This window comes from Mercurialis annua, linkage group LG6, assembly GCF_937616625.2.
Source record: "Mercurialis annua linkage group LG6, ddMerAnnu1.2, whole genome shotgun sequence".
NCBI classification, from domain to species: Eukaryota; Viridiplantae; Streptophyta; class Magnoliopsida; order Malpighiales; family Euphorbiaceae; genus Mercurialis; species Mercurialis annua.
Window position 1 is genome coordinate 37156529 of NC_065575.1, and position 61401 is coordinate 37217929.

At 31.0% G+C, this 61401-nt stretch overlaps 7 protein-coding genes across 7 annotated transcripts; 2 read left to right on the plus strand and 5 right to left on the minus strand.

The window, feature by feature from the left end:
- Window positions 1-5157: 5157 nt before the first annotated feature.
- On the plus strand, window positions 5158-6364 carry LOC126653424 (uncharacterized). The gene has a single exon (XM_050347318.2). The coding sequence runs from the start codon at window positions 5285-5287 to the stop codon at window positions 6227-6229; it is 945 nt and encodes a 314-aa protein (XP_050203275.1). The 5' UTR covers window positions 5158-5284; the 3' UTR covers window positions 6230-6364.
- A 96-nt stretch (window positions 6365-6460) lies between these two features.
- Window positions 6461-9731, minus strand: LOC126653423 (uncharacterized). The gene is made up of 11 exons (XM_050347317.2): window positions 9391-9731; window positions 9219-9299; window positions 8712-8807; window positions 8470-8553; window positions 8296-8365; window positions 8107-8189; window positions 7593-7672; window positions 7350-7448; window positions 7183-7267; window positions 6777-6866; window positions 6461-6685 (listed from the first exon to the last, which is right to left on the minus strand). The coding sequence occupies exons 1-11, from the start codon at window positions 9655-9657 to the stop codon at window positions 6647-6649; spliced, it is 1074 nt and encodes a 357-aa protein (XP_050203274.1). The 5' UTR covers window positions 9658-9731; the 3' UTR covers window positions 6461-6646.
- Window positions 9732-21461: 11730 nt separating this feature from the next.
- Window positions 21462-23962, minus strand: LOC126687830 (WAT1-related protein At3g30340-like). The gene is made up of 6 exons (XM_050382387.1): window positions 23781-23962; window positions 23640-23702; window positions 23163-23279; window positions 22659-23076; window positions 22432-22583; window positions 21462-21633 (listed from the first exon to the last, which is right to left on the minus strand). The coding sequence occupies exons 1-6, from the start codon at window positions 23960-23962 to the stop codon at window positions 21462-21464; spliced, it is 1104 nt and encodes a 367-aa protein (XP_050238344.1).
- Window positions 23963-31351: 7389 nt separating this feature from the next.
- LOC126688166 (WAT1-related protein At3g30340-like) lies at window positions 31352-34667 on the minus strand. Its single transcript, XM_050382771.2, has 6 exons — window positions 34488-34667; window positions 33959-34021; window positions 33593-33709; window positions 32831-33233; window positions 31872-32023; window positions 31352-31748 (listed from the first exon to the last, which is right to left on the minus strand). Exons 1-6 carry the CDS (start codon window positions 34631-34633, stop codon window positions 31547-31549), a joined length of 1083 nt encoding a protein of 360 aa, XP_050238728.1. The 5' UTR covers window positions 34634-34667; the 3' UTR covers window positions 31352-31546.
- A 14038-nt stretch (window positions 34668-48705) lies between these two features.
- Window positions 48706-52337, plus strand: LOC126688234 (pentatricopeptide repeat-containing protein At4g01570). Its single transcript, XM_050382863.2, has one exon. It carries the CDS (start codon window positions 48801-48803, stop codon window positions 51282-51284), a length of 2484 nt encoding a protein of 827 aa, XP_050238820.1. The 5' UTR covers window positions 48706-48800; the 3' UTR covers window positions 51285-52337.
- Window positions 51353-52558, minus strand: LOC126687831 (uncharacterized). The gene is made up of 3 exons (XM_056106359.1): window positions 52511-52558; window positions 51792-51928; window positions 51353-51725 (listed from the first exon to the last, which is right to left on the minus strand). The coding sequence occupies exons 1-3, from the start codon at window positions 52556-52558 to the stop codon at window positions 51353-51355; spliced, it is 558 nt and encodes a 185-aa protein (XP_055962334.1).
- Window positions 52559-52755: 197 nt separating this feature from the next.
- LOC126688235 (uncharacterized) lies at window positions 52756-53511 on the minus strand. The gene has a single exon (XM_050382864.2). It carries the CDS (start codon window positions 53313-53315, stop codon window positions 52932-52934), a length of 384 nt encoding a protein of 127 aa, XP_050238821.1. The 5' UTR covers window positions 53316-53511; the 3' UTR covers window positions 52756-52931.
- Between the last annotated feature and the right edge of the window lie 7890 nt (window positions 53512-61401).

A 61401-nucleotide genomic window follows, 5' to 3' on the forward strand; every position in this document is an offset into this window, starting at 1 on the left:
TTAGGCACAAGTTACCACAGCTACTGCACATTTCAAAATTACTTCAAGTTCAAGTCATAAATTCCTTTTTTGCTTTACTGTTGCAGCTTCTTTTTTCATTGGACAGTGGACAATCTTTGTGTTCTGCCGGCATTGGCAGTTGCTTGCTTATCTGGCAATTTTTGTGATCTGAACAAGCACAAAGTGACCTAGCATCAGGTTGATCAATATGAGAAGAGTGTGTTTGTTTTTCCTGCTCAAATTTAGGGGCCATTTGGTTTAAAATTGCGACTTAAGAATGAAACGAGAATAAAAAAGAATGGAAAAAATTATTTTTATATATTGTTTAATTCAATAAATTAGTATAATTGATGGATATCGAATCCTATTTTAACTACAATGGACTCGAGTCGCAGCAGATCCTCTTTCAAACGACACCGAACTCCCGCCCAAAGGGCTAAACCAGACGAAACCGGCCGCCGAATCCATAGAATCCGCCTCGACTGGAATGTCATATCATCCGACATTAGAAGGACCGAATTCCTGATAACTCGGACAAAGCGCGTCGACCTCGGAATTCGGACAGATTGCCAAATCTGCCTATAATCTCGAGTATCTTTCCTATTTGGACACAAATTCCAACTTAGGAAGATAACTCCAACTTAAAAAGACAAGACTATTTAGGAAGACATTCATAAATATGACTCATATCTGAATAAGGAATATCACTCCTAATCAGACCTTCCTATTACAACTCTACAATGTATGTCTAAACACACGACTGCTATATATACTAAAAACTCTGCTCAAAGCTCAATACTGACTTTAGCATCGGAGAGTTAATCGAACAACCACAGTCCGGTTAGCTTCCACCCTGTTTTGCAGGTCACATAACCGGATCAGAAGGCAATATGGAAGAACTCGGCAGTAATGCAGACTGCATTCCATTCCTGCCGAGTTCCTTGGGTGAGTGACGGATTCCAAACCAGTGACTTTTGGGAATCCGTCCGGATTTCACTACGAACCTAAAACATGAAAATCTTTTTCCGACACGGTTTTGGACCCGAATTCAACTAGAACTCTTGCAAAACATCAAGGACACCTCCACTATATAAAGACATCTCAAGATTATATATTGTATCTAATTTTTCATTATTTTTCTATTCACAAACAATTTGTCTTGGATTAATTTTCTTTTAGTCTTTAGATTTCTTTATATTAATAGATGGGTTCTAGGATATTGGAGACTCTGATCATATAGTGTGTAATGCTAGTTTTTTCAAGTCCTCAAAAATTGTTACCATTGTTAATATTAGATTGCTTGTTGGGCAATTAGTTCATGTTGAACAAATAAGGACTATTCATTTATCACCAAAAATCATACTTCACATTGTATTATATGTACCATAGTTCTCTTTTAATCTGATATCTGCATGAAAATTAACAGATGATATATAATCAATTATGCTTGATTCTTTATCATGATTCATGTATTATTCGGGAAATGGCTATATGGAACATGCCTAGCTTAGCTTAAAAGCAGGAAGGCTTATATGTTCTGGTATAGAAAGATTCTAATGTCTCCAACTGCAACAATGTAGTACATCCTGCTGAAAAAATAGCTTTTGTAATGTTTGGCACAACAGACTTGGTCATCTGTCTCTTAGCATATTAAAGTTACTAGAATCTTTAAATTTTTATATTCAAGTTTCAAAACTTCATGTTTGTGATACTTGTCATTATGCCAAATAGAAAAGATTACCATTTCCTATTAGTGCTACCAGAAGCAATAATTTTTTTTGATCTAATTCACATTGATATATGGGGGCCTGTTTATGTTAGTTCTATACATGGCTATGTGGTAGATGATTTTTCAAGATATGCATGGATTTTTCTAGTGAAACATAAATCAGAGGCGAGATCTCATATACAATACTTTGTAATCTCGAGAATCATTTTGATACTTCAGTAAAGACTATAAGATCAAATAACGGGATGGAATTCTCTTTTACTGAATTATATCAAAAACATGGCACCATTCATTAGACAAGTTATACATATACCTAGAGCAGGCCATGGGCCGGACCATCCCGTGGACCAGCCCGGAACTGACCCGGTCAAACCTGGCCCGGAACTGGCCCGGTCAAACCCGGCCCGGAACCGGATTAAGACCGGCCCGGAACCATAGAAAAGGCGGTTTCGGGCCGGTTTTAATTTGTTGAACCGTAAGCCGGCGGTTCAAGGGTCGAACCCGTTGATAAAAAATATATATTATATCTTTAAGATATATATATTATATCTTTATCATATAATATATATATTTTTGCAATAAAATATATGTTATATTTGTTTTAGTTAAATTTTTGGTTAATATTTTATTTTCAAAAAACAAAATCTTTATTTCTTGTAATACTATCTTCGTGTGTTATTTTATTGTTAAATTACATTTTTTAGTAATTAAATTGTAATTTTGTTTTCAATATTTTTTCTAATCCGTCCTAAACCGGAATCGGAACCGTCCGGTTCCGAACCGTCATGGAACCCTCTCTTAGGCGGTTTCGGACCGGTTCCACTTTTTCTTGACTGCGACCCGACGGTTCCAAACCGGAACCGCCGGATTATGAACTGTGGCCAGCTCTACATACACCCACAACATAATAATCTTTTAGAAGACAAGCATTATCACATTTTTAATGTCTCAAGAGCTCTGAAGTTCCAATCTAATATGCCTATGAAATTTTCAGAATATTGTGTTCTTCATGTAGTTTATCTGATGAACAGAATTTCGTCTCATGTTATATCAATAAAAAAAACTCCTTTCTAGATACTTTACAGTAAAATGCCTAGTTATGGTCACTCGAAAATCTTCGGCTGCGTTGCTTTTGCTACTAATGTTGCTGCTCACAAATAAAAATTTGATCGTAAAGCTTCTAAATATGTATTGTTAGGGTATCCACTAAATATGAAGGGATCAATTTTATATGATCTTGCTGCTAAACATGTTATAATCTTCAAAGATATATCTTATTATGAACATATATTTCCTTTCTCTAAACCCATCAATTTAACTTCTGCTGCATTTCAACCGTCTCCTGACCTAAGCCTTGATTTGCTACCTTCTCAACCAAATTCTTGTTTTAATAACCCACCTGTTAATACCGCTCCTCCACCTATGATTTTTACCGATGTTCCACTCCTTAATGAAGAAGATTTTCTTGCTCTTAGACGCTCAACTAGAATCTCTACCTTGCCTACTTAGCTTAAAGACTATTCCGTCAACACCAAACATCACTACAAGAAATACTAGAATTAGCAGCAAACATTTTTGCTGCTAATAGTGCTAAAATTGTTACTATCAACATATAGCAACAAAAAAAAATTATGGCATGTTGCTGCTAATAAAATGTTGCCTTAAACAATTGGTAACAAAATTTGCTGTAAAATGCTGCTATAACTTAACTAATAGCAGCAACTTTTAAAATTAATACTGCAAAATATTTTTTAGCAGCAAAAAAAAATTAGCTGTAAAAAATTTATTGTCATATACAGAATTTCTTGTAGTGCAATACCATTATCCCTTATTCTATAGCTTATGCCATTTCTTATGACAAATTATATTATAATTAGAAACTTTTCTCTCTTTCTATATCTTTGGTCCAAGAACCAAAAACTTACAATGCAGCAGTTAAGACAAACCATTGGCAGAATGCTATGCAAGTTAAGATACAAGCTTTAGAACCAAACAAAACATAGTCTATCACTTATCTACCAGCAAATAATTAGGCAAGTGGTTGCAAATGAGTGTACAAAATCTAACATAGATTAGATGGTAATATAAAAAAGTATAAAGCTAGATTAGTGGCTAAATGAGACAATCAATGTCAAGAGTAAAAATTTTGTTGTCTTTAGCTGAGATGATCCTAATTCTTCATACAATTATCAAACTGAAGGTCAAATATCACAAAAACGTATTAATTAAAAATTTAGTATCCATTTGAAGAGAAAATTTATAATACATACTAAAATTCTAATTTATTTGTCAAACTAAAATATTACAAAATAAGAAACAAAAGTCAATTAATTAAAAAATATAATAAAATATATTATATAGAAAAGTCTAATTCCAGAGGCGAAAAGATAAAATTCAGTCGAAATGCATTGGACATCACGAGTTAAATATAATTTTCGTTTCCTATTTCATTTATTATTTTAAAATATAATAAAATACTCCAATAGCAGACCACTCGCCCGTGGTATAACACATCAGTAAGCTGCTGCTGTTCTTATCTATTAGGATAACTTTCTGCGGTGAGTAGTCAGCAATAACATGCTAAAATTAAAAAGTGATTAAATTGTAATATAAAGTTTGCTTGCTTCACAAAAATTAAGATGAAAAAAGTTAGAGGAGGTCGGTTATGAGAAAATGATAGCTGAAGATTAAGCATCTTCAACAACAGTTATGGCATTAAGTCAAAAATCAGTCACCAAATTCTCACCATTGCTTTGGGTTTAAGATTATTTTACCTCACCCAAAACTTGCCTACCCCTTATCTATTGCTTAAATGATTATTTTATCTGTATACGGACTTTCGAGTTTGGCAATTTAAAATGCGATTAATGTTTTTATAATTCCGAATACTGAACAATTTTCTGATAAAATACTATCATGTTGTTGTGCATATTAAAAATTATTCAGTATTCTAAATTGCAAAAAATTAATAGTTCGTATTCTAAATTATAAAGTTGAAAGTTGGTGTTAAATTTACAAAAATTGATTGGTATTCTGTATTAGAAAAATTTTATAGTCCATATTTTGATCTATCAAAGTTGAAAGTTTTGGTTAACATTACAAAACACGCTTATATTCATGATTCATTTTACAATTATCCAGAGAACCTGAAATTTGTTGTCTAATTTTAATACACAAACACCAAAACACAAATTGCTTTTGAATTAAAAATTGGTTACTACAAGTTAGCCTCTAGATCAAGTTCATACTTCATACTATAAAAGGGCATTGGAATTTTCGTTAGTAAAACCAATTAAATCAAAGATTATTGAACAAGTTATATACTAATTCAAATGATGTCTTCAGAATAAGAAATGTTTAAGAATTCGAACAATGAAAAAAAATAGAAATTAGATGGTGTTTCATTATCCAATTCACCAATACCCTACAACGTTTCAACAGCAAGTAGTGTCATTGCTTCAAAATCCAGAAGGTTTTGCCTTATTCATCGAACCTTAACATGAAAAAAAAAATGATAGAAAAACACTAATTCAACGATAAGGCAATGCGTGAACGATGAATATCCTGCAGCCAGATAATCCGGCATTTCAGCCGGAATGGGCTTTCGAAGATGTTCGTACAACATTCTTCAAATGTGTTAGATGGCAAGTAGAAGAAACATTGGATCCAATCAACTGTCCTTACCATTACTACTGCGACAGCACTTATCCTGGAAATTATACCGATTATGTCGATTTTATAGTTTTCTTGTTTACAACTGCCTCATACTTGACAACTTTAGTCATAATGGTAATCGACATTTCGAGCAGAGGAAAAGCTCATTTCAGTTATTCTAAAAGATTCTGGCTTCCATCGGGTCCAGTCGCTCTCCCAATTATCCTTCTGGCACTAGCCAAGGGTTACCGGATCAATTCGCTATTTCCTATGTGCTGTGTTGGTCCTGCAATTCTTCAACTGCTTCAGGTCTCTGCTCTTGCTTTCGATCACGGTGTTGATCAAGATATCAGGTATGCAATTTATGAAGCATCGACGATTTCTGGAATTCTACACGCAAGTCTGTACCTAGACTCCATTATACTGCCTTACTATACCGGTTTTGATGCTTTAGTGTCATCCACATTTTCCGGCGAGTGCCAATCCTGTGTGTGTCGAAGCGAGAAATTGGTAGTCGGCGGGAGGCTGGTCAAATACAGGGGATGGTCAGTTTCTACATTTTTGGTTGTGAGTGCTTTATGTTGGAGAATCATATGCAGAACGATGGGGTATAACAGGAGAATGATGACAGTCAAGTTGTTGCTGGAAACCTCAGGTTGGATTTTAATTGCATCGGACTGTATATATCTTACCAAAAACGCTCCATCGGAACAATCTATACTGCAAATTGCAAGTTTTGGATGTGTTCTTGTACTGATTTTCCTTCATTTGATTAAGAAGCTTGCCGTTCAGCTTGCACAACGGAATTTAGCAAATGAAAAGATTACAGCAAGAGAGAGCTGCTAAGGAAATCACCCAAGGGCGAATTCAGCCTCTAGTTATTAAGAATGCTGAGTTAGTATCTTCATGTGTATAGGAAATCAAATGTATATATAACCAATCTTCTATCCAAGATACTTTCATAAGTAGAATGGTCTGCAACACTAATTACTTTTCTTGAATAAGATATGCATCAGTTATGATACTGCAGCAACAAATGGAACCGGCCACGTTTTCCTCAATAAAAACATGAATAAATTAAAACTGTAAAAAGAGAAATGACATGCTACACATTGATATTGGAATATTAGCATCCAATTGTATAAACTAGCAAACTGATACAAAAGTTGAAGAACTGCACCTACTAAGACAGTTTGTGATACTATATTGGCCAAAATTGAGTAGGGGAACATCATGCAAAAGAATCTTGAATGATGAAACAGCTCACAGAAAAAACCTTCTTCGGCTGGTATCCATTTCAGGCTGGACATTAAAATGCAGAGAAAATTTAGCCACCAAAATTGAACAAGGCAATTTATAGGGAAAAAAAGGTCTATTTGACGAGAGAACTCACCTTGTGTACCCATTCGTATTCGCCACTTTTGGTATCAAATGTTCCATGCTGCAGGCTTATCAATTTCAGTGTGAATCGGGGACCACATTCCTATGATTTAAGAAGTAAATGATTAGCTCTATGATAGTTGAAAATCTTGAATTTCAGTGGGCATCCAAATTCCAATCAGAAAACAGTGGACCTTATACAATAGATTAGACTTTCAAATGAGGTTTGCTTAAACTAATTCTCTAAGCTATATTCTTCTATTACAGTTCTGCTATTGGGGAAATTTTGCAAAAGAAATGCAACACATGATATTCAACCAAATGAAAGAATAAGAAATTCCCAGTTTTCCAAAAGAAAAATATCACAATCAAGAATGAAGTAAGAGGTGATGGTAATTAACTCAGTAGAAAAGCCTAACCTGGAGGCGTGCAATCACTTTCTGTTGCTTCACTTTTTGGCCTTTTGAATCATTGTCCTTACTTTCTTTGGTTTCAAAAATGTACCTGAGAACAAACAGAATCCGTCAGAAACCCATAATATACATTGATCTTGAAAATATTTTATTGCATTGCAACTGGTGCAGACCGGTGATGCCGAAAGAATATATAATCCCGTTGATTGTGAAAGGTAACAACTCGCCGACCACGAAAATTTGGATCTTGTGGGAAAAGAGACTGTATAACTCTGGCGGAAACAAAGAAACAAAAGAAAGTAAATAATGCATTGTTGACAATACAACACTAAAAGTGTTGTTCAAGTTGAAGATCTATATGACGATACAGTCGAAAAACCAAGATAGAAATATAGAATGAGAAAATAATCTTGCACCTCCCAATACGATGACCCAAGCGAGTGGTAAAGTTAGTCAATACTAGCTCAGGATGGTGACCGGTGGGATTTCCATGATTCTGCAGAGGAATGCATTGTTCGCTTAATAGTTGAAAGAATTTAATTACAAATTGACATAGAGAATGTAACACTTTTTAGAAATTCCAGTTTAATTCACTCTAGTAATGGGTAACGTAACATCAGTATTATAAAATGATGGATCGATAAAATCCCAAGTTGGTTTTGGTTCATATTAACTCTTAATATAATTATCTTTCCATTTTAGCTCCAGCACAATTGTATTTGTATTATTCTACTTTTATAGAATTTAAGTAATGTCAAACAAATACTTTAACAGACCAGTTTGGCCATGCAAGCAGTATTAAAGCACAAACTACTTCTCTACATCATGTACTGAAAACAAGTAAGAGATAATATGAATTTTAAAATAGAGGTTATACTGTTCGATGGTTATCAAATATATAAAGTAATACTCATTACATCAGTTGCAAACCTTAATATCCTTGCGTAAAACAAGATTTGATAGCTTGAAATGTGCAGTAGGTCCATAGGGCAAACAAATGATCAGCAGAGCATCTAATAAAAGCAGACAAGTCAATGCTACAATAAAAGAATAATGATAGCTACATTTTACTGATAATTTGAAGAAAAAAAAGTCCAATATAACAGATGAACGACTAACCCGGTTCTCGGCGACTGGTATGAACATCTATAACAGTAGTAAAGTCCTTGTTGGTCGCATACTCAATAATCTGAATATTTGATTGTACACCTTTCATCAGATATGATAGGCATAAGAAACATAATGGAGTCTTAGAAAGCTGAGAAACAAGAGAGAATAACAATTAAAACAAACCTTTTTCAAATCATAGGTTCCTCTCTTCCTGTATTCTGCACTGGGTATAACTGAAAGCAATTCTTTTATAAAAAGAGGTCCCCTCTACAGTTGAACCAACAAAACAAAAACCAAAGATTATCAGATAACATGTAGCATGAAGAAAAATAAACTCATTTAATGCAGCTTAAATTGTTTCCATGAACACACAGCGCCGCAATGACAGAAACAGAACACTAAAGGGAATGAGCACAAGCACATACTGTAGAATTGAACCGGCAAGTGGTAATCAATATCTTCGGAGCACGTTCACGCTTTAGAACTAAACTAAATTCATCAACATCATTCCCTGCAAATAGCTGCAAATTAACACAATCAACACATAACTATCAAAAGTGAACCAAAAACTGAAGCAACAATTAATCATTTTGCCCCTTGAACTTGGCATAAAAGATCAAATAAGGCCAAATACGTGGCTTTGTAAAATAATAGCTCAAAGTTGGCATTTTGGCTCGTTTTACCCCTCAGCTCTAAATTGTACATCAATTTCCAGCAGTTTTTGCTGCCACCTCCCACTTCATAAATTTGTAAAACGAGTTTTTTTTTACAAAGGCATGAGTTTGACATTAGCAAATTGAGCTTTTATTCAAAATTGAAGATAATTCCCTAATCACTTTCAATGAAACAATTGAGCTATAGAAATCACTAAAAAAACCAAAATATAAAATAAAAACAAGACATAAAATTTAAAAAATGGTTAAAAGAATCACCTCATCATCATCAGGCTTACACACAGTCTCATCAAGCTCCCTAGTATTCTCAATTGTCCGAGGAACCGGTCTAGGTGGAGGCTGCACAATAATAATAACAAAACCAAATCAATTCAACTCAATCAAACTCTCCACAATTCAAATTAATCAATCAATTAAAAACAAAATAAACCTCGACGCCGAGCTCGAGAGCCTGCTTTTCCGAAGCTTCTCGAGCTTTGAGTTTTTTTCGCTTCTCAAGCTTCTTCTCATGCTTGAGTTTAGCAAGAGCTGCTGATCTCTTCTCTTTGTTCTTTATCGTCGACGGAAGAATCTCCTTCTTTCCCTCTCCGTCTCCGTCTCCATCTTCGTTCTTACTCTTCTTTTTCTTAGAGAAATTTGAATCTACGTCGTCGTTTTCCCAGTCGGCGGTTTCGTTCTTCTTTCTCTTGGCTCCCATTGTTTTTGCTTGCGTTTTGTTTTCAATTGCAGAAAGAGAGAAGACGATGATGTTTTGTTAGGGTTTATTGGTAGGGGAGTAGGGGAATGGGGACTTGGTTTGGGCCGAAGTTGATGAAGAAAAGAGAAAGCCCGTAATACTATAGGCCCATTAAAAAGCAGCGCAGTAACATAGTAGAGAAAATTAGCCCATATACTGTTTTGGGCCAAAATATTGTGATTTTTACGGTGACTAAATTCATTTTAATTTTTTACGGTTACAAACTTTTTTTTTTATTTAACAATATATGTTTTACACAAATAAGTTTATAAATTTGACAAATACTTAACTGTTAATTCAGCAAACCCACAATCAATTCGTTACTTTCCTATTTCTTAAGATTTTCTCTAGATTTTTGGGACCTTATATGCACTTTCCTTTTCCTCATATATTTTTCCTAGATTCTTGCCTTCAATCTGTAACTCCTATCATTAACAAAATATTCCCCATTTTTTTTAGAAATTAGGTTGAATATCTTCTGAAAATGACGAAAACAAGGGCTGCCAAAAAACCCACCTCCAACCGAGAAATCTCTTCATCTCTCTCAGCCCGCCTCCGACGCAAGCCCTCCGCCATCGCGACCGCCATCGAGTTCGTTTTTGCTGCAGCCCTCAGCTAACTATTTGTCTCAAGCCCGCCGCTGCCAAGCTGCCGCCGTACGTCCAAAAATCGCAGATATGAAGCCATGGAGGAGACGACAGAAACGTCAAGAAATCCGTTGATGTCAAGGTAATTGTTCTAAGAAATCCTTATATGTTATTGCTTTTAGAGTTCAGAATTCGGCATCGTCTTTAATTAAAATTCATTTGATCTTATAATAAACAACAACCTTCAATGTTGTCATTCCTGCATTTTTAAAAAATAATTACTGTCAGTATCCATGTTAGTTAACCATTAGATAACTATTAGTACACTATTAGTTAACTCATAACAGAAACTTTAATTCTGCAAGCATTTCTAAAGTTTTTGAATCGTCTTTGTTATTTTTTATATTGCAGTTTTTTTCTGCAAACTGATGAAAAAAACGATGAACGAAGGCGGTTTGAGTTGAACGAAGAAAGCAGTCGTTGGAGTGGGACGAAGATAGGCGAATGATGAACGAAAGCGAACGATAAACGAAGGCGCGGTGTCTGGCAGCTGTTGTCTTTTTTTATTATAATTGGGATACTGGCAATGATGTACAAATAATTAAGGTTAACTATATGTTTTTTAATGGTTAATTAATAGTTAACTGACTTTTTATGAATTTTTATATAAAATATGAATATATATTGATAATTACTTTTTTTAATTACAATTAACTAATATGTGACTAATAGTTAACTAATTGTGCCTATTTAATGAGTAATAGCATACTATTAGTTAACTGCATGTTAATTTCATATTAACTTTATTTTTTCAACCTAATGTTAAGTTATTAAGAACAAATTGATATTTTTAATTGATTCATAGTATACTATTAGTTAACTGAAAAGTAAAACCAATGTCTACATAAAAATCTTCCTTCCATACTCCGTCATATCAGAACTTTCAATGTTGTCATTCTTGCATTTATAAAATAAAAAATTTGTTAATTTTCATATTAGTTAACCATTAGGTAACTATAAGTAAAATTTTATTATTTAAAAAAAATCAAATCGTTTTTTTGTTGAAAAAATAATTACAGCTAGTTTTAAAAAAATTGTTATTTGTTTTTTAAGAATCATGTATTTGAATAATCATGTATTTGCCATTATATATGGGAATTACATTTGAATTTCTTGTTTTGCTGGATTTTTTTATTTCTCAAATGCTTGTTGTTTTCATTTTTTTAATCTTTTTATTTTTTTGGTTTCCCTTTTGCCGTTTATGGCATATAATTCAAATTATCAGTTGCTATAATTAAGGATTATTAAAGATTTTTGAATATTAATTGCTATATATTTATGCTTTGAGATTTTGTAGGAGATTTTGATTCTTGTATCCACTTCCTTCCTTTTTTATAGTTGACAGTAATCCTCAAATATCATAAAGTTATTTGTGCAATTTAGAAACTTAAAAAGTATGTCATCAACTTTTTTTTGGTCAACAGTAAAAAATCTAATTAAGTATAGCCATGTAGGGTACTTATTTAAAGAAGCCAACATAGTAGGGGCTGTCCACGGTTCTTCATATTTTCGAATCCAAACCATACCAAAAATATCCAGAGTTGAGAACCGGCAACTTGGATTGAGCTGGATGACGGTTAACTCGATTGAGCTAGCAACCATATTTTAGGACCAAGTCCTTCTGGATAAAAATAGTTGATTGAATGGTATTTAGTATCAATTAGAAATATAGCTAATATTGTGGGATAGGGTTTCATTTAGTTTTCGTATATGGCTGCATATGCATATGATGTTTATAGCTATAAATCATATGCATTTATTTAGATTAAGTGCTTTAGGAGTGAAAATTTTGGCTGAGTGGACTTCTGTTTTTTTTTTTTTGGAAGTCTTGTTTTGACAAACAATTGTATAATGAAATTTTAAACTCTCATAATTGTTTTGGTTTAATATGGTGTCATGTATGTATATATATATATATATATGTGTGTGTGTGTGTGTGTGTGTGTGTGTGTGTTTCATTACTCTGACATGAAATAAATATTGTCAAAATAAAAATATAACGTGAAACAAATATTGTCAAAAAAAGAATATAACGTGAAACAAATAATGAATAAAAGGGTTATGAATTATACAAACTGTAAAATGATAAATAAAGTGAAAATTTCTCTCAAAAGTGAGCACACACGTAAATGCATATAATATAAGAAAGATAAAAAGGGAATTTAAGGTTTTTTTATAGATTGTACAACTACCACTCTAATTCCTTAGTATCGGTCCCCAGCAAAGAATTTGGGTCCTAACTATTGTCACACTTAGACTACATTTGAAATTGGAATTAAGGTTTCCTATTAGATCAGGCCATTTCAAGACAAACAGGTCGTTTATAATCAAAAGGATGAGGTTCAAAAGAATAATTTACAGTTCTTGCAAAGTGGAGCCATACAGTACCAGTTACGAAATAAATTTTCCTAAAAACAAAGCTTTTTTTTCAAATAAGCTAATTCATTTGGTATCCTAGAGATCCACTCTTTTTTCTATTCAAAGATCACCCCCTTGTTTCAGTATTTTCACATCTATAACTTTTTGTTATTAGATTTACTTTTGTTCATTAATTTGGGGTAGTTTCTTCTGTGTGTTTTTTCTCAACAATAAGCACATTCATCTCCTTTAGTCGGGATTTTGATCTTGTTTTCTTCCTTTTCATTAGACTTTTCGAATGGCCTTACAACTTCCAGAGCATTATTGGTATTTTTATTCTTATTATTTTTTCTCAGTCCATAAATATATAATGTAACAAAAACTTCACTAAAAGACACTTAAATTTTTTCATAAAGAAGAGTAGTTTCAATAAACTCAAACTCTTTAGACAGAGATTCCAACAATTAAAGTCAAATCTCATCATCAAAAATCACATTCAAATTTAATCAATAGGTTACCAATTGATTAATATTTAAATGTGGCCATTTATAATAGTACTAGAAACATAAAAAAACAACATCTTCTCCATGTGAATCTTATTCTAAATGTTCTTTTTCAAAAAATATTCCTCCAATATTTTTCACAATCTACCTGTAAATATTTGTTTGAGAAGACATACTATCCCTATTTAAAAATCCATGAGAATTGTACCACAATACTAAACATTGATGCTACTCCATTTTCTCTTTTCTATGCCTTATGGTTTCTCTTTTTCAATAATAACATCTAGACCTTGCTGAATTATAGTGTTCAGAAACTCACTTTTCCCCAGGCTAAAATGGCCTGTACTAAAATCTTTACTATAGATCTTATATTCGACATATTCATTCTTCTCAAGATAGATGAGGAAGATGCTATTGAAGTGGATATGCTTTTATTTTCCATCATTTTTGCTCCAACTTCTATTTAATAGGTAACTATCGCCACGCCAATGATAGAATATTGGCTCTGATATCAATTGTTATGAAAGCAAGACAATTAGCTATCAAATAAACAATTAAAAAATACCAAAAGATTAACAAGGTTTGAGTAAATAAGCCTACATCCTCGTACACTATTAAAATACTCCATCAATCTATACTATATATAAAAGCACGGATGGGGGGGGGACAGGCAAATTTACCGTGATATCCTTTTTAATTTATTACTAAATAATGACTTAATCAAAGGTTTTTTTGTCTTTATAAATTAGGATATTTGTTTCATTATTAAATATTAAATACAATTAGAATTAGAGTTTGATTTAAATTAGGAATTAATATATTCGTTTGTAATTTGAATTCTAATTATGGAGAATAACACAACTGAAATAAGAAAACAATGAGTTTGATTCGAATAAGGAATCAAAAAGTTTAATCTAAATTAAAAAAATGAATTACTAAAATAAGTTTGTAAATACTAATACACGGCTACGGCTACTAATACACACACGGGTATATATATGCCTACTTATATGTATACATTATACATAAGTAACCTATCAGTTACTATAGAATTTTGTGGAATGGCCCTTAATTAATACTAAGTTGGCTTGATGAGTAAGTTGTTCAATTTATTTAGTGTAATGTATTAATATAAACCACCTCATAAATATATTTTCTAATCAAATAAAAAATCTAATTAACTTGATGAATAAGTTGTTCAATTTATTTAGCATGTGTAATTTATTAATATAAACCACCTCATAAATATGTTTTCTAATCAAATAAAAAATCAAATTAATTTAATATTAATCATATATGAAATATATTAGTATAAGTATAATAATAAAGATGTTTTCTAATCCAGTTTGATTTAATATTAAATATATTAAATATATTAGTATAAATTTAATCTATATAATAAACTTAATAAATTTTAAATAAATCTCATTAACCTCAATTAAATTTAAAAGTTGTAAATTGAAGTATTATATTTTAAAAAAAATTCTAACTAATTTAGTATTAATTATAATAAAATAAATTGTTATAACTATAATAAATTTATTTAATGCATAAATTGAAGAGTCACATTACGCGCTACGTGTGTAGCACGTAATGCGAAACTAGTCTATAAAAAGATACAAATTAAAAAGAAATTATATATGACATCTTATGAATTTATAAGCTTCTTTATGAGATAAATTTTTATAGATGAAGTTCTCTTTTATAGATTAAGGAAGTCACCCTCTCCCATTTTTAAACAATGTGAGAATTCTATATTATACTTAAAACTTAATAATGTAGCAGAAATTACAAATAACTGATAGATGTATAAATTAGTTGACTAATAAATTAATGTGAGATTGACAGTTTCTAAAATTTATTGATTCTAGTGAATGCTAGGAATTAGGCATTCAAACGATCGTTGTTTTACAAAGAATACCGAATTCTGAAAAAGAAAAGAGAAAACATTCTCCGGTAAATTTTATCAAATCAGAAACTGCCTCTATAAAGTTTAATGCTTACTTATTCATAGAAAAATATTAAAACCCTAATTCTATACTGAAAAGAAACCCTGATCGAAACTAATAATATTAAATATTATAATTAAAACTATCAAAATACAATTTGAGTGCGTAAATGGACTAATTTGTCCAAAAGTGACTATGCTCATTAGCATATTTAATGAGTTTTGATTATTGATATGTTTCCACTCAAGTTACACTTACAAATCGTCTGATCCGAACACTTTTTGTATCTTAGCAGATTTCTAAATATTACATAATTCGAATTTTCGATCCAGTTTTTTAAAATTTCCATTTCCACATCACAATAAATACAAATTCATTATCTAAATAATGTGGGGTAGAAAAGAGTAATAAGAAGTGAAAATTAAGGACTAAAACACTTCCAAACTAGAATGACACACTCAGAAACTAATTGAGGCATGATTTGAGGCGAAACTAGAATTGACACACTCAGAAACTAATTGAGGCGAAAAAACATCGCCGAAGCAACATGAGTGGGATGCCATAATTTTCACCTATTTGTATCTATTTAGTTATCAGTCCGTTAATTTCTTTGATCCTACTCAATGTTGAGCTAAATTCAACATTATGATGCCATATTTTGGTTATTCATATTCAGAATTAGAAATTTTAAGTTTTCCTGATTAACTGGTTCATATTTTTTAGTATAAGAAATGAACTTTATTTATTTCTTCTAGGTCTAATTATTTTAAAAACCACCCATATTAAAACTATTTTATATTTATATCTTGACCTATGAAAAGTTCATTTGTACCCTATTTTGGGTTTTTATATTTCACCTCAAAAAGGTACAATTGACAATTTGAAAAAAGGTTCAAAATAATCCTTTATTTTTAACCTATATTTTAATTGAACGTTAATGTTATTAATAGTATATAAACACCTTCTTCTTTAATTGTTTTTAAAAATACAATATTTTTTATTTTAATTTTTTATTAATTTTTCATACGAAGGCCGGTCATCGGAGCTGCCTGAGAAGGAGCGTCCTTCTCTGGTGGAGAAGAAGCAGTTCTTTTCCCATATTTGGAAAAGGAGCGTCCTTCTCCAAAATTGGATAAGGAGTAGCTCGCTCCTTCTCCAAAGCAGCTACTCCTTCTCCAAATCAGCTACATCTTTCAATTTTTTTTTAGTTTATTTAAAAATTAATTATTTATTAGAATTTATTCGAATATTTTTAAAGTTAAAGGATCTTTTTGTATTTTTTAAACAGAAAAACATATGATGAAACTCTTTTATTTAGTTGTTTTTAATAATTTTATCCTTAAATTAACTACATTGTCAATTGTATCCTTGTTCGGGATAGAGGTGAAACATAAAAATTTAAAATAGGGTACAAATGAACTTTTTCCTAGATCAGGTTATAAATGCAAAAAAAAAAAAAAACCTTTCTTCTAAGAGGTATTCTTTTAATGCATACCATCAGTTTTATCATATATGAATAAAAGCAAAGTTCGGATGATAAATTTACGGCTTAATATATAGTATAATCCTTAAATTATATTATTTTATTCCATAACACTCCTTAATTATATTGTTTTTTTATTGCATATTTAAATTTTTAATTTTACCAATTTAACCTCTCAACGCAAATACTTAACTTTTAACCTCTTTTTCTCCATCGTGCAAAATCGCGTGTATTTAATATTTTGGAGCGCGTGAACAATAATAAAAAAATGCATAATTTAATCCTTAAACTATATTGTTCGACCTATATAACACCTCTTAACTTTTTTTTCTATTATACATCTAAACTTTATTTTCTTCTGATTTTAACCTCTCAACAATGTCATGGTTATTGAATATAGGGGGTTAATGTACTTTCTCATTTTTATAGTTTGGTTATTGATAAGTGTATATTTTACGTCATTTAGAGGTTATTTAGTTACTAGTTTTTAGTATTTTATGATGTAAAATATACGCTTATTTAGTTAATTTTACTTATTTGTTAAATTATTTATAGAATGTAAATATTTAATGTTTCTTGAGTTTTAGGAATAAAACAGAGTTAAAATGCAAAAATAATCAGAGCCAGAAGGATTCGAGTCAAGTTCAAGAAAGCCAACCAAATTTCGGGTCGAACCGAGTTAAAACCGAACCGAACCAGAAATGAGCTAGAAGCAGCAGCTCAGCCGGCCTTCAGCCGGCCAAGGGCTGGCTGACTCCTGATCTCGGAGTTCAACTCTGATTCTTGGGAATCGCGTGGGGATTTTTGGCCGATACACTCACACATCTTCCATAAGCAACATATATTGGGTTCACACTCAAAGAGATCTTCCTTGACTTGCACTCAAAGTATGTATCAAGATGAGATTTAATCAAGCTATCTTTGGAAACGAGATAAGTGAACCCTGATTCACTCAAGACGGTTATGGAAGAACTTGCTCCCTACTCCGCTCTACATGGAAAGAAGAGATCCAAAGCTTGATCATCACTCAAATTCCATGAAGAGAATAGATATTTTTGGCTTGAGCTCCACTCCTAGCAACTTTATAAATAGCTTGCATTTGTGTAGAGAAAAATTATCTTTCTTTTAGAGATCAATAAATCTTTCGGGATCTTAAACATCTTTGAGATCACATTTGTAGTTTTCATCTTAGATCATAGACAAGCCATTAGAGGTAGTCTATTTTAGCATCATTTCTACTTTATAGTTTGGGATTATTACGCAAAACATATTGGAATTCCGGAGTTAAGGTACAACATTATTGAGAGATCAATTACCTTTGTGTTCTTGTTAATCATGAATTCCATATATGTTATTGTTGAATTTCCTTTAAATATGAGTAGCTAAACCCATTTCCGGGGATGATTAATTGGACTTATGTATACTTAATCATATTGGGATATTGGATTGTTATTAAAATGATGTGTTAATTAATGCTCATAATGCTTGAATGTTTTTGGCCAATTCATTCACTGCCCTATGTTTTAATTATGACTTGAGAGAGCTTAATTGAAATAGATCAGTTAATTAACAACGTATGAATTAATAACACGAGAGTGAGTTAATGAATACGTGTTCTTGAGGTTTGATTAATAAATATCATTTAATCACTTGATTTGGTATTTTATAACACGAGAGTGAGTAATCTGCCTATTAATTGGTTATTTGTATATTTTTATCTATAGCGGCTTGAGAGAGAGTTATAGATGCATTAGACTAGTCTGAACCATAAATTGATAACATAATTCAAATATCCCATGAGATTAATGACATAAAGAAAATTAATAATTCTAATCTTCCTTATTATTGTTTAAACCCATTTTTATTCAAAGCTTAATTTTATTCTAAATTAAATCTGCTTAATTCTATTTTATTAATTTTAAATCACTTCAACCAAATTATCTTTTTGGCTATCCAAATTAAGTATCTTAATTGGGCGTATTTAGTTACTTTTCTTGTGGGTGCGATATCTGGACTTCACAGTCTATATTACGAGTTGACACTGTGCACTTGCAGCATTTATCTCAACAGTTATCGAACTTTAAAACATAATAAATTGGTTAGCGTACTATATATTTAGTGGCTTTGATAATGTTTTAATGAAACCCGATCGATTTATGTCTAGTGGAAGCCAGATTTTCACTTTGAAATTTCAAATTTGGAAGAATTAGATGAGTGACATATGAGGTGTCTTCTGTTCGGTAATTAAACTACAAACTGGCTTCCATGTAAACATAACTTTGTCGGATTTTATTAAAAACCCGCCGGAGTCACAAAAAATATAGTACGGTAACTAATTTGTTATGTTTTGAAGTTCAGCAATCGAACTATAAATATAAAAAGTAGGGTATCCTATAAGGAAATACCCCAAGAATGGAGTTACTTAACTTTCAGTTATATTAAAGTAGCGTAAATATTTAAGGCTTAAGGTCTGAAAAACTACCGACCTTTTAAATTTTTTTCAATTGCACCCTCATCTTGTAATTTCTTCAATAGCACCCTATTTTTGCTTTCAATAGCACCCCGACCTTGTAAAACAGTCAATTTTACCCTATTTTGTATTTTTGACTTTCAATAGCACCATAAATTATCAAATTAAACTTATTTATCGAAGACTTATTAGAACTTTTTAAGTTAAAAGACTTATTTAAAAGTGTCCAAGTAGAAAAAAGTATGATTTCACCTTTAAATTTAGTTTTTTTTGAAAATTTTCATCCTTATGTTAATCAAATCATCTAATTTTTTTACTTTAGAGTGCTATTGAAATTCAAAAATACAAAATAGGGTGTTATTGAAAAAATTACAAGGTGAGGGTGCTACTGAAAAAAATTGGAAAGGTCGGTAGTTTTTCAGACCTTAAACCAATATTTAAAAGCACATGCAGGTTGGCATGGTTTTTTTTAAAAAAAAATATTTATTTCGAACTTTGATAATATTTTTGTAATTTGTTGATGATGGTAAAATTAGAAATTTTTTTAGTAAAAATAAATAAAAAATATTAAAGTTAATCAAGTAATTTAATGATGACCACCAATTGTATATGTAAATATTTTTTTTCATTTAAACAATGATAAACAAATATCTGCTTTTAACGATTTTTATAAAAAGGATAAATTAACTCTATTTTAATGATATTAAATGATTTTTCATGCTAAAAGATATATAGAAGACATATATCTTCAGCATAAATATGAGGGACATATTTGTGGATTTTTTTAATTAATGCATTATTTGAGATATTAAATTGATAATAAATAAAAATCTAGATATTCAATAGAAAATAGGCTAATCACCTTAAAAACTACCGACCTTTCTTTTTTTCTTTCAATAACACCCCGACCTTGCAATTTCGTCAATAGCACCCTATTTCGTAATTTTACGTTTCAATAGCACCCTAATTTAGAAAAAACAGATGATTTTACTATTATAAGGATTAACTTTTATAAAATAATCAAATTTAAGGGTCATTTTATACCTTTTTTCACTCGGACAATTTCTAATAAGTTCCTTCACTTAAAAAACTTTCAAATAAATCCTAAATAAAAAAATTAATTAAAAACATATACAATTAATTATTTAATTCAAATTAAATAAATACCTAAAACGAAATCCGCCATCCCTGCCACCGGCCACCCGCCGCTCTCCGGTCTCCACCGGAGACGAGCAGCTCGTCTTCCATGGAAGACCAGATCTGCTGGTCTTCCATGGAAGACCAGCAGATCTGGTCTTCCTTGGGGAAGACCAGATCGTCTTCCCCAAGGAAGACGATCTCGTCTTCCCCATGGAAGACGAGGTCTGCTCGTCTTCTTGGGGAAGACGAGGTCTGCTCGTCTTCCATGGGGAAGACGAGCTCGTCTTCCCCAGGAAGACCACGATCTCGTCTTCCCCATGGAGACGAGGTCTGCTCGTCTTCCATGGGTAAGACGAGCTGGTCTTTCATGGGGAAGACCGGTGGCGGAGAGTCCGAAGGCACCGGTGACGGAGGGTCCGAAAAGAGGCGGTGGATTTTTATTTAATTTATTTATTTTATATATTTTTTGTTATTGAAAAGAGGGTTTGTGTGTATAATTTAAAACATTATATAACATTTTGAGCTTTTCAAAAATATGAAGGATTTGTTTTAAATTTTATCCAAATGAAAAGAGTTCAATTTAATACTATAGGGTGCTATTGAAACGTAAAAATACGAAATAGGGTACAATTGACGAAATTAAAAGGTCAGGGTGTTATTGAAAAAAAATGAAAGGTCGGTAGTTTTTAAGGTGATTAGCCTAGAAAATAAACATAGTTAAGATTAGATTGGTATAGTTTAAGAGTCAAATTTTAACATGTATTTTTACGTCAGCGCGCGTGTCATTCACGCACTGTTTAAAAGATTTAAATCAGAAAAAATATAAAAGTTTAGATGTGCGGTGCGAAAAAATATATATTTATGAGGTGATATAGAATAAAATACTATAATTCAGGAATTAAATTATATTTCAAGCCTAAACTCACTACTCTTTGCATAAAAAAACCCAACTGTCAAATCAATTCAAATTTGTTTGGATTTTCCTTAGAATTAAAAATGCCAATTACAGCAGCTGATAATATCGTGTCGGAGTATGCATTTGAGAAACTATTTGTTTCCTAATTTTGGTTTTGTTATATTACTACAATGAACTTTGAATTTCACGTAAATATTTTTGTTATCTTTATCTATATATTATACAACTACAAGTATGCTATATTTTGATAGCATGAGGCTACAAATTTATTAGTAAAAGAGAGGTTAATTGTAATTAAATCATTGTTTTAAACTCGTAGAATTGATATTTACAGGTTCTAATTGTAATTCCACGTCACCCTTTTCGTCACCCTTGGCTACATTCTGCTTCCCCACACATTCCTCTGCCTCCATGCATTTACCCCAAAGCAGAGTGTAAAGGCCAATTATAACTAGTACAGATCCAATAATACTGTAAATTACAAAGCAAATGGATCTTATGTCAAAAGTAATTACATTTATAAGCATATAATAAGTTTAACACAAAAAAAATTTTCTATCCAAATTTTAGCTTCTTTGGCAAATATATTATGTTTTCAAAATCATCTTTTTGATATTTTCCAAATATATTAACATTCGGTTTTAAACTGATGTTGCATGACGGTATTATATATATATGCAACGTATGATTAATTCTCTGTATATAAATGTATAACAATGCATCACATTAGCTCCAAGATGATTATAAATATATTATAGAAAGAACGAAAAGATGATATATACAAGGGCTTAATTACTTAAAAACCACCCACCTTGAACTTTTTTTTCGTTTATACCCTGACTTAGGAAAAAATTCATTTATATCCTGACGTATGTATTATGTTTCATCTCTACCCCGAGGAACTAAATTAACCTCTTTTCATTAAGAAAAAAGTTTAAAATAGTTCTTCATTTTTAACTTAAACTAATTAGAGATTAATTAGAAATGGATTTTTCTCTAAATGAAGGACTATTTTAAACTTTTTTTTTAAATAAAAAGAGGTTAATTTAGTGCCTCGGGGTAGAGGTGAAACATAAACACATACGTCAGGGTATAAATGAACTTTTTCCTAGGTCAGGGTATAAACGAAAAAAAAGTTCAAGGTGGGTGGTTTTTAAATAATTAAGCCTATATACAACAAGATTGTAAAATTTAGTATATTGACAAACGAGTTAAAGTTGTGGATAGATAAATATATTATTTCTAAGTTTAAAAAGTACAGAAATTAACCTTCCAATGTAAATTTGACCATGCAGGAAAGAAAAATCTAACATGGCAGCAAAAATCTGGGCGAAAGGGGTAAATGCCGCAGTAAATACAGGTCCCCGCTGTTTGACACACCATGACATCCCTACGTAGCACAATCCTGATCCGACCACACCCTGTATAATTAAATCAAACACATCAAATTTATAATGTCAAGACAAATTATAAATATTTAGATCAAATGTACTTACAGCAAAAACAATGGTTATAATCTCCCATTTTCCTTTGAATATCCAAACAGAGATGTTCCGGTCCAAAATCAACGTCACGCAAGCTGATTGAATTGCAGCGAAGGATGACAGAATGGCGGTGCTCGAATATTGACATGGAAATATAGCGCCAATTTTAGCTTGTATAGGAAACCATGACGACCACAAAAGACAGCCTCCGAACAAAAACAAGGAACCGATAATCCAGTTATGTTTTTCTCTATCCAGTGTCCTAAGATCAAAATAATTAATATGTATGTCTTGAGGACGAGGATGAGGACGAGGATGATTTAGTGGAAGTCCTTTATAAAGAGTTAGCAAAATAGCGCCGCTCATGCAGATTAGTACACCCAACACCTTAGTTCTTCCTGCCTTGCTTTTCAGGTTCACTTTCTCTAGACTAAAGATGTACGAATTTATAATTAACCCCGAAATTGTTTTAATTCAGAAATATGTTTCGAAACGTGACGTTTAATTTATGCATACCCGAATATCAGAGCTAATATGAAGGTGTCTGCAGGTACCATATTGAGAAATGCACAGGCGAATGAAGCAGATGTAAGCTCCAGTCCCCACAGGAACAAATACTGAGCCATTGTTATCCTGAAACCCCCATTCATTAAACAATTTCAATTTTTGTAATGCTAAATTGGTGATGCAAGTGAAAGATATTAGCATGTAGGAACTGCATATAAGCATGTGCATTTGGTTTTCAAAACCCGGCGAGATAACAGAATTTTTATTTTTTTTAATCAAACCGAACAAGTCCGTAAGGTTGACTTTTTAATTTGATTTTGTTTGTTTTTTTTGGTTCAGTTTACACTAAAACTTAAATGAAATTTATTAAAGTTCAATACCGAACCAAATCAAAAAACTGAAACTTTTATAATGTCAAACCGAATAGAACCAAATTTATTAGTCTGTTTCGGTGTTTGCATATATGTAACGGTGCATATAACTAACCCGAGAAGAGCTCCAAGGAAAATATAGAATAAGATCTGAAATGTAATCTTGGGTCTGCTTTTCCTGAAAGATCAAGACTAACTACACTTAATTAGTCGAATTGATCAAATATTTTCTGAGAAAATGATATATATTACGTACCGTTCCCGGTAGCAAGCAATGGGAGCCAAGAAAATAGCAGCAATTAACTGTCGATATGTTACAATAGCCATATGGTTAGTTCCTCCATCAATAACCTTTTTATAAAGTATATTCACTATTGCAAGTGATAAATTTATAAAAATCAAAGCAAAAACAGTCTTCAATTGCTCTGTACGACCCATTTCTTCTGCAGTGCTTTTCAGTTGATTCTTTTTAGATTTATTACCACATATTTATAGTATTTTATAATTGACCAATAAAAGTATAATACATGTTTTAGAATTTAATTTATTATAACCAACTCCTGATCTTACGGTAGCTGAAATGAGTCCGGAGTAGATACAAACAATTTCTTATATATAGTATAGATATAGATTATATATTTAATCAGATCCATTATTTCGGGATGTCAATGCTATTAAATTTCAATTGAATTATCTCTATATTTCATTCTTTGAGGATACTATTGATTTGAGTTATCTATTGGCTAATGTCTGATTAGTATATTCGATGTAATTACCTAGAAAATGCATTGAGATCATCACATTCACATAAGGAAATTAGGGAATACTCATATGACAGAAGTACCTCCTTGTCCCTAATATTTATTCCTTCTTATTTGTAAGGATCTAGTTGTCTCTAATATTTTTTCCTACAAGGAATTTGTTTCTTGTCAAATGTTTTATTTGTTAGAATAATGCTGGATGGTTGATCCGAATCAAAAGGGATGTAGAAAATTTAGTAGTAAATTTTTTTATTTGTTAGAAAGGCTTAATGCCTTAAAAAACGAAAAACTACAGAAAAAGGCCAAAAAAATCTATATATTTTATGCGCTACTTTTTTTTGAACATCTTTTCATACGGTACTTTATGTTTTGAAATCTTTTCTATCACGACATGCTGACATCATTATGACGTCAGCGTGTCAGCAGGTGCACCAAAGTTGGTGCACCTGCTGCAATGAATGACCCGTGCGTGATTCGCAGGTCATTCCTAACAAAGCTCAGGTGCACCGTGCACCAAAGCTAGTGCCCACCTAATGCAATTTTTTGTTTTTTTTATTTTAATATAGATAATTTATTTATATATTTATTTAAATTGTATAAAAAATTATTTGTTATATTTAAATATTAAAAATATAAATTTCAATTTTAATCAATTCTTTCAAAAATAGAACATTTTGTGAAAGTCTTTGCTAATGATTTTAAGACAATCCTATGGTTATTCAAGAATCCTTTCATGCATTATGTTAGATATAAAGAAAAATCTATTTTTTCTTTTTATTATATATAATTTATTATTTATTTATTTAAATTGTATAAAAAAATTATTTGTTATATTTCAATTTTAAAAATATTACTAGATATAATTTATTAATTAATGTGTATAATAATAGTGTATTTGACTATTTTATATTTTCTATGCAAAATTTAGACTTTATCCTACTCCTTCCGTCCCATAAAGATAGACCACATTGGATTTATACGGAGATTAAGAAATCAAAGTTAAACTAGTTAGTGTTAATTAATTTTTTTAAACTCTTAGATTAATTAATTAAATATTTTAAATAGTCATAATTTTATGTTTCAAAAACACCAATTACTTATTGAGATTATAAATATATTTTGAGAAACTAAATTTATTATTAATATTTGTATTTGATAAAATAATTATTAATCATGATAAAAAGAATATAATTTGAGTGGCTGAATTGATGAATGGTAAAGTTGACATCTCTACTAAATTAATAAAATTGAAATGAAAATTTGACTTATATTTGGAAACGTTCAAAATAGCAATTGACCTATCTTTGTGGAATAGAGGGAGCATACAAATAATTTTTCAATGCATTTAATGTTATATTTAGTGCATTGAATACACTTGTTCTTCTCAATATATATTTCTAAATTATAATTCAATAACCAAAAAATATAATAAAGGGTATGAAAGGAAAAATATATTAATATTTATTTTTAATATATGTGAAAAATTAAATAGGACAGATAAAATGGGAGGGGGGTATTATATTGATACATCTCCGATAAATATGTAATACATCTCTCATACATATGATACATCTTTGATGCATATATGATACATCTTTGATACATATATGATACATCTCAGATACATATTTAATACATTGTCAATATATATTTTATACTTATTCGATGTTTCAAAACGTTTTTTTATTTACATATCCGATATATATTTAATACATTTCTGATACATATTCAATATATCTCTGATACATATATATATGATACATTTCCAAGACGTGTGGACATTTTTATATATATTATACATATTTGATACATTTCTAATATATTATTTATACATGATAGATACATTGTTTTTACTAAATTTATAGACGATAGATACATTTTTTGAAATATAATTAACAGATATATCGCTTATACATAATTTATATATGGTAAATACATTAAGTAGATACATCGTTGATAAATAATATATACATGATAAGTATATTTTTTACCACATCATTTATATATGATATATATATTTTTAATAATAAATATATTTCTGATATAAAATTATATATAATAAATACATTATTTATGCATTAGACCCGTATTCTATATGTATAAAGAATGTATCTTATAAATAACTCATAAATTATATTTTTTAGAATTGTATCAATTGTGTATTTTTATATTTTTTTAAAATTAATTAAAAAAAATTGTATATTTATATTTTTAAAACTAAATTAATATTAAACTTAATTTTAGTATTTTTAAAATTTATATAACATAAATAACTCATAAATTATAATTTTTAAAATTGTATTATTAATATATTTTTAAAATTTAATAAAAATTTAATATATTTATTTTATAATAAAAATTAATATTAAAATTAATTTTAGAATTTTTAATAATTTATATAACATAAATAAATAGATTATTAATACTTTAAAAAAGAAAATGCATAAATTAGTTTTTAAACAAAAATAATAATAATAATAATAATAATAATAATAATAATAATAATAATAATAATAATAATAATAATAAGAGAAGCACATGCATCAGTTCAAGAACTGATGCATATATGTGTTAGTAGGGTTGACCCATGCGTCAGCGCTGCACTGACACGCGTCAGGCTTAACGCACGTCAGCCATATGCTAATAAAAAGGTCCGCATTTTTTCACATGTTTCTGTAAACTTTTGACAAAAAATAATACAAATGTAAAGTGTAAAGAAAAAAAAGTATGCATGTAAATAGTATCTTTTTTTTAGAATATTTTAGAAAGATACCCTAAAAAACATTGGTCTTTTAACTCATTTTCAATCCTATACTGACGTTGAAAAATGGTCAATTTTATTATATTTTGCGTTTTCTCATTTCAGTTGTTTCTTAAATTTTCAATTTTTGACAATTTGTTTCCAGTAAGTATGGAATCATTCAATTAATTAAATTTAAGGATAAAATAATATTCTTTACCATTAAAAAAGTACAAATAAGTCCTTCAACTTTAAAAACTAACAAAAAAAATCATAATTTAATTAAAATTAATTATATTTTATTTAACTAAATTTTAATAAATTAAATATATACACAATTATGATTTAAAAAAAACATCAAACTCGTCCCAGTCGCCGCTGTCGTATATATCTGCCGCCGAAGAACAGACCCAGCTGGGTCTCACTACTAGAAAACTTGTTAATAGCGACGAACGCGAAATCCGTCGATATTTAACCTTATTAGCGAAGGTTTTGGCGACAGAAAAGAAATCTGTCGCCAAATACCTTAAAAAAATGTTAGTGACAGACTTTCTGTCACTAATTTTGGCGGGTTCTAGAGGAAAATGAATCGTTAGATTTTTGTTAAAAATTAGCGACGTAGCGACAGATAAATATAATCCATCGCTAAAATCCCATCCGATTGAGAAAATTCCTTTCAATTAAAGGTTTGGCCGCGGATTACAAAATCTGTCGCCAACTCTTTTAATGAAACGACTCGTTTTAATAAGAATAAATTTTAGCGACGGATTTAGCGAGGGGACGTAATCCGTCGCTAAAATCTATTCAAAAACTAGAGAGCAGTTCTTCTTTCTGCGTTTTCTCTCTTATTCCAAAATCGCCGCTCCTCTTTATAAACCACCTCCTGATGCCGATTGACTCCCGCCAGACCTTTGTCGCCGCTTCCTCGCCTCCTTTTTATGCCCTCTCTTCCATATTAGGTTAGTTTTTTTTTAGATTTTTGTGTTTGTTTTTTAAATTTTGGTTTATTTTGCAGTGGTGTCGCCGACTGTCCTCCGCCGCAGCCGTCGTTCGTCGACCGTCCTCCTTTATCTCTATTTTCAGTAGCCCGGTAAGTAGTTTATAATTTTATTTAATTTAATTATTAATTAGTTTATATTGTTAGACTATTAAATTAGGTTAAATTATTAGATTAATTAGGTTAAATTGTTAAATTAGGTTAGTTGATTAATTTGGTTAAAATGATAAATTAAGTTAATTTATTAAATTAATTTAATTTTGGTTATTTAATTAATTATGTTAATTAGTTGTTTAATTTAATAGTAAGATTAATTAATTTTTATTAGGTTGATTGATTAATTAAGTTAAATTGTTAAGTTAGTTTAGTTGTTTAATTAGATTAAATTGTTAAGTTAATTATTAAATTAGATTAATTTGTGTTGATTTATTAATTAGGTTATTTAGTTCTTTAATGAAATTAATTGTTAGATTAAATAATTTATATTAGCGTGATTGATTAGATTGGCTGATCAATTAGGTTAACTAAATTTTAAGTTAGGTTAAATTGTTAAGATAATTTATTAAATTATAATAATTAGTTTTATTGTTGGTTGTGACTTCTAAATTGTTAAATTGGTTTTACTAAATTATAACAATTTAAATTAAATTATTAAATTAATCTATTAATTTTATTGTATAATTAGTTGGTTAAAGTATATAATTAATTAATTAGTTGATTGAATTATTTATTAGTGTGAATTCAGATTGTATTGTTGGTTTGTGTATTGTAGTTTACTTGCAGAACTTTCTTGAAAAATTGGTGATGCTCATTTTTTAGGGGAAGTGATGCCCATTTTTTTTAGAAAATTAATGTATTTAAGTATAGGGGTAAGGTCATAAAAATTCACTAACTTTACATGTTTTCTCAATTTAATCACGTTTTTTAAAACTTCTCATAAACATACACAAACTTTCATTTTTTTCCCAAATTCATACACGGTGCTGACGTGGCACTTATTCATTGGTGCAATTTGCTGAGGTGTATGTCATTTTTAACCAATGAATAAGTGACATGTCAGCACCGTGTATGAATTTGGGAAAAAAATGAAAGTTGGTGTATGTTTATGAGAAGTTTTAAAGAACGTGATTAAATTGAGAAAACGTGTAAAGTTGGTGAATTTTTATGACATTAACCCTTAATTATATAATAACAAAATATTGAAACTAATTGCGTGATAGGTTTAATAGCCACCGATTGTTTGCAGTATTCCACCATTCCACATCTTTTCTTATCTGTTGCGGTTTTACTCTGCAACAAGTAAGTAGTATTATTATTATTTTAATTTTTGTTTTCATTTAGTAGTTAAACTAGAAATTTTAGCATCAATTGACCTCGATTTTATTCCCACCGAATAAAATCGCAAACCTAACCGTAGAGTTCCCTTCCCGTGTGTTCAAGAAATTGAACGAAACAGAATTGTACAGTTTGTACAGTTCACAGAACTAGGGCTTCCGTAATTCGATCACAAAAACATATATGTGTAGTAGCTGTCAAAAAATATTTGGTCGTTTTCCAGCGTTTGTTCTCCGGATGTATATATTTAGTATATGTTTTGTAACGCTAATTATTCCTTACAAAATATTTAAGTAGCTTTACATTTTTTATACTAAATATCTCACTAAAGGAGAAACGACGCCGGAAGGCTGCTAGATATTTTTCTCCGTTGCTAGGCATATATCGTGGCCGAATTATGTGGCGCCCGTTTTGCGAATGCGATAGGTCTTTACCTTTAAAACAATTAATTACATTAACATTAGATAGATGTATAGGCAACTAAAGTGCGGGTTGCTGCACCCAGGGTTTGTTAAGCATGTCGAGGAGTATCTGAATTTTGCTTTAAGCCATCCCGCGTGTATGAGTGGATCACAGATTAAATGCCCCTGTCTTTAGAAAAGATGTAGAAATACAAGTTATTGAGATATCGAAACGGTAAATTTACACATTTTGCAAAAAAGGTTTGTGGAAGGTTACGAAGTATGAGTTCTTTCATTGGGGAACCATTATAAATCCCACTCCCATTGCACAGCTACTGGAGAATTATTGTGATTTTGAATATGAGGGGAATGATGAGTTCAGTTATCTTCAGAGGATGGTTATCGATGCTGCCGGTCCACATAAAAACCACATATTGGTCCAAACAAATAGTTAAAGGACCATTTGATGTGAAATATTTGTTAAAGGCTAAGGGACCGTTTGATTTAAGGTTGGGAATGAGAATCGGAATGGGAAGGAATGAGAATGGGAATGATTGTTTTTTTCTTTTGTTTGGTTCAAAGTGTATTAATGGGAATGAGAATGGGTAAACTTTAATTAAAAAAATTATTTATTACTCCCTCCGTCTCAATAGAGTTGTCCACTTTGCTTTTATCACATAGTTTAAGAAAAACACTTATTGTTTATGGGTTTTATAAAATTTTCCTTACTTTTTTTATCATACCCCTATTTAATATAGGGTCCACTTGCAATTTACTTTTAGTTTACTTATTAGTGGATTTTAAATAAGGGTAATATAGAAAAATTGAATGTAAAAGTTAGTTATTTTTTGAAAGTGGACAAGAGTTTTGGGACAAAATAATTTCTCAAAGTGGACAACTCTATTGGGACGGAGGGAATATTTATTAAAAAAATTATTTATTATTTTTTTGTATAAAAAAATTATTTTTTAAAATAAATTATTTTATAAAAAAATAAAAAAACATTTTTTTTATTTTAAGTATATTTTTTAAAATTAATTTTTTTTAATATTATGTATTTGTTATTTATCATTAAAATATTTTGTTAAATTCTAATTTCAATTCCCAAAAGTTCATTTTCATGAGGTAAGGGGAGAAGTGATTCCCATTGAAGGGGTAATCACATTCCCATTCCCTATTGTAATTTGATAAAACAAACACAAACAATGAAAATCATTCCCATTCCATTCCCATTTTCCTTTTCTTTTGGCGAACCAAACGGCCCCTAATTGTAAGTGAAGTTAATTAATAATTACATAAAGACTTTATGATGAATTTCGCCTAATAAATATATATCACATTAATTAACAATATTTTAATTAGAATTAATTTCTCTTTATTGATTGTATATAACATTAAATAATGCAACGTGTCAATTATCGATTTTTTTAATATTGTTCATAGTTCTATGTGGCGAACTAGGTTATGTAAGAATTTTTTAAATTAACATCTTAAATTTTGGAAATCTAAAATAAAAAAAAAATTAAAAAATCGATAATGGTGTAAGTTTACCTTTAAGAAAAAATATCAATCCAGAAAATAATATCTGAAAAAATGATTTATTGTCTAATTTATATATTCTTGTACAGCTGTTCTCTGATTCAGGTCAACATTTTTTATTTCTCTATATTATAGAAGTAAACTTATATACATTTATAGCATTGAAGAGGATAATTTTAAACTTAATCTGAATGCTGACTAGTTAAATTGTCAGCTTCAATTTCTACCGGCATGGGGCTACATAATTCATTACACCCTCGCCCCCGGTTCCTCTCCTGGTTTCGCCCCGGTTCCGCTCGTTGAATTGAAATTTACTGGTACTTGCGACTCAACAGTCATATTTCCATCACCTTTGGCTACAGTCTGCTTTATCACACATTCTTCAGCCTCAATGCTTTTACCCCAAAGGAGAGCATAAAGGCCAATTATAACTAGTACAGATCCAATAACACTGCAAAATTATAAACAAATGGATATTAATTAATAAATAATTCATCAAAAAATTAATTAATAAATAACTTGTATCTAAAAGGGGTTTAAAGGAAAAAGAAAGTAAAGAGATGAATTAATTAACCTTCCAATGTAAATTTGTTCATGCAGTACAGAGAAATCAAACATGGCAGCAAAAATCTGTATAAAAGGGCTAAATGCAGCAGTGAATACTGGTCCTCTTTGTTTCACACACCATGACATCCCTACATAGCACAATCCCGATCCTACTATACCCTGTATAATTATATTAAACACTTCAAATTCGAAATATAGTCACTACGGAAAATTTATTTAGAACTGTTTGAAATGAAAAATTTAGATGAAATTTATGATAAAAGTTATTGTTTGATAAAATTAAAAGTTATAAAGAATCATAAATTTTAAAACCCTATAATTTATATACTAATTTTTTATTTAAAATTCTACCTCAAATAAAAAGGTTTAAATCAATTTTTTTTATAAATGACGAATTATTATAATGTTTTATTGATTTTATATTCAATTAACATGGTAAAAAACTTTAATTCTATTAATTTTACATTTTATGAATATAAAATCATCAATACAAATTCAGATTTTTTCACCTGTATTTTTATTCATAAACAAAATCATCAGTACAAACTGTATTTTAAGTGAATTTGTATGTATATGATTATGTATTTTTAATTGATAGTATCATAGGTGAAATAATTAACTTAATCATCAATTGATAGAAATGTTTAGGCTTAAATGCATAAGAAATCATCAACTTTCACGTATTTTGCATATTTAATATAAACTTTTAATTTTGGCAAAAAAATACACGAACTTTCTAATTTTTGCAATTAAGACTACGTTTGCGTTTTTTTTTTTGAAAAATGGTGCCGTTTTACATCCAAAATGGTGCCGATGATTAAATTACAAAAATTAGAAAGTTCGTATACTTTTTTACCAAAAATAAAAATTTATGTTAAATATGCAAAACACGTCAAAGTTGGTAAGTTTTTGTGTATTTAGGGCAAAAGTTTATAATGGTAAAAGATTTATGTAGAGAATGCTCACAGAATAAAGCATGGCTATAATCTCAAATTTTCCCTTTAATACCCATACGTCGACGTTCCTGTCCAAAATCAATGTTAACGCAGCCGACTGGACTGTAGCGAAAGAAGAAAGGATGGCAGTACTTGTACACTGACATGGAAATTTCTTGCCAATTTTAGCTTGTATAAGAAACCATGAGGACCACAAAACTCCGCCTCCGATCAGAAACAACGATCCGATAATCCATTTATGTCTGTCCTTCTCCGACGTCGTACGATCAGCATAATTATTGATGTCTCTTGAAGGAGGACGAGTCAGCGGAAATCCTTTATAAATAGTAAGCAAAATAGCCCCACTCATGCATATTAGTGCACCCATCACTTTAGCTCTTCCTGACTTGCTTTTTATCTTCACTTTCTCTAGGCTGAGAATAAATTGATTGCCAAGAAAGTACTAGTTTTAGTGGATGTCATATCAACTCCGTCAGTGGTGGAATTAGAAATTTTATCGAGGGGGTTGACTTTTTTTTTTTTTTTGACAAAACGATACGAAGTTTGTCTTTTTAAATTAAAGAGCATTGTCATTCAATTAATTTTTATTTTTTTAGCTAAATCATAAATTATTAGGAGTGGTAAAAAGCCACTAGAAATAGCAAAAAAATAAAACCCGAATTCAAAAATTCACACACAAGAAGTAGCACACACAAGAAGACATGCTAGAGATTACGGCTCGAAGATAAAAAATAAAATAAAATTAGATTAGTAATAAATTAGATAGGCGTACCCGAATGGCAGAGCCAATATAAAGGTATTGACAGGCACCATATTGAGGAATGCACAGGCGAATGTAGCAGACGTACGCTCCAGTCCCAATAGGACGACATATTGTGTGAGTGTTACCCTAAAGAATGGCGGATCAATCAATTTTTATAAGGTAGAAAAAACTATGATGTGATATATGATTTATTTATATTTTTATAAAAGCGGAAAAATAAAAAATTCAGGATCGACAAAACTATATTATTTGAAAATTTTAACATAAAAGTGGAATATCATTCATCATACTTATGTTCTATATAAGTCCTTTCAAATACTGCAATGCTAATTGCCAAATAAACAGCAAAGATTTTGCATGTAGAAATACTCTCACCCGATTAGAGCTCCAAGAAAAAGATAACATAAGATCTGAAATGTAACCCTGGGTCTGCTTTTCCTGAAATATCAAAAGTAAATGTTAACATAATCATTCAATTTAACATTTTTGGGTGGTAAAAGTATCCAAATTATCATTTTTTGGTAATTTTTAGTGACTAAATAATAATTTAGTTCACTTTAATTGCTAAACTTTATTTTATTTCAATGAGTTGTTTTCCGGTTAAAGATGCACATAAGTTAGCTGAATTTTCTTTGATTCGAAAACTTGTGATGTATGTATTATTTGACCTAAAAACTTTCATCTAACATGAAATTATACACAAGTGACAAATTCTCAAGATAAAACTAGCAAAAACTGATTATCAGTATTTTAGCCGAAAAAATTTCTTTTGAAATAAAATTAACATTCATACACCTAAATGGAACAAATTAAAATTTGGTCTTTAAAATGATAAAAAAAAAACTTTAAAGTATCCTAATATTTTATGACCAAATAGTGAAAGATGCATATCTATAGTACATACCTTTCCCAGTAGTAAGCAATGGGAGCCAAGAAAATGGCAGCAGCCAACTGTCGATATGTAACGATAGCCATATGGTTAGTTCCGCCATCAATGACTTTTTTAAGCAGTATATTTACTACTGCAAATGATAAATTAATAAAAATCATTGCTAAAACAGTCTTCCATAGCTCTCTGAAACTCATTTCGTCTTCTTAATTTCTTCTTGTCTAATAATGTCCATAGATTTGGTTGTTGAACTTGTATGTATATATATATATATATATATATATATAGGCAAAAACACCTGAAATATGGGATAGACATTTTCGGATATGAAATCTTGATCCATGACTTTACGATACCAACTTTCCATTTTTTAATAATTTAAATGTTCTCTATCCTTCTTTCTTTGGCAACACTTTTGAGCACTTATACTCCGATTACTGTATTTCAAGTGGGAAAGAAAAACGTTTTGAATGCCACTAAATTTTCATGGAAAATTGCACCAATGGTGTTCGAACTTTTCAAAATCTTCTATTGTGGTGTATGTGTTTTTTTCTTCTTCTTTTGAGTGTTTGAACTTATTTGTTTTATTCTTTTGAGTGTCTGAACTTATTTGTTTTATATCTATAGCAGGTTTTTCAAGTTAAAGTGAAAAACTAGTTGAAATATCCTTTAAAATCATTTCAAAAAACTTCATTTTGTTTCTAATATTTATCAAATTTATTCTTTTTATTTATTATATTTATTTTTCATATTAACTTTTTATACTATTAATGATAAAGTTTAAATTTAGATTTAAAATTATAATTAATATTTTTTATATTAAATTATAATAAATATAAATTATAATAAATAAACAAGTTAATAAATATAACATACATATTAAACCAGTGATATAAAAATAGACCGGAGTTTTTCTATTAAACCGGAAATCAAAATCTGATTCGGTCTGATCCTGAGTTAAATTCAAAAATTCTATTACCAATTGTCCACTAGTTTTTGAGTGGTTTTGACCGGTGTCTTCTCGTTTTTTTTTATTTGCTTGATCTAAATAAATTTTTAAAAATAAAAAAATTAATAGTTTTAGTCCTTATTTAACAGGCTCATTAGGTTTCCTTTTATATCATTGGTTCAATATATGTATTCTTTTTATTTAATACAATTTTTATTTGTTTTATTAATTTAATATAAATAAATTGATATTATAATTATCTTTAATTTAAATTTTATTATGAATAATTATAAAAGATTAATAGGACAAATAAATTGAAAAGAATAAAAAAAGAGTGAGTTAATAAATAGTAGAAATCAATTTTAAATTTTTAAAACAATTTTAAAGGACATTTCAACTAATTTTTCACTTTAATTTGAAAAACCTGCTATAAAAGGTCACAAACACTCGTTTGATATAAATAAACTAAGTATAAACATCAAAATGAACAAAAAAAACCAAAATAGAAAACTTTAAAAAGTTCAAACACCATGGATGCAATTTTTCCAATTTTTCATATTATATCATTTTAGTTAGTGAACTTTAATTTTGTTTCTTTTTTGGCACAATGTTAATTTAATTAGAGAAAAAAGTATATTTGTTGATTAAATTTTGATTTACTTTATTTTTGTTTTATTTAGGTGATTAAATAAAATAATCATTGATATAAAATTAAAATTTAATCAAAAAAAAATATGTATGTGCATGGACAGGACTTAACATTTTTAAATGTAAACTGAAGTCCGGCTAGGTTCGGTTTGGACCTAATATTTATTATCTACTTATGATAGATTTTATTGGTGGGTGGGTGGGGGGGTCAAATAAGCCCCTAACGTTTAGTCCATAGGTCAAGTAGACCGTTAACGTTCAGAAAGAGTCAAGTAAGCCCTTAACGGTTTAAAATTTGTATAATCTAAACCCTTCATAGGGGGTCACCGAGGACCCTTGCATCTTTCTGAACGTTGAGGGCCTACTTGACCCATAGACTAAACATTAGGGGGTTGTTTGACCCTTTTCCTATTAAAAAAATTAAAGTTCAATCATTCAAATAAGGATTGGGATTCCCTCAAGTTCATTTTGAATTTGAGGGGGTCATGTTCACGATCTACACCATTCATTACAAAATAAACGGTGTAGATAAAAAAAAGCACAATTTTAATCAAAATAATCTACACCGTTCATTTTGTAATGAATGGTATAGATCGTGAACATGACCCCCTCAAGTTCATTGAACTTGAGGGAATCCTAATCCTTCAAATAATATAGGCTTACTTGCTTTAATAATAAGAAATTTTAATGTGTTTTGCAATTTTAATATAAATTTTTAATTTTGACTATGTCGAACACTAAGAGAAATTGAACACTTTTCCGTCAAAACAATGTTGATATGGATGTCATAATAGTGTTATTCTGGTGTCCATATCAGTTTTTTTTTACTAGAAAATTTCTCGTTACTTTGAATATAAAAAATAGTTTATATATATTAAATTGTCAAAATTAAAAATTTATATTAAAATTATAAATCATGTTAAAATGTATGAATTATAAAACAACTAAACCAAATAAAATAATTCATTGATTCTCTTGCACTTGCATTAGGAAAAAATATTCGATTGGCAGATTATGGCAGGTTAATTTTAAAATGCAAATTCTGTAGTTTTAACCTATATTTTATTCATTTTCGCTTCGGCTGCCGTTAATGGTTTATTTTTGCCGTTGACGGTAGCCATTTCTTTTTTATTGCTTTAGAATAAAATAAATGACCGACTCTTTTTCATCTTTTTTATTTTGGTTGGTAAATCTATCGACGAGGCGCATCAATTTCAATAAATAAAAAATCAGAGATGGATCAAGACCTTTCAAGATTGAAGATGAAATCGTTATAGGTTATATTAGTTTTTTTTTTTTGATAACTATTTTACAGCGATTGTCTTTCTTTTTGAAAGTTTTGCTGTTCTTTCTATATGAAAGATTTGTTGTTTTTTTATGAAGAGTTTGTGAGTGTTCTGTTAGACAGAAAAGAATTGGATCTTATGTGTTAGAGCAGTTATGTAATTTTGATTTTATTTTGTAAGGCGATCTGCGAATCAAGGTTTATATCTTGTTCCATGTCAGGTCATTAGAAACGGTTATATCCTTTCTGAATTCTTACACCTGTAACTGCTCTTTATTATTAATGAAAGATTATTCGATTGTCAAAAAAAAAAAATCTATATTTTATTCAATTTATTGGGTTATGCTATCTTAGCGTCAAGACTAATCTGAAATGAGAATTCACGTGATTAAATTCACAGAATCGATCGATCAAGTCATCTAAAAAGTGAAATCAACTTACACTGGCTAATTATTTTTCTCTTTCTTTTACCATTATTAGTAAAAGATTACAGAAGCCAATCACTGGCTAGCTAGCGTCGTCATTTGGTGACTTCAGAATACATATGCACGAGTTTTGACTTTTGAGTGATGAATTTGATTTATCAAGATGACAATCCCTATTATAAATATTGATGAGAGTAATTGATTTTATATAGGTGAGAATATGATAACACTATAAATTTATAAGAGTGTTTAGGTTCAATCATTATCTAATAATTAGAACTAGTTAATAAGTGGTTGAACCTTCATACTTATAAAGAAAACATATTAAAAATAATTATCGCAGTAGCTACCATTATGTATAAAATTCCTAATCTTAAAAGGAATTATGCAACAACTATCATTATGTGTGTTAAATTCTTAATCCTAAACGGCATTGCACATATATATCACTATATATAAAAGAATATGACGAGTTCCATTAATATTATATAATCATATTATAATATTTGTGTTAAAGTTTTGATATTTTTGATATTTATTAGTTTTTTTATATTTACTAGTTATCAGATATTTAAATGTATTGCTTAATTCTAACTTTTTAACATTTCCGATAAAAGAAATTAAAATTTTATAAAATAATTAAACAAAAACAAATAAAAAACACACAAGTCTAATAAAATTTAAATAATAATATATTATTAAAAAAATATACAATTATAATATTAAATAACGGGTCATATAGATATCGTTAACGTGCGTAGCACGTGGCAAAAAAACTAGTACTAATAAAATCGGATTGCCACGTGTTAAAATTCGGTTGCCACATATATATTTTGACTGAGAAACTAATTTAAAATAATATTAAAATTTAGTAACTAAAATAAAACAAATCAAAATTTATAACTAAAATGCAAAAAATGATAAGTTCAGGTATTTTCAGAATCAGTTATACAAAATATCTATACTCACATGGGATTGTTAAAGATAATCCCGCATTACTTAAAAGAACAAATATAAATGTCACAATTAGAAATATCAACTTGGATAAAATATATGGAGGGTATTTTTATCCGTGAATGGACCGCAAATACACTTTTATATTTGTTATAAATTATCTTAAAACCTTATCACACACGTATAATTTCTTTTTGAAGGGGAGCTTTTAGGTTAAACTATACATACATATATATAGTAAATTTTCAAGTAAAACAAATAGTCAAATCTTGCTGCCACATATATTTATGTGATTAGAAATTTTTTTGTGGAAATAAATTAAAAGTTTAGTAACAAAAATAAATAGATGTTTGATCAATACGATAGTTTAAGTACCGTCGCGATTAATTATCCAGATATTCCAGCAGAACTAAGGAACATGCTGCAAACCCCTTTAAGCTAATGAATTGATGGTATAGTAATAAACAGGGATGGTGGAAGCAAGCAATTAGGAGTCAGCGCCTTTAAAATAAAAGTTGGAGGCAAGAAATGACAGAAGCATATCAATTGAATTGAAATGCAATTAGATTAGCATCTAATACTTGTTTTTCAAAAGAAACATTAGTGACCAAACTCTGAGTAATTTTGCACTAAGTAAATGCACGAACATTCTGTCAAATCTTTGTTTCCATTATCAAGAAATGGGATGCTTGTGGCTCTACCTTACGCATTATATATTCAAATACCTACGTACTATCATTGCTTAAGCTAAATTTTTCAAAGCAATGTTCCTTGGCTAATAGATTCTATTAGTCATTGTAATTTGCTTATACTTCATTTTTGATTACTATATTTTATTTTGTTTTATTTTAATCACTAAACTTTAATTTTACTCTAATAAAAAATGATTTTTTATGATAAAAACTAGGGCTGTAAATGAACTGAGTGGCTCGATGTTCTGCTCGATAAGAGTCCGGTTTGTGTTAGTTCATATCCAAAACGAACCAAGTTTGAACCTAATTTTATGTTTTATTATTTAAACAAGCCAAACGTGGGCATTGTAATGTTCGGCTCATTTACGTTCACGAACAACTCGAATATGAGCTCGTTTAATTGTTCGTAAACGAGCTCGTATGTAAGCTCAATTAAAAGTTCGTAAACTGACTCGTACAAAAATTTAATACAAGTTTGTAAACTATCTGGTATAAGAGCTCGATAAAGAGTCTACGAACTAACTCGTACAATGTAAAAGCCACTCACAAGCAAACTCATGCGCCCGCCTTTGTTGGAATTGATCAGAGACAAATTTTTGTTTTTTAAATTAGAGTCTATTACTGATTTTGAGATTCCTCCTGACTCGTATGAGGAAATCATCGATTATAGTTTATTTTATAATATTGGGATTGGCGCATTGTGTTAAGATTACAAACTCAGATTCAATCTTCTCAGTTACAGAAACAAGTTGATGATGACTTAATCTTCAAGATACCTCAGCAGAATAAAGAACATAGAAAGAAACTTCATGATGCAAGCAAATGTAACACGTGGTGTATATGGATAAGTCAGTTATAGAGATAGTTAGTTATAAGTAGCTGTTAGTTAGTTAGTTAGGAATCTGTTAGACAGTTACTGTCAAAAGTAACAGAAGTTAGTTTATAGTTAAATGTATAGCTGGATTATAAAGCTATATATATGATGTAAATAATTAATTTTGATTAATTAATGAAAATGGTATTTTTCCTTTCAAAATCTATTATGGTATCAGAGCAATTTTTTCTTTAGTAATCAAAATACTCAGAGTTCAAGTTCAAGTTCAAGTTCAATTTTTCTAGATTCTTTCTTTATTCTCTATTCGATAATTACTCCAAAGCAGAGTTCAAGTTCAAGGATAATCAGTAAAGCAAAAACTCAGATTCTTTTGCAGATAATTCAGTTCATCTCAGGTTCATTATTTTCTTTTCTTGATCTTTTTGATTAATCTGTTCTTGATTTTTAATTCAGATACATTTTTTCTTGAAATTTGTTCGTTCTTGATTTCATTCTTGAATCATGTCTGATCAAAACATGAATTTTGATCTTCCTTCTAGTCCTTTTTATTTACACCCAAATGAGAATCCATCTTTGATTCTTGTTTCTTCGTTATTAAATGGTCCTAATTTTCATTCTTGGTATAGATCAATGAGAATGAGCTTATTGTCTAAAAATAAACTCAAATTTGTGGATGGCAGTATTCCTGTTCCATCAAAAACTGATCAGATTTATCCAGTATGGGAACGTTGTAATACTATGGTGTTATCATGGATTTTGCATTCTTTGTCTCCATCAATTGCTCAAAGCATTCTGTGGATTGATAATACACTTGATGTGTGGAAAGATTTAGCAGATAGATTTTCTCAAACTGATACTTTAAGAATGTCAGATTTACAAGATGAGATTTATGGTTTTAAACAAAATAATCTGTCAGTAAATGATTATTTTACTCAGTTGAAGATTTTGTGGGATGAATATCTTAATTTGAGGCCAATTCCAGTTTGTTCATGCATTCCTCAATGCAATTGGGATGCTTTAAAGAAAGTTAAAGATTTTCAAGAAAAGGATTATGCAATAAGATTTCTGAAAGGTCTTAATGAAAATTTCTCAGTTGTTAAAACTCAGGTTTTAATGATGGATCCTTTGCCTAAAATAAATAGAGTTTTTTCACTTGCTGCTCAGCATGAAAGGCAGATTGTTCCCAGTATTGGTTCTTCACAGATTCTTGAGCCTTCTGTGTTTGCAGCACAATCAAATTCTTCTTTTCAAAGGAAGAATTCTCCTTACAGACCTCCTCTGTCCAATTTCAATTCTTATAGACCATCTGTTCCTAGTTTTAATACTGGATTTCGTCCTCAGGGGGGACAAAAGAGGTTTTATCCTCAACCTAACAATGGTAAACCTATGTGTAGTTTTTGTGGTATGTCAGGACATTCTATTGACATTTGTTATAGGAAACATGGGTTTCCACCTGGATACAAAACAAGATACAGGCCACAGTCCTTTATTAATCAGGTAGGAGAAGTTATACTTGATGATAATCAAGGTTTTTCTGATGCTCAAAATCAAGAACATGCTTATGTTCAAGATCAGGGAATTACACATCAGAATTTTTCCTACATGCAAGATCAAGATCAGACTTATGGTCAAGGAGATTCTTATGCTGGTGTTAAGAATGGTGCTTCAGTTAACAATCAATTTTCTGTTGGTAATGCTTCTACTGATTCTCCTGTCATTACTCAAGAACAATATGCACAAATTATGAGTATGCTGCAAAATAAGACTCAGCAAAATACTGCAACACCAAGGATTAACACTGTCTCAACAAATTTTGTTGCTGATTCCACTGGAACAGGTACACATTTCTTAAAACAATCTTATTTTAATAATTTTGTTTGTTCAGTTAAGAGAGAAAAACATAATTCTGTGTGGATCATAGATTCAGGAGCCACAGATCATATAGTTTGTTCATTGCATGAATTTGCTTCATATAGATCAGTTTCAAATATTTTTATAACTTTACCAAATGGTTCAAAAATTTCAGTTACTCATATAGGTATAGTACATTTTAGTTCAGATTTAATCTTACATGATGTGTTATATGTTTCTGATTTTAGCTTTAATCTTATCTCAACTATAAAATTGACAAGTAGGTATGATTATTGCTTAATACTCTATAAAAACATGTGTATTATACAGGATCCTATCAAATGGAAGATGATTGGATTAGCTAAACAAAACCAAGGCTTATATCAACTTGATAAAAGTCAATTTGTCATTTCTGGAAATTCATGTGCTTCTGTGTGTTCTGTCACAGCTTCTACTGCTTCATGTTCTGTTGATGCTGCATCTTTGTGGCATTTTCGTTTAGGTCATCTTTCAAAATCTAGGTTGCAGAAATTACAATGTATTGACTCATGTATTAAAATTCCAGTTGATGATCATTGCAAAGTATGTCATTTAGCAAAACAGAAGAAATTGCCTTTTTCATTAAGTAAATCAGTTACAAATGATTGTTTTGATTTATTGCATATTGATATATGGGGTCCTGCTAGAATTCAATCATTTTATAATCATAGGTATTTCTTAACTATAGTTGATGATAAGAGCAGATTTACTTGGTTATTTTTACTTAAAGCAAAGTCAGAAGCAAGACTTATAGTTCAAAATTTCTGTGTTTATGCAGAAACACAGTTTCAAAAAAGGGTTAAATGTATTAGGCCAGACAATGGATTAGAGTTTCATATGCCATCATTTTATGATTCAAAAGGCATAATTCATCAAACTACTTGTGTCTACACACCTGAACAAAATTCAGTGGTAGAGAGGAAACATCAACATATCTTAAATGTAGCAAGAGCTTTAAAATTTCAATCTTCTTTGCCAATTTGTTTTTGGTCTGACTGTGTTCATCATGCAGTATTTTTGATAAACAGAATTACTTCTCCTATCATAGAAGATAAAACACCATATGAAATTTTGTATAAAACATTGCCAGTATATGATAATCTTAAAGTTTTTGGATGTTTAGCTTATGCTTCAACTTTACCCCATACTAGACACAAGTTTACACCAAGATCAACTCAATGTGTTTTTCTGGGATATCCTAGTAATACAAAAGGTTATAGACTTTATGATATAGAATCTAAGAATGTCTTTGTATCTAGAAATGTTAGATTCTATGAACATTTGTTTCCTTATCAAAATTCATTATTAGCTAAAACTAGTATTATAGATCCTATTGTTTCACTGCCTGCTATGATTGGAACTTTAGCAGATGATCTAGTTGTAGGTCATGCAATAGAAGTTCCTAACACAACAGTTCCAGATAATATTATTCATATTGTTTCTGAAAATCAAAATATAATAGAACCATTAAGGAAATCTACTAGGACATCAATACAACCAAAGTTTTTGAAGGATTATGTCTGTCAAGTTTCTGGTCATAAACAAAAGACTTCACCTCATTCTATATCAAAAGTTTTTGCTTATGATCATTTGAGTCAGAGTCATAAAGCTTTTTCTGTCCAAATACAATCAGTAGTAGAACCAAAGAGTTATAATGAAGCTATAAAACATATTTGCTGGCAAGATGCAATGCAAAAAGAACTTGCCTTAGAGTTAAACAATACCTGGATTTTAACAAAATTACCAGAAAGAAAAGTTCCTATAGGTTGTAAATGGGTGTTTAAAATAAAACATAATAGTGATGGTTCAATAGAAAGGCATAAAGCTAGGCTTGTAGCAAAGGGTTATACACAGCAAAATGGAATTGATTATCTTGATATTTTTTCACCTGTTGCAAAAATAACTACTATTAGAGTTTTGTTGACTATAGCAGCTTCAAAGGGATGGTTTTTGCAGCAATTAGACATAAACAATGCCTTCTTGCATGGAGATTTACATGAGGAAGTCTATATGCAAATTCCACAAGGTCTTTCATGTTCAGAAAACATGGTCTGCAAACTTACTAAATCCTTGTATGGATTAAAGCAAGCAAGCAGACAATGGAATCTGAAACTTACAACTGCTTTGTTATCTCAAGGTTTTATACAAGCTTCATCAGATTATTCTTTATTTACAAGGAAGCAAAATGGTTCTTTTATTGCACTACTAGTATATGTAGATGATGTTATTTTGACAGGAGATAATATGGAAGAAATTAAGTCTATTAAGCAGTATTTGGATGATACTTTTAAGATAAAGGATTTGGGAAATTTGAAGTTTTTCTTGGGGTTGGAAGTTGCAAGATCAAAGGCAGGTATTAACTTATGTCAGAAGAAATATACAATGGATTTGTTAAAGGAAACAGGCTTTCTTGATTCAAAACCAGTGTCTACTCCTATGACAGCAGATACTAAGTTAATCAAGGATGATAGTGTTCCTTATAAAGACATAACTGCATACAGAAGATTAGTTGGCAAATTGATTTATTTGTGTAGTACAAGGCCAGATATCTCATTTGCTATACAACAATTATCTCAGTTCTTAGATGCTCCAACTGAGAAGCATTATGCAGCCATAACAAGAGTGTTAAGATACTTGAAGCAATCTCCAGGTCAAGGTCTTTTCTTTCCAGCTTCAAATAACTTAAACATCAAGGGCTTCTCAGATTCAGATTGGGCAACTTGTCCAGATTCAAGGAAATCCATTACAGGATTCTGTGTTTTCTTAGGGGATTCACTGATTTCTTGGAAAACAAAGAAACAGCCTACAGTCTCAAAGTCAAGTTCTGAGGCAGAATACAGGGCTTTGGCAAATATTACTTGTGAAATCCAATGGTTAAAGTATCTTCTACAGGATTTTCAAATAGAAATGTCTGCTGCAGCTCTAGTTTACTGTGATAATCAGTCAGCTTGTTATTTGGCACACAATCCAGTGTTTCATGAAAGGACAAAACACATTGAGATTGATTGCCATATTGTAAGACAGAAGATACAGACTGGATTAATCAAGCTTTTTCCAATAGCTTCTGCACAGCAATTAGCAGATTTCTTCACAAAGCCATTGCCTACTTCTTCTTTTCTTAATTTTGTTAACAAGCTGGGTTTACAAAACTTGTACACTCCAGCTTGAGGGGGGATGTTAAAATTACAAACTCAGATTCAATCTTCTCAGTTACAGAAACAAGTTGATGATGACTTAATCTTCAAGATACCTCAGCAGAATAAAGAACAGAGAAAGAAACTTCATGATGCAAGCAAATGTAACACGTGGTGTATATGGATAAGTCAGTTATAGAGATAGTTAGTTATAAGTAGCTGTTAGTTAGTTAGTTAGGAATCTGTTAGACAGTTACTGTCAAAAGTAACAGAAGTTAGTTTATAGTTAAATGTATAGCTGGATTATAAAGCTATATATATGATGTAAATAATTAATTTTGATTAATTAATGAAAATGATATTTTTCCTTTCAAAATCTATTACATTGACTAGCGCTTGTGCTGATGTGTTGTTTTTTCACTGGAAAAGTATAGATATAATTTTTTTTAAATTTTTTTTAAGGCTAACGTAGTAAATGAGCTTAGTTTTTATTCTCATAAATTCTCAAAATAGTTTTGTATTTTATTCTAATTAATTTGTTTATCAGTTAAAAAATCTCAAGCTGTTCTGAAGACTAAAGAATGTATTCTATTTTTATTAAGTTTATATCAGAATTTATTCAATTTTTTTTTTTAAATTAGAAAAAAATGATGAAATTCGTAACTAATTTTAGAATATGAATAGATTCAGTATAATACACATAAGTCATAAGTGGGTGTTTTAATAAAATAAAATATCTAACTGAATTTAAATAATATATAATCTTAGAGTTATAGGAAATGAACTTTGTTTGAAAGACTTCATGACAAAATAACCATCCACGTTTTAACTCGATTTTTATACTTTTAGCATAAACTTAACTTCAGACAAGAGTTAAATTCTAACCCTATTCTTATAACATTCGGGTATGAATTATTACATGTCCATGACAAAACTAGTATGTTGATGACAGCTTCCATGTGATTTTCTATACATAACGTTCCATTGCAACTTAACCTTATTCCTTATACTCTTTATTGTATTAATTTTAATCACTGCTATTTTTTCTCCTTGGATCTATGTTCTCGTCTATCGACCAACTATAAATCCTGATATTGTTCAATCATATGTACTCACACGATTTCTAGCTATCTTCGTCAACACATGTCTTCTATAGCCTTTCTTTCCTTCACCTCTCTCAACACAGAGAAAAACAACTTCTTCGATCGCATAATACTTTATTATAGCATTAATCTATAATTTTTCATTATCGTTTATATTTTCTAAATTCCACAATCTACCATACACTTCGGGTGTATATTTTTACTGCTTACAAAAACACATGATAAACTAGTAGATTTATATTTAAAATCGAAAGTTCACTAGAAATTGATTTATAATTATATAAGCACATGATAAAATAATAAATGCATATTCAAATTTTAAGTGGATAATGAGTTGATTGATAATTGTTTTTTTACTTTATAATTTTATTTTTAATATTGTAAATTTTAAATGAATTATTTCAAATAATTTATTAAAATTTTTAAAATCAGTGTATAAAAAGATAAGTTTATGAGAAATTCTTAGGTAAACCGAGTCTACCACGTCATCCGTAAACTAAACCACTCATAATATAACACCTCATTAAAATGATGGTAATATAGTAATATCATCATTAAAATTTGAATGCATTTATTGCACAATTATTACAATATTGCCATTATTTTAATGAGGTATTGTATTATGAGTGATTTAGTCTACTGATGATGTGGTAGACTCGGTCTACCTAAAAATTTCTCTAAGTTTAATCTTTCATTAACAATAAATTTACATTTAGTTTGCATGTATTATTATCCATTTTTAAAAGTAAGTGTATATAATATAAAGAGTAAATAATGACAACAAACATGTCTTGGTAGTAAGCCGCATGGACAATTAATAGGGTTTTTGACATATTTGTGTCTCATAGACACAAATATTCCGATTTTGTGCCTGCCACACCCAGCCCGCTATTTGAGATGGCGGGCTGCTCACCAGCCCGCCATATGAGATGGCGGGCTGGTGCTAATTAGGGTGATTTGCCATCTCATATGGCGGGCTGGTGCCTGGGGATCAGCCCAATGATTGGGGAGAGAGTTATACTCTCTCCCCAATCATTTGAAGTAGATAATTATTGGGCAATAATTGTCCAATCAGTTTTTTAAAAAAAAAAACTCTTATTAGTAAAATTTTACTAATTCACGCTTTTAGTAAAAAACACGACATTTCTATGCTATGCTTTTTAAAAATAGAATAACAAATTTCTGGTTTACTAAAAGCGTGAATTAGTAAAATTTTACCTATAATCAATTAATCCAAAACTACATTATTAGGCAACTTTAACTATTAAAATCACTTAATTAAAATAGATCTAACTCAAAACAAATTGGATATTAATATAGTCCGCACCACCGTCTACGACTTTCATTTTCACTCGAATTTTATTCGACATTTGTAAGATCTTTAAAATTAACGTCAAACTTAATTTCTTAAATTTTCATATTCAAATCATGTTTTTTTTACCTTTTTTTTATCAATTAAAACTTTTATTTAGATTGATCCAAACAATAATTACAAATGACATTTATAAAGTTTGAAAGGTCAACTATAATATTTTTTTAAATTTATTTTACAAAATAACGCTCGGAAGTGTCCGAAAATAACCCGAAAATAGTTAGCGTAAATTACAATTCATTGGTTAAATAAGAGTTTTTTTTTTTTTAAAAAAAATAAACTGATTGGGCAATTATTGCCCAATAATTATCTGCTTCAAATGATTGGGGAGAGAGAGTTAATTACTCTCTCCCCAATCATTGGGCTGATCCCCAATCAGGCACCAGCCCGCCATATGAGACGGCGGGCTGGTGCTAATTAGGGTGATTTAGCTAATCACCCTAATTAATTAGCAACCAGCCCGCCATCTCATATGGCGGGCTGGTGTGCAGCCCGCTATACCAGATAGCGGGCTGCGTGGGCCCAGGCACAAACCGAGAATTTTGTATCTGGGAGGCATAAAATCGGAATATTTGTGTCTATGAAACACAAAAATGTTAAAAACCCAAATTAATAAGAAGTTTTGGTTTAGAATTCCATTGAAAACAAAATAATATTTTATATAATTATTTTAATATCTGACCACTAGAATTGACCGACCGACCACTGTCCGCCATCCGATTTAACCACTCCTAGCCAGTTAGACTATCTCTTACCGGTTAGACCATTTTTGATTCAACTACCATTTAGTCCTTTACTCATTGGGTCTTGATAAGTTGTAAAATAAGGCTAAATATATGTGAGGTATATGAAAGATAATTTAAAAAAAATAATGAGAAATTAGTACACATAATTTATTTATGGGTCATTAACTTTAAAAAAACTGTGAACTAGACCGGGTCCGGTTCAGCGAACAGTGCAACGATTACCTTTCATTTCTTTTCATTTCTTTTCAAAATCGACAGTCCATCTCTTGCAGAAGACGAGCTGATCAGTAAATCAATGTCCAGATGCATAACAACTGCTATCAAACACCTGATGTTTTATTCTTATTTTAGACATTCATTCAAAACCTCAAAACAAAACCCATCAATACACTGTATAAGATTCAGTTGCTGTTCTTCTTTAGCATCATCTCATCAGCTAGCCAGCATCCTCCTGGTGGCATTTCTAACCAAGACAATCTCCCAGTCCGGCACTCGTAATCTCAACCTAGGCCATGTTCCTCTGTCAGAATCTCTTGTACTTCAAATCCTACGACAAGGGTCTCTTGATGTCTCCAAGAAGATTGAGTTTTTCAACTGGTGTTCTCTCAGACATAATTACAAACACTCCGCGTGCACTTACTCTCACATGTTTCGTATTGTGTGTAGAGCTTCTGGGTACGTTGAGGAACTTCGTGGGCTGCTAATTTCGATGAAGGAAGATGGTGTGGTTGTGGGTTCTGAGACTTTTAAGTTTCTGCTTGATGGTTTTATTAAATTGGGTAACTTTGATTTTGCACTTGAGATTCTTGATTATATGGAGGAATTGGGAACTAATTTGCACCCTCATATGTACGACTCTGTTCTCTTTGCACTTGCTAGGAAAAATCAGATAGGTTTGGCTTTGTCCATCTTCTTTAAGCTCTTAGACGCCTCTGAATCAGATGGTAACGTCGACGGGATTTTACTTCCGGGTTCTACTGCGTGCAATGCATTGTTGGTTGCGCTTAGAAAGGCTGACATGAAGGTGGAATTCAAGAAAGTTTTTGACAGACTGAGGGGGATAAACGGGTTTAGTATGGATACATGGGGTTACAATGTTTGCATTCATGCATTTGGTTGTTGGGGTGACCTAGGTACTGCATTAAGTATTTTCAAAGAAATGAAAGAAAAGAGTATGGAATTTGGATCATTTGGTCCTGATTTATGCACCTATAACAGCTTGATTCGCGTGCTGTGCTTGTTTGGAAAGGTGAAGGATGCTCTAATTGTGTATGAGGAGCTAAAAAATGTATCTGATCATGAGCCTGATGCCTTCACATATCGAACAATAATACAGGGGTGTTGTAAGTCATATCGAATTAATGATGCGACAAGGATTTTCAGTGACATGCAACACAATGGATTTGTCCTAGATACCACTGTGTACAATTCTCTTCTGGATGGTATGTTAAAGGCAAGGAAAGTTACTGAAGCGTGTCAGTTGTTTGAGAAGATGGTTCAGGATGGAGTTAGGGCCTCGTCATGGACTTATAATATTCTGATTGACGGGTTGTGTAGGAACGGTAGGGCTGAGGCTGGTTATAGTTTATTTTGTGACCTGAAGAAGAAGGGACAATTTGTGGATGCAGTTACTTACAGCATTATTGTGCTCCTTCTCTGTAGAGAAGGTCAACTTGAGGAAGCACTATCCTTAGTGGAAGAAATGGAAGAAAGAGGCTATGCTGTTGACTTAGTTACTATAACATCAGTCTTAATTGCATTGCATAAACACGGGAGGTCGGATTGGACAGAAAAGTTAATGAAGCACATAAGGAATGGTAATCTAGCACCAATGATCATAAACTGGCAAGCTAATATGGATGCTTCATTTAAACGCCCGCAAAGCAGAAGTAAGGATTATACACCAATGTTTGCATCCAATGACAACTTCAGTGAGATTATGGGCATATTAAGAAACCCTGACTTAGAGAACCATGTCATAGATGATACTGTTGCTGACGGTGAGAATAGTGCATCATCTGACATAGATCAATGGTCATCGTCCCCACATATGGACCATTTAGCTGATCAAATGAAGTCTGCGGACCATTCTTCTCAGCAATTTACGCTCCACAGAGGACAGAGAGTTCAAGCAAAAGGGACGGATTCTTTTGACATTGATATGGTTAATACTTTCATGTCCATATTTTTGGCCAAGGGAAAGCTGAGTGTTGCGTTAAAGTTGTTTGAGATATTCAGCGACATGGGTGTGAACCCTGTAAGTTATACGTACAATTCTGTCACGAGTTCTTTTGTCAAGAGAGGCTATTTTAACGAGGCATGGAATGTTCTTAATGAAATGGATGAGAAGTTTTGCCCATCAGATATAGCAACCTATAATTTGATAGTTCAAGGTCTAGGGAAGATGGGAAGAGCAGATCTAGCCAGTTCTGTTCTAGATAAGTTAATGAAGGAAGGTGGTTATCTTGACGTGGTTATGTACAATACGCTGATTAATGCCCTGGGGAAAGCTGGCCGAATTGATGAAGTTAAACGCCTTTTTGAACAGATGAAAACCAGTGGAATAAACCCTGATGTCATCACCTATAATACTCTGATTGAAGTTCATACCAAAGCTGGTCGTTTGAAAGATGCATACAAATTCTTAAAAATGATGTTGGATGCAGGCTGCTTGCCAAACAATGTGACTGACACGACTTTAGATTTCCTGGCAAAAGAGATTGATAGACGAAGGTACCAAAAGGCATCAATTTTACGCCAAAAGGATGATTCCTCTTGAGCTATCTGCTCATGGATGCGCAACTAGACTTTATTGGTCTCTGCATGTGTCTCCCAGGAATTGTCCCACTAAGGCCAGCAGAAGCAAACTGACTTGGTATTTCTTAAATGATTATGTACACATTTTGAGCTAGCTAAGGCTATACGCAGCTCATTCGACCTCTTCAAATAAATGTCCATGGCATTATTTAATAAGTCAAGACAATCTACAGACATACTAAGACCCACCATATCCAACTTCTGCACCAAACGGTTTCTTAATGATCTAGTATCGGGCAGCACACCATTGTTCATAGAGAAACATTTAAAAGAGATATGCGAGCTCCCCCGATATTCATGGAAACGCCAGGGCAATAACTGGGCTTCTAATTTGAACACCTGGGCTACCCGCTGTCGGTCAACCTCCTCTTCTTCGACAGAAGCAACTTCAACTGGAGGTCTACTGCCAAGTGAAAGCAATTCTGTAGCACTTTGCTGTTCTTATTCTCTTGAATTCAATTCCTCATACACCATACTTTGAGGCTCCCCATGTGGCCCCAAAGGACTTCGGAGATCCCTAAGCTTGCGATCTCGATTAACAGGAGACCGGCCCTTTGTAGGTGAAGGAGGAAAGGCATCCCCATAAAGCGACTGAAGGCAATTTCTCTGATACCCAGTCACAGATTTAACATTAAGCCTACTATCTAGTTTCAGCTCTCATTTTAGCTTCTGGTGGGGGATTTTTTTTGCAAGGCAAGCATTCTTGACAATGGATGTAATAAAGTGGTATGCAGAGGAATATTTTCTCTGCCAATAATTTTAACACAAAAGTTATCAAATTTACACTTAGATATCTTAAAAGAAACAGTCTTGTCAGCTGATCAAAGTAATTATTTGCTCTCTCATGACTAATCTTTTAAACAATCAAAGCTTTGAGGTCCAAAGTATTTACTCGTATAGCTTTGAGTAGAAAACATTGTCTCTACCTTCCAAAGGATATTTAATTTCACAAACTCAGAAACTTTACCTTCTTCAGAATCCCAAATCCTAAAACCCTAGTTCTAAAAACACCATTTCGTCGAATTGGGATTATTCATCTTTCTCTCTCTGCTGTTTCTGGTGGTGAATGGTATTATCTGGACTCTGTTGTTTGTTTCAATGCCTATGAACTTATTCACATTGAATACTAGCAATCTATGAACTTATTCACATTGAAAACTATTGTTGGCAAGTTATGAACTTATTCACATTGAAAACCTCCCATGCCAATGGTTGCGTTCCTTGTTTCGGATGCATCACTTTCTACTAGATAATGCAACGAAGCACTGACTCAGCAGATTCATCGTCTTAATTTTTTTGGAACACTAGCTTCAAGAACAGGCACTTGAAACAGAATTCTTGCAGCCCCTTTGCGTGTTAGTACTATAACGAACTTGAATGAGTTTGAATTCATAAGTACAGGTAAAAATGTCACAAAATAACATATATCTAGATTTCATCAAATGAATGGCCGCGTTGAACATATTATATTTCAATGAATTTGATCTTAGAACAATAGAATACAAGAAAATCAATCATACTATACAACACCCCAATTACTCTTAAAAAAAATTCAATCACTCCGAGAAAACCCTAACTCTGTCAATCGCAACTCAATACAATGCCGAAATTAGAAAAAACCAAAAAGCAAAGAAAAACCGAGCAAGATAAGCCAGAGAATATGAACCAGAAGAAGCGCCTGCCTCGGAAGAGAAGCGCTGCCGCCATTTCCGACCTCACAAGCTCCCAATTTAGCAACAGGGGTTCCACTGCACATCGCATCGGCGCATCCACACCAATAAGTCCGCCCATCGACGCCGCAAACAGGATCTGCGCGGAAGCAATTGATTGGACACGAAGCTTGAGTTGAAACTCCTTTGCAAACGTCGACGTTTTCTTTGGTGGTGATTTGCTGAATCAACATTTCATTTTTCTGGGCTTCCGCAGGCAAGAAGAGAGCAATTACGGCGAAGATGAGGCATAACGGTGCCAGTAGAGGCACCGATCGCGCCATTGAAAGTTCAGATTCAAGAAATGGTGAATGTTGGGGTTGGGTAAAGCAAAGCAAACCCTAACCCTAACTTTTTAGGGAAAAAAGTGTAACCGATATCGGATGATTTTAGTAAAAGGAATAGAAACCAGAGGATTAAAAAAATATGATAATAGAATGTTGGAATTAGGTGAACAACAACGTCCCAAAATAACAGACAAAACGTATGAACGGGAAAATGTTTTAGGGGACCAATTCCTCTTCAAGAGTCAAAACACGCCATTTCGTAGTCGTTTCGTTTATTTATTCATTTATTTATCTTTTAGAAAAGGCTAATGGGAAGAAAATATCATTTTGTTTTAATTTTCAATTCCAACCCGAAATACTAATTTTTTTAATTTTATTTTATTTTAGATTTTTAGTTTTCAATTACACTCTGAAATATTAAATCAAACTCTTTTCATTTAGATAATATATCGACCAGATTTTTCATATTTATCAAATAATTTAAATATTATTTAATATTAAAAATTACAAAAAAAAAATATTTTCCATAAAATTATGAAAAAATTACAAATTAAATTAATTAAATAATTTTTTTTAAGTTGCCGAAGGAGGAGGAGCTTTTCCTCCTCCGGCAGCTCCTGACCTAAGGAGTTGCTGCTCCTCCGGCCAGGAACATCTACTCCTCGTTGAAGAGCAGATCTGCTCCTCGACTTTATATTCTTATAAAATTATCATTGAACTAGATCTTTTGTTATAAAGGGGTGTCACTCCTATAAAACACAATATTTTTACTTACATGACAAGTCAAAATCATAAAAAGGAATATAGTTTAATGACCTTTTTGTAATAAGAAGTAGGAAAAAGGGGCAAATATTATGCCCCTATCGTTTAAGGTATGGAGTAAGTAAGCCCTTTTTGAATTTCGGATCTCAATTAAGCCCTTAATGTTTTAAAATCAGACCATGTAAGTCCCTCTGTTTAACAATGTTAATGAAACGTTAGTTTCTGTCTATGTGGAATGTCCATATCAGTTTCCACGTGGCCAAACGAAAGAAAATATGGCCTTATGGTTTAAGATGAGAGCAAATATGCCCTTATAGTTTAAAGCGGAAGCAAATAAGCCTTTTATGAATTTTCAATCTCAATTTGACCCCTGAAATTTCAAAATCAACACATCCAAAGCAAACTTTTCATGCATATATTACGACTTTTTCGTAATGCATGAAAAGTTTAATGTTTTTTAACAACTTTAGCGTGAAAAAGGTGCGTTTTATATGGTGATATCCTTTGTAATAAAAGGTATAATTTAGTGATCATTTTATAATAAAATAAAATTTAATAATCATTTTGTAACTTAAAATAACTTTAGTGATCTAGAGAGTTTAATTAATATCCGCTATTTGTGCTGCTTTATTCAACTAAAATGATTAAAAAAAAAAGACATATGAACGCATGCATTTTTCAAATTAAAGCCCATCTTTATTCGTCAATGATATTATTGTTTAAAACAAATTATTATAACATAGATACCTTGCTACAACTTAGGAGGAAACAAAAACAAAGAAATGAATAACATCGAAATTTGACGGACTACTGATCGAGAAGGATCGATGATGATGAGCAAGCTAAGTGTGGCTAGCTGCAGCCTGCATGAGCCATAATTGATTAACACTCGCCAAACCTTACGACTCGAACACCGGCACATATAGCTTCAGGGCAACCGCACCCGTAGGTTACCCCATTGGCACCACACACTGGATCTTCAACGAAGCAGTTTATAGGGCCGGCGCATTCCTCCGGAGGAGGCCTTGTTCCTGGGCATAAATTGATAGTTACAGGCTGAGATTGTGCGATCGACAAGCAAAGAGCGAACATCAGGATCACCATGCATAAGGGGGCTATCTTCTTCAACGTGGTCATGGTTTCAAGTCTATTCTAGCTATGAATTTGTTGAAGCTATTAATTTATTGTGTATCAAGTAATAATAAAATGGAGATGAATTTATAAAGAGAAAATGATATGTTTAAGCAGCAAATAGGTACACGAAATTGTAAAGTCAAAGCTTTGATTATTAAGAACGAATTCAAGATTAACACTCTAACAAAATCAAAGCAAGAAAAAGGAGATGATGACCAGAAACAAGATAGTCCAAAGCCTAGGTATATATATATTTCGGAATTTGAATGAACATAAAATATAGCTTTGGTCTATATTTTGTTTAAGAAATTTGGTTTTCAATTATTGACTTTCGTTAATGTAAAGTTATCATTCTGTTTTCTTCTAAAAAGTAAAGTAAAGTACAATTAAAATTTATTTACTTTTTTTTAAAACTATAGTTTTAATGATATTTGAATCAGTAAAATATAAAATTTAACAAATTAAAGTTAACTAAATGCATCATAGGAGTGAACTAACCTAAGAAATTATCACTTCGTGTATGGATTTGAAAAATAATTTATTTTTAAAATAAGTTTTAAAAGACGTGATTAAATTAAGAAAATATATAAAATTGGTGAATTTTTACGATACTATCCCTTATTTTTATGTATTTAGCCCCCTAAAAAAACAATTGTATGATTACATCCCCATTTGACAAAAGCTGATTTCCCCTTGATCATATCTATGACATATATATAACCATTTTCACAAAGATAAGTCCCCGGTAGGAATGTCAATTTTTAACACAATCCGTTTACACGACACAATACGACACGTAGTTAAACGGCTTTAGGTTGAGCATATATGAGTTCCAGAAAACGGTTCAATCCGTTTCTAAAGAGCGGACTAAACGGATTAAACCTGTATAACCCATCTAACATTAAATCTATTTATTAATTATATTAATTAAAGGGTTAATGTAAAAAATCACGAACTTTACATGTTTTTTCATTTTAATCACGAAGTTTAAATTTTGTCATTTTCATACACGAACTATCATTTTTTTCCAAATTCATACACGACGCTGAGGTGACACTCATTTATTGGTGTATAATGACCTCCACCTCAGCGAATTACACTAATCGAGCCGTGACACTTCAACACCATGTTTAAATTTGGAAAAAAGTGGTAGTTTGTGTTTTTTTTTATATTATCCCTTGATTAAACTATAATATGACCAAATAAATTTATATAATTTATTAATTGTTTAATCTGGTTTGTTAAGATTTATGGTTGTTTTAAAAAGTTTGTTATTTAATTATACTCATTCAATAAAAAAATATTAATTAGGTTAAACATTTTATTAGTAGATTTGTTATACAATATGTGATCTATTAGTTATGGCTATTAATCAACTATGACACTCCAACTTAGTACTCTTTATTACAAAACCCTTTGAAATTTTAAAATCGGCTACTAAACGCCTTAAACTTTACTTAATGGTCCACTAAACTCCTTTTGCCGTAAATTGACCAAAATACCTCTAAAATCAATAAGAAAAAATAATCAAATCAACTAACCATAAAGTCCCTATCTAACAAAATCAAACACAATTCATCCATCCAACCAAACAAAACCTAAATGACTAATCCACCCAATTAAATCAAACTACTCAACCGGAAATCGCCAACCGCCGCCACCTTTTTCCAGCCACCTCCACCCATCCATCGCCGGAAAAAATCCGTCCAAAAATTCAATAAATAATTAAAATAATTTTTTGCATCTTAAACAATTAAAGGAAAAGGAGTCATTTATACCTCTAAGATTTCACTCAAGGATCAAGTAAGCACTCAACGTCCAAAAAGTTAAAATATGCCTCTAACATCTTAAAAAGTGAACAATCAGGCCCTCTGATTTTGACAACCAGACCCCCAACGTCTCAATTATAAATCAAACTAGGGGTCTGGTTGTTCATTTTTTAAGATGTTGGGGGCATATTTGAACCTTTCCGGACGTTAAAGGCTCACTTGATCCTGTAGACAAATCTTATGGCCATAAATAACATTTTTTCCATAATTAAATAATAATTTTTAATTTATTTTAAACAATAATTGAAAAAAATGAACGAGATGCACCGCTCGTCTTCTCCGGTCAACAGACCCACCGCGGTGGGTCTGTTATTGGTTGAACAAACCCACCACGCACGTACGGTGGGTCTGTTCTGGGTTGAACAGACCCACCACAATGGGTCTGTTCTCCAGTGAACAGACCCACCACAATGGGTCTGTTCTCCAGTGAACAGACCCACCACGGCGAGTCTATTCACCAGAGAAGATGAACAGTCCATTACGTTCATCTTCGCCGATTTAAAAAGATAATTTATTTAATTATTTAAGATGTAAAAATAATTATTTTAATTGTTTATTTAATTTTTGGACGAATTTTTTCCGGTGACGGATGGCGGTGGCAGAAAAAAGTGGCGACAGTGGGTGGCGGTTTCCGGTCCAGTAGTTTGATTTAGTTGGGTAGATTGGTGATTTAGATTTAATTTGGTTGTATATGGATGGATTATGTTTGATTTGATTGGGTGTTAACTTTAGGTTTAGTTAGATTGGATTGGTTTGATTTTTTTTTATTAATTTTACGGATATTTTGGTCATTTTTGACAGGAAAAAAAAACAAGGAGTTTGGGTCAGTTTTTTGGGCGGTTTTACGGCAAAAAGGGTTTAATGAAATAAAATAAAGTTTAGGAGGTTTAGTGGCCGATTTTAAAGTTCATGATGTTTTGTGATAGGAGGCTCTAAGTTGGAGTGCTATTAGTTGAGACGTTTTATAATTTGTGCTTAACTCAAAAAATTATAAAAAAAAAACATGAAAACTTGTGTTATACAGTAACATTAACCCTAAAAAAAAGCTACACTTAAAAGGGAATAGAAGAGTAGTTATAAGAACATTGAGAAGCATTTTTTATTAGGCTTAATGGCAAAAAAAACCCAAACCTTTACGACTTGTTGCAATTATATCAAAACCTTTTAATTTTTGCAATAATATCCAAATTGCATTATTTTGTTGCAATAATATCCAAATTGCACTTTTTATATGAATTTTTTTGAGTTTTTTGTCATTTTTTTGTACTTTTACTATATTATTATACATCAAAACATAATAATAGCCTAATATCTTAATTGAAAACAACAAGTTTAGCCATTAATTTGACTATTATTGCTACAAAAAGTGCAATTTGGATATTATTACAACAATAAAAATGCAATTTGAATATTATTGCAAAAATTAAAAAGTTTGGATATAATGGCAACAAATCGTAAAGAATTTTTTTTTTTTACTATTAGACCTGGTTCTAAGCCATGCTACGATACTTGATTCAACAAAAATGATAAAAGTATCAAACGCGTGCATTTTTCAAACTAAAAGTCCATCTTTATTCATCAACAACATATTGTTACCACTTTTTATATTTCATGCATGGCAAGACAAACAAAGAAATAAATTAACAACATTGCAATTTATTCATCAAAAAAAAGAAAACAACATTGCAATTTGACGGACTACTGATTGAGAAGGATCAAATGATTAATTAACACTCGCCAAACTTAACGACTCGAACACCGGCACATATAGCATCATCGCAACCACACGAGTAGGTGACCCCATTGGCACCACAGACCGGATCTTCAACGAAGCAGTTTATAGGGCAGAAATCGTCCGGAGGAGGAGGCCTTGTTCCTGGGCACAAATTTATAGTTACAGGCTGAGATTGTGCCATTGACAAGCAAAAAGCGAACATCAGTAGCATCATGCATACCTTCTTCAACGTGGTCATGATATTTTATATGTTGAAGATATTAGTTTATTGTGTATCAAGTGATAACAAGTTAGAGGAGAATTTATAGAGAGATAATTAATGATATGTGGGAGCAGCAAAAAGGTGCACGAAATTGTAAAGTCAAAACTTTGATTATTATGAAAGAGTTCAAGATTTTACACTCTCTGACAAAATCAACCAAAAATAAAAGATGATGAATTATTCAACTTTAAATCACAAGTTTATTAACCAAGTTAATCCTTTATTCGTAAAGAAAACATACACACCACTAGAGGTCATTCAATTATCCAATGATTAATACGCACCATCAACAGCGCTATTTTCTTGAAACTATTAGCTATTGTTAATCCAAGCCAACTTATATCGTACAGATTTGTTAAATTTCGGATATGAAAACAGAAAGCAAAATGGAATGTGTTTACATAGGATGAGAAAAGTCAAATAGGAGTTCAAATAAAGAAAAAATGTGCAAATATTGTCCTTAGGACATCTCCAACCCAACTCTATAATAAATTATGATTCCATCGTATAGAATAAATTATCTACAATCCACTCAAAATGATGAATTTTTTCATCACAATAAGTTAAATTTTTTATAGTGAAATATTTAGCCTTTTGTTTATTAAGAGGTAATATGCTCCGTATTTGGTTCTACGTCATCTTTTTTAGTCAGATTCATGAAAATATCAACCACTGATCATCGATTTAAAATTTGATAAGTTTAAAAAATGACTAATTCGAGTACCTTTCTAAAATTATGTCAAAGTTTAATAACCCCTAATGTTTATCACCCCTTAATTATAGGCCTAATGGTAAAAAAAACCCAAACCTTTACGATTTGTTGCAATTATATCCAAACCTTTTAATTTTTGCAATAATATCCAAATTGCATTTTTGTTGTTGCAATAATATCCAAATTGCATTTTTTGTAGCAATAATAGTCAAATTGATGGCTAAACTTGTTGTTTTCAATTAAGATATTAGGCTATTATTATGTTTTGATGTACAATAATATAGTAAAAGTCCCAAAAAATGATAAAAAACTCAAAAAAATTCATATAAAAAGTGCAATTTGGATATTATTGCAACAAAATAATGCAATTTGGATATTATTGCAACAAAATAATGCAATTTGGATATTATTGCAAAAATTAAAAGGTTTGGATATAATTGCAACAAGTCGTAAAGGTTTGAGTTTTTTTTGCCATTAAGCCTTAATTATATATACTCAGCTTTTCTGCTCTTCCCTTGAATCGCGTACGTAGAAGATATAATTTCATTTAACTTGTTCACAATAATGAAACCAATTCTCGGTTTGTTTGACAAAATAATATTTTTTTACTAGTAACTTGTTATACGTTTTCTAAACAAATACGTTGACTTTGAGCTACCTAATTAAGTTGATTTACCATTTCGTTTGGTGAGAACATAATCATAGAACCATACAATTTGACTTTGAATTCTGCGGAAAGCAGATCATCAGTAATTATAAATTAAATTTTCCAGAACAGATTTATGTAAATCATAGCCTCATATGATCTTTTCATATAGCTATAAGCTATGGCTAAACTACTTGATTCATAGAATTTTAAAACCAATGCCCAACTTTTTTCGTCAATAGTATTATTGTTCAACACAAATGGCACATTTTTTTTTTTGGTCAATCAACCAAAAGGCAGCAACTCTTTATTGCTAAAAGGGAGATACACCCAAAAACAAGCAATACAAAAGCCAAAAGGCTAAATCAAACTACAACCCACAAGTGCAAACAGAAACAAAACTAGTCTAAACTACAGACTAGAAACAACCCAACCAACCCCAAAGGGAAAAAACAGAAATCAAAACAACCTAGCTACAGGCTAGAAACAAAACGAAACAATCTGATGAAAAAACAGAAGGAACATCAACTCCTTCTCAAATTCACAGCCAATCTGATCTCATTCCAAACTAGCTCCACTGGCATACGGATCTGATTAAATATGATTTCATTCCTTGCTTTCCATATAAAGTAGATAGCAGTAGTGAACATAAGCTTCCTGGTTCTCGATATACCAGATCTTCCACCAGTCCTCCTGATAAAGTAACTGATTTCTCTGCTCCAAGAAGTAATGCTTCTATTAATGCCCAACTCTTCAAGAGCTTTTTTCCAAATACACTGCGAGTAGCTGCAGGAGAAGAACAGATGATCCACAGTCTTCACACTCCTATTACAAAGGTTGCACAAATCAGAATCAATAATCTTCCATTTACAGAGTTTATCTTTAGTGAGCAATCTCTTCTTCATACAGAGCCACACAATGAAGGAATATCTTTGCACATAACCTTTGAACCATACCAGCTTGTACCAATTAACTCTTGAAGGCTTCAAAACTAGCTCAGAGT

Excerpts from the sequence above, each read along its gene's own strand:
- LOC126687830 (XM_050382387.1), bottom strand. The coding sequence starts at position 23,962 with ATGGGTCGTACAGAGCAATTGAAGACTGTTTTTGCTTTGATTTTTATA. Across the intron at positions 22,584-22,658 it reads TTATAACCATTGTTTTTGCT|GGTGTGGTCGGATCAGGATT; the intron begins GTAAGTACATTT and ends TTAATTATACAG. Across the intron at positions 21,634-22,431 it reads GGTCAAATTTACATTGGAAG|TATTATTGGATCTGTACTAG; the intron begins GTTAATTTCTGT and ends TGTAATTTACAG.
- LOC126688235 (XM_050382864.2), bottom strand. The coding sequence starts at position 53,315 with ATGGCGCGATCGGTGCCTCTACTGGCACCGTTATGCCTCATCTTCGCC.
- LOC126687831 (XM_056106359.1), bottom strand. The coding sequence starts at position 52,558 with ATGCATCCGAAACAAGGAACGCAACCATTGGCATGGGAGGTTTTCAAT. Across the intron at positions 51,929-52,510 it reads TGGCATGGGAGGTTTTCAAT|AGAAATTGCCTTCAGTCGCT; the intron begins GTGAATAAGTTC and ends ACTGGGTATCAG. Across the intron at positions 51,726-51,791 it reads GGGGAGCCTCAAAGTATGGT|TAGACCTCCAGTTGAAGTTG; the intron begins GTATGAGGAATT and ends TTCACTTGGCAG.
- LOC126688234 (XM_050382863.2), top strand. The coding sequence starts at position 48,801 with ATGTCCAGATGCATAACAACTGCTATCAAACACCTGATGTTTTATTCT.
- LOC126653423 (XM_050347317.2), bottom strand. The coding sequence starts at position 9,657 with ATGGGAGCCAAGAGAAAGAAGAACGAAACCGCCGACTGGGAAAACGAC. Across the intron at positions 8,190-8,295 it reads TACCAGTCGCCGAGAACCGG|ATGCTCTGCTGATCATTTGT; the intron begins GTTAGTCGTTCA and ends TGCTTTTATTAG. Across the intron at positions 7,449-7,592 it reads TTGGGTCATCGTATTGGGAG|AGTTATACAGTCTCTTTTCC; the intron begins GTGCAAGATTAT and ends TGTTTCCGCCAG.
- LOC126688166 (XM_050382771.2), bottom strand. The coding sequence starts at position 34,633 with ATGATTTTTATTAATTTATCATTTGCAGTAGTAAATATACTGCTTAAA. Across the intron at positions 33,234-33,592 it reads ATATTGGCTCTGCCATTCGG|CCTAGAGAAAGTGAAGATAA; the intron begins GTACGCCTATCT and ends ATTTATTCTCAG. Across the intron at positions 32,024-32,830 it reads TTATAGCCATGCTTTATTCT|GGTATAGTAGGATCGGGATT; the intron begins GTGAGCATTCTC and ends ATAATTATACAG.
- LOC126653424 (XM_050347318.2), top strand. The coding sequence starts at position 5,285 with ATGAATATCCTGCAGCCAGATAATCCGGCATTTCAGCCGGAATGGGCT.